This window comes from Thamnophis elegans, chromosome 10, assembly GCF_009769535.1.
Source record: "Thamnophis elegans isolate rThaEle1 chromosome 10, rThaEle1.pri, whole genome shotgun sequence".
NCBI classification, from domain to species: Eukaryota; Metazoa; Chordata; class Lepidosauria; order Squamata; family Colubridae; genus Thamnophis; species Thamnophis elegans.
In genome coordinates, this window is record NC_045550.1 from 12709374 (window position 1) to 12776814 (window position 67441).

General features: G+C 39.7%; 1 protein-coding gene across 1 annotated transcript; it reads left to right on the forward strand.

Annotated features, from left to right (window-relative positions):
- The first annotated feature begins 53267 nt into the window (after positions 1–53267).
- Positions 53268–59975, forward strand: VAX1 (ventral anterior homeobox 1). Its single transcript, XM_032224790.1, has 3 exons — positions 53268–53505; positions 55366–55553; positions 59460–59975. Exons 1-3 carry the CDS (start codon positions 53268–53270, stop codon positions 59973–59975), a joined length of 942 nt encoding a protein of 313 aa, XP_032080681.1.
- The last annotated feature ends 7466 nt before the right edge of the window (positions 59976–67441 follow it).

Below are 67441 nucleotides of genomic sequence, written 5' to 3' on the forward strand. Positions count from 1 at the left end.
TTAGATTACACATAAAGAGTATTAACTATAATAATTAGCACTATTAAAAAACTAAATAGAATCCATACAATCAAATGTTAATTAATACTGGGAAAATGCTATGATATATGATATAATTGAATATTATGGATGTTTAGCTAAAATAGAATCTAGATCGGATTACTTCAATTTGTAATAGATATAGCTGAATAATGATTGATATAGATAGCAATATATATAATTTGGAATTGGCTGACAGATTGATGAATATAACTGAAAATTAGCTAAATCTAATTGCTTTTTTGTGTAACAGATATTGCTGAATAATAATTGATATTAATAGTAATGTATATAATGTGGAGTCGATATGATAACTAACAATTGGATATGAGAAAATACCTTTAGGTTATACATAAAGAGTATTAACTATAATAATTAGCACTATTAAAAAATTAAATAAAATCCATATAATTAAATGTTAATCAATATTGGGAAAATGTTAGGATATATGATATAATTGAATATTATGGATGTTTAGTCAAAATAGAATATGAGGATTTGATGATAATAGAGGATTTTACAAATAAGTAAATGAACTGCCAGCATGTGTTATGGACTAATTCCTTAGCATAACTAAGGATGAAGGATGTTTAAATAATTATAATAATTAAAACCGGAGGTATAATGATGTTGATATGGCAAATATTCGAGTTAAGATACTTGAACTAATAGGAGTCAATCGAAGAGAAGCACCTAAACATGTTGTAACCAGTTGATATACTTCTTATTTTTTCATAATAGATACCTGTGTTTTGTTTTGTTTTTCTGATTGTTGTCTTTGTCTTTTTCTGTATTATCTGTAATTGATTGATATATTAAGAAAGATGTTGTACCAGTTTTAAACTAAAACTAAAAAAACATTTAGAAGTTGTATTTACCGGTTCTCCGAATTATACTCACAATTTCTGCTACCAGTTCTCCCGAACTGGTCAGACCCTGCTGAATACCACCTCTGAGTTGCATGCAAGTTTCAGTCATTTCATTTCATTTCATTTTATTATATTTATATGCTGCCCTTTTCCCCCGAAGGGGACTCAGGGCGGCTAACAAATCAAATCAGGGAAGGGGGGGTACAGACAAAAAAAACAACAACAACGAAACATAACAATACATAATTTAAAAACACACAACTGTCATACCATTCGAGATGGGGGCAACAGCTCTTTAGCCCCAGGCCTGTCGGAACAGCCAAGTTTTAAGGGCTTTGCGGAAGGCCTGGAGGGTGGTGAGGGTTCGAATCTCCACGGGAGTTCGTTCCAAAGGGTCGGAGCAGCCACAGAGAAGGCTCTCCTCCGGGTAGTCGCCAGTCGACACTGGCCGGCGGATGGAATTCGGAGGAGGCCTAATCTGTGGGATCTAATCGGTCTAGTGGAGGTAATTGGTGCAGAATGCAGGAAATAGGTAAGGTACTAGGAGATATCATGACTTCTGAGGAAGATCTGTAGTAACTTCTAATTGCTTTCTATTGCTTTCAAACAATATGGTGTTGATGTTCATCCCATAAAGCTAAGATATTGGCTAACTAAAGGGAACTGATTTCCCCTTTTTCCTCCTGCTTAGGCATTACATTCTGGAGGAGAGAACCTTTTAAAAAATGACTTGTTTTTAGAAGCTGGCTTCTCAAGCATGTGAGAGGCCAGTCTGTGGAAAGCATAACTGCAATATGCTGCAATAATCAAATTGCATTTGACCACTATGCTTTCTGCCTTGAAAGAATCTGCAGAGATGCAGCTTTTTAGTCTTTTTACCTTTTTAGGTATTTCTTATTACTGTATTTTAATTTATTACTCCCTTGAATTTTTGGATATTATTTTAACAGCTGAGTCTGCTTTGATGTTCAAGCTGCACAAAAGATAACAAAGGAATGAGTAAATAAAATGCTGGGTGTCGGCATCCTTCAGCTCCAGAGCCACATGTGGCTGTTTGACCCCTCTTATATGGCTCCCTGCCGACCCGATCGCGCAACCCGCTCTCCACCCTGAGAAAGCATGAGCCTCACTGCAGAGCTGAGCAGCTGAAGTGCCACTAGTGCAGTGTTTCTCAACCTTGGCGACTTTAAGTCCTGTGGACTTCAACTCCCAGAATCCCCCAGCCAGCAGAGCTGGCTGGGGAATTCTGAGAGTTGAAGTCCACAGGACTTAAAGTCGCCAAGGTTGAGAAACACTGCACTAGAATTTTCTCCACACTGCCGGCAGCCAGCTGCTTTTTGTAATTCCGTGTTCTTCACAGGCAGCTCAGCGCCAGCCATGGTCCCCTTTGTGTTGGCTCAGGAAGGAGGGGAATGGGGAGGAGCAGCTGCCACCACCAGATGCAGGGAAGGGAAGAGCTCTGGCTCTCCTGTGCAGCGCAGTTGGCTACTCACCTGAGTGCACAGTGGCGGCAGTGGGAATGGGAGGAGTCACTGCCGCCACCACCACCACCACCGTGATCTCGGCCTAGGAGGTATCCCGCTTCAGCGCACACGTGCGTGAGAGAGAGAGATGAGAGAGACAGAAGGGGAGAAAAAGAGAGAGAGAAATGAGAAAAGGGGAGAGGGAGAGAATGAGAGAGGAAAGAGAGAAACAAATGAGAGAGGGGGGAGAGAATGGAAGAAAGAGAGAAAGAAGGAAGGAAGGAAGGAAGGAGGGAGGGAGGGAAGGAAGGAAGGAAGGAAGGAAGGAAGGAAGGAAGGGGCTCTTTGAGTGTTTAAGTTTGCATACTCCTGAACTAGGCAGTGTAAACTGTTATGACTTCAACCCGTGTGAGGTTTCTCACATTATTTTTCTGTTGTGTGGCAACGGCAATGGAGAATGACTTTTTGACTACATACCTTATTTTAAATCAGCCTTCCAAATGTAATACATCCTAGATTGTCATTTCTGGTCATTAGCTTTCCTTGTTGAAGGCATATGCACAAAGGGCATTTTGCTTGTCCCTTGTTTTTCCTGTGATCCAATAATATAAAAAAATGAAAATCTACAGGAGAAGCAGAACTTCTCCAACACTACACTGGTATACTTTTCTTTCTTTTGTCTTTTTCTCTTTTTGTACTTTTCCCTATCTCTCTAAATTAAAACATAACAATTTAAAATTTTAAATTGTCCTTGGAAGTGAACTAGATGCCAAGGGCTCAACATTCTGGTCATATAATCTGTAACCAGAGATGGGTTCCTACCAGTTCGCCCTTATTTGGTAGAACCGGTTCGTCAAATCTACCGGACCGGTTAGAAGAGGTTCCACCAGTGGACCCGGAAAGCAGGCCACACCTACAGAAGAGGTTCCAAAAAATTTTAAAACCCACCACTGACACACACACACACACACAGACTGACACAAAGAGAGAGAGAAAGGAAGGAAGGAAGGAAGGAAGGAAGGAAGGAAGGAAGGAAGGAAGGAAGGAAGAAGAAAGAAAGAAAGAAAGAAAAAAGAAAGAAAAAGAGTGAGAGAGAGATCAAAGAAAAAAAGAAAAAAGGGACAGAGAGACAAAAGGAAAGAAAGAGAGAGAGAGAGAGAGAGAGAGAGAGAGAGAGAGAGAGAGAGAGAGAGAGAGAGAGAGAGAATGGCCGGCAAGCCACTTACACCAGGTCACATGGCCAGCAAGCCACTCCCACAAAGGAGGCCACACCCAGAGAGTGTCTGTACCCATCACTGTCTGTAACCACATAATGGTCTGCAGCATTTGCATATTCTGTGGTTTCTGGTCACTTTTCATGGGTAATGTCATACAATACATAGTACAATAATCCAGGTAGCCACAAAAAAATTGAGTGACTTATGGGAAGAATCACTGTTCAGATTATTTTTATTCTGATTCTTGTTTGCGATCTTTCTGACATTTTTCAGAGGCAGCTTCTTAGTATAGTCAGCGGTGTGCTTCAAAAATTTCACCAGCAGGTTCTCTGCCTAGTTGCGGGGTAGGCGTGTCCATAGTGGGTGTGGCCTAGTCAGTGTCTGCACCACAGTGGGGGCATTTTTGCCTTCATCAGGCTCTGGAGGCCCATTTCTGGCCTTCTGGAACTTCTAGGACAGTGTTTCTCAACCTTAGCCCACCTGAAGATGCGTGGACTTCAACTCGCAGAATCCCCCAGCCAGCATTCGCTGGCTGGGGAATTCTGGGAGTTGAAGTCCACGCATCTTCAGGTGGGCCAAGGTTGAGAAACACTGTTCTAGGAGGCCCGTTTCCCCCCCTCCCCGAGCCTCCGCATGGGCCCTGCACTTACCTCACATCCAAAACGGGTCGCATGGAGACTTTTGGGAGGAACCGGGAATGGTGGGAAGGGCGGGGTGGGAGGGGCGGGATTGACAGGGCCAGAGGTGGGATTTGGAGGTTCTCTGAACCAGCCGTAATGTTAGCTAGGGGCTCTCCCAAACCCGGGTGAACCCGTAGCAGCCCACCCCTGACTGTAGTCAAGTAATCAGATTTGGGATGTGGGGCTCAAGAATTTAACCACAGCAAAAATAGTTTTGGATGTGCTCTAAATCCTGGATTAATTGTCAGGGCAAGAATTGTCAAGCCAGCTTTTTATGATTATTTGATACTGTTGTTTTTATGACTTTTGTTCATAATTGGGGGAATATTGTAAGCTAAACAAGTCGAACCTTTATTTTGAGTTAAACTTTTACTAACCAAAAATGCACTTGGAGTCATACTTTACTATGGTGGGTTCAACATGCCACTGTAACCTAGTTTACCCAATGCTAAGCCCTAAATTATGAGTTCACACACACAATACTAATATAAACCCAAACAAATCATATTAAAGCTCAGTGGGATATGAAAACCCATTTCTCATATGAACCTATTTCTTTTTTTTCTGAATTATTGTTTTGATGTGAATGCATTGATTTCAAGCAACGTTTGGGGGTGGTGATATGTTCTCTGCAGGGACGTGCAGTCAGGGGAGGCAGGAGAGGCAGAGCCTCACCACTGTCATCATGAAAAGAAAAAAAAATGGAAAAGGAAAAAGGCTGAGCTAGTTGCTGCCAGAGTCACAGTGGAAGACTCTGCTTAATGCTTAACTGTTTAAAAGCCTCTTAAAAGGTGCCCTCTATAGGAGGAGGCGGGAGAACGAGGTGCCTCATCTAGTCTGAGAAGAAAAAGAATGAAGGAAAACTTTTTCGCAAAGGAGAAAAACAAATGCTGTCGCTTTAAATCGGAACTGAGCATGCCTGGCTGTGGAATTATGGGAGTTGAAGTCCACAAGTCTAAAAAAAAATTTGAAACCCCTGTGTCAGGGCCTCACCAGCCATAAACCTCACCGCATGTCACTGGTTCTCTGGTCCTAAACGGAAAGGAAGGATGGAGAAGACTACGATATCATGAGTTTCCAGGTGAGGTTTTCTTAAACATTGAATAGAGATGTTAAACAATAAAGTGAAAGGAAACAAAAGGCCATTGGGAAGAATACCAGTATGTGAAAACGTATCATCAAGAATGCAAGAAGCCCCTTTAAAATACATCTCCATGATATACCGTATTGTTTTAAGCATTCTGGAAAAGCAGTTAAGGTTGCCTCAAGATCTTGATGGCCAAACGGTTGGAGAGAGAACCTGCCTAGCCAGCAGCAGCCTCCTCCAGCTAAACCAGCTAACAGCAAATGCTCCCTCAATGGCAAGGACAAGCCAGAAACCAGACAGTTGAGAATATGAACAGTTAATCTCTTTGGAAATGTAAGGTTACTCTGCACCATTCCCATTAGGCAAAATAAGGCAGTAACCTGAGGCACATAACCTAATGAAAAGGCAGAAAGTGGTTGGTTATATAATTATGTTGTCAGCTTTTGAGTCAATTGCTGCTGCCTGAAAAGGTGAGAAATACTTGTTTGGCTTCAGACACCAAAACAGTTTGATGGCTCTTTGGTCCTGGACTCTTGAGCTGAGGGCAGAGAAGGAGACATTCGCTGCACCAACATGACTTCAATCAGCCCCGAGGCTACAAAACAGTTCAATCTGCTTTTTAGGAGTCATAACTTTGATGTTGGCTAATGGTTATTAATGTGAGGGCCAAAATAAATAAGTAAAAGGTGTTTTTTTTAAAATCACCAGTGAAACAAAATGAAAACCATTGATAATAAAATCAATAATGATAAAACAGAAAGTGCAACCTTTAACTATGTGATCATTCCAGCCGTTTGTGCAGGCTAAAATGATTAATTAACAGAAAAAAACTATGTAGTCCTGGAACAGTTCTTGCCCTGCAAAAATTCAGATAAGCAACCATTTTGTAAGCTGTTATCTAGATTTAGTAGTATGGAATCCTTTGGATGGAATTCCATGAGGAGTGATGGTACATTTTGGATGTGGCCTGGTCTTCATGATGCTTCAGGACTTCAGTTCCTTACACAAACACCGTGACCCGTCAAAACCGGGGTCCACTAAAGCGCGCCCGACGAAAGCGCGTACGTGACGTCATCAGCAGCGCGACGAAAAAAATTAAAAATAAATTAAATTAAAATTAAATTAAAGCAAGCCGATTCACATAAAGGTAAGGGTTAGGTTTAGGTTTAGGGTTAGGTTAAGGGTTAGGGTTAGGTTTAGGGTTATGTTACGCGTTAGGGTTAGGTTTAGGGTTAGGTTAAGGGTTAGCGTTAGGTTTAGCGTTAGGTTAAGGGTTAGGTTTAGGGTTAGGTTTAGGGTTAGGTTAAGGGTTAGGTTTAGGGTTAGGTTTAGGGTTAGGTTTGGGGGGCTTAGGGTAAGGTTTTCGCTTTAATTTTAAATTTACCGCTCACAGCGCGATGTTTTCGTCGCGCTGTGATGACGTCACGTACGTGCTTTCATCGAGCGCGCTTTAGTCCACCACGGTTTTTTGGTGGAACCCACAAACACAAGGCGTTGACATGGCGGGGAGCAGCTACATGTTTAAATGCTTCCCATTTTCCCCTGGAGTTTGCTGCCCAAAGCCATTACTGCAGGATACATCCCCAAAGAAAGATATATGAAGCACCTTTATACAGTGATAAGGAATCTACCAATAATTCTATAACAGCACTTTAATCCAGGGGATGAATGAGTATGACAGATGATAATTGTGGGCTATTAGCTTCATGTAACATTTTTATTGTTTGAAAAAAAACGCACAATTGGGGAACAGTTTCCCAGCAGGAAAATCAACCCTACCTGCAGTTGTCCTAAAACTCAGTTGCTCCAATTCACAAAGGCTGATCCTTCTAGAATCCATATCATCAAACCTTCCTACAGATAAAAAATAGTTTAGCTCAGCAGCCAGTCCATTAGACTCAACTGATTAAAAAGCTGTTTCATCTATCCACATCATTGCTATTTTGTTTAATATAATAATTTGGGCTGGATAGCTGCCCTGAAGCATGCCGCAAATAATAAGTGTTTTGAATTATATATTTTGTTTTTCTAATAGTAGAAGCCAAATGCAAGTTGCTTGGAGCCAACTTGTGGTTTTATTTATCTTCAGTTCATCTAATGCAGAGAACTGTAGAAGAAAAAAGGGGAAAATTTATTAACAATTATCAGTCATATTATATTTCAGGTTGTAGTTAATTTGTCCACTTGCTTTAATTGCTAATTTTCTCTATACTATATACATACGTGACCCGACAAATGCGCGCCGACAAAACCGCGGCGTTAAAACCGCGATGTCAAAAGCGCACCGACAATAGTGCACCGACAGAAGCGCGATTTAAGTTAAGGTAAGGTTTAGGGTTAGGGTTAGGGTTAGGGTTAGGGTTACAGCGTGCTTCTGTCGGCGCGCTGTTGTCGGCGTGCTTCAGCGTTCATTCATCGGCGCGGTTTTGTCGGCGCGGTTTTGTCATTCGCGCATTTGTGGTGGAACCATATACATAAATCAAAAGAAATGCATCGATGATATATGGGTTTAAGCCAGGGCTCCTTAAGCTTTTAAACATTCTTTAAAATTGGCCAAGAGTTTACTAATAAGGATAATGAAGCCTCATAGTAGTTTCAGCTATAGATTGTGAAACCGGTTATCACTTCGGTTGTCCGCATGAGTGTTTCTGGCAGTTAAAAATCATAACACAAATGGTCACAAGGGGGCACTGCAGGAACACATGATTTACTTAAAGCAGCCTGTTTAAGGGAAACTAAAGGTTTCCATTCTAACTACTGTATTCAGAAATGTTCCAGGGAATGGAAAAAATTGTCTGCTAGTATCAGAAGTTGGGCAATCTCCTTCTAGCTACTGCGATTCTGAAGATGAACTGACTGACTAGAAGCCAGGCTGCCAAGCCATCGGTATTCCATCTGGATCAATGCACAAATACAATGCCTAGAACAGTGTTTTTCAACCTTTTTTGTGCAAAGGCACACTTTTTTCATGAAAAAAATCATGAGGCACACCACCATTAGAAAATGTTAAAAAATTTTAACTCTGTGCCTATATTGACTATATATAAAGTAATTTTCCCACGGCACACCTTACACTATGTCACGGCACACTAGTGTGCCACGGCACAGTGGTTGAAAAACACTGGCCTAGAACAACAACAAAAAAAAATGGTACCATTTACATGTTAACAGGCATGTCTGCATTGGAGCACAGGGAGTCAAAAAATGTCACTTACAATTGTGAGATTAAAACCTTGCCCCTTTCTTTACATATGTTGCGTGCTAGATGTTAAAATATATAAGGTAGCTTTTTTCTTCCCTTTACTTACTTAATTAAAACAAGATTCAGTAGAATACATCTTTTCCAGAAACCTGAGACCAGAAGAAATACCATCTGCCTTCCTAAATTCTGCCTCTGAAGTGTATGTTTCACTATAAAGAAGGTTGCTTACCAATCAATAACTCAATTAACATGTTCTAGAATTAGTAATATTCATTATTCTTCCAGATGAGTTGAAATATTCCTTGCTTTCATCTAATCACCAATCCATCTGTTCAGTAATTCTTTTTTTAAAAAAAAAATATTTTTATTCTTTTTAAACAAAACAGCACATACAAAAACAAATCAAGAGAGGAAAAAAGAACAACTTTCCTCCATTTCATTAAGCATGTCGTTTGGTTACAGGTTTTTGTGCATCAGTTCTTAAATTTAGGATTAACATCACTGGTTTACATTAAACATAGCTAAATGTTTCGCTGTCATTGAGCATTATACACTTAGATTACCATTAATATTATTTCATTTGTAACAATCCTTATTTCCTTAAATTCATAATTATCTATCAAATAACAATAAGTCTTTGAACTATTATAGTATCACCTATCTCTAAAGAGAAAAAGCGAAGATTGGGACAAAGAATTCCCATTGGGTTATAATAAAACATTCATATTTTCAATTGACTATAATGTCTCCAATTGTCCAGACTTCCAAGAATGGTTTCCCATTATTAATTATTCAACCATATAGTAGTTAAGTATTTCAATTCATGTATATATCAATTCTTCCTTACATCATCATTAATCTGTTTAATATACAAAGATCTTTCTAATGTGAAATGGTCACTACATCATTTGTTCAGTAATTCTGATCATGGCTAGAAGACCTTTCTATAACATCACGCAGGACCTTCCAGCTATATCAGGCTTGCCTGGATTAAAAAGCTAAGCAGTGTCACATCTAATTAGTTTTTGGAAAGGAATATGAAGACTGCAAGTGAGGCTGAAAAACTGAAACAACATCCAGGAAGCAGACAATGACCAAACACTTTCTATACTGTTGCAACCTGGAAGTATCAAGGCAGTAGGCACTGAAGTCATCTGGAATTGAGGCTGCTAACATCTGGAAGTCTTTACCTATTTTTAAGAAAACCTGGAAATGCTGCATGCACCCTCCCCCCCCCATGCTAAACTAATACAGGTGGTCCTTGACACATTTAGTGGCCGTTCAGAGTTACAACGGCACTGAAAAAAATTACTTATGATTGTTTTCATCCACGACCATTGCAGCTTCCCCATCCTCACATGATCAAAAATTCAAGACACTTCACAACTAATTCATATTTATGATGATTGTAGTATTCCGGGATGTTGTCATACATGTGACAAGATGTGATATTATCATACAAGTGACAAAAATTATGCAAGTAGCATCATTTGCTTCATGATCAGAGGTGGTTTGCTACGGGTTCGCACTGGTTCAGGTGAACTGGTAGCGGTCTTTTGGCCTGGATCACAGAACCAGCAGCAACCCAGGCTGGCCACGCCCCGAACCAGATACCAGGTGTTTTTTTAGTCATTTTTCCAGTTCTGCGCATGCGCAGAACAATTTACAGTCAACTGTGCACACACACGCAGCGAAGCAAACCGGCAGCAATGCCGGCAGAAACCCACCTCTGTTCATGATGCTATGTCAGTGTTTCTCAACCTTGGCAACTTGAAGATGTCCGGAATTCAACTCCCAGAATTCCCCAGCCAGCGAATGCTAGCTGGGGAATTCTGGGAGTTGAAGTCCGGACATCTTCAAGTTGCCAAGGTTGAGAAACACTGTGCTATGTGTTTGAGTTTGCTTGTCACCTTTTGCAACCTTCTGACAAGCAAAGTCAATGGGGAAGCCAGATTTACTTAACCAACCGTGTGACTAACTTAACAATTCCAGTGTTTCATTTACCAGCTGTGGCAAGAAAGGTTGTAAATTGGGGCAAAGTTCATGTAACAAATGTCTAGCTTAGCAAAGGAAATTTTGGGCCTCAATTGTGGTCGTAAGTCAAGGACTACCTGTACTCCATATCATCAGCAATCTGTACATGGGCCTAGCCATATACAGATCCCGTTGTAACGTACAGATCGTGAAACTTCATTCAAAGAGGGAGGGGGTTCCATTATTAGCTAAAATCTGAAAAATGCAAAGATTAGGTCACTGCACCATTTTATATAATGACATTTAGGCATCATGAAACAAAAGGGGACTCTTGCAAAAAAAAATATGGCAATATCATTAAGCGAGCGACAAAAGTTTTATTCATCATGTAGCAATGTCCTTGTGGAAATGATAGCATTTCCATTATGTCAGTGTTTCTCAACCTTGGCGACTTTAAGTCCTGTGGACTTCAACTCCCAGAATCCCCCAGCCAGCATAGCTGGCTGGGGAATTCTGGGAGTTGAAGTCCACAGGACTTAAAGTCACCAAGGTTGAGAAACACTGCATTATGTTCTTTGCAAAAGGACATCTAAGCAATGCACATTCTAACATTAGCATAATGATCTCATCATTACATGCATGACATAAATCCCAGCCAAACTGGTCCATTGAATGGGAAGTCTATTACATGAAGGTGTTGTAAATCAAGTCTTCATTATACTTAAGTACCAACCCTTTTCTGTATCCAGGAGTAAATTCTTCCAGGGCTAATCTTTGGGCTTTCAAAGTGGGCACAGCTAAAGCAACCATAAGTGGAACCACAGTCATTCCCTCTCTTCTTTTTTCCTCTATCCTCTTGCTGCTACTTTCCCTGTTCTTTTTCTGATTCCTTTTCCCACTTCCTACAAATACTTTTGAGCTAGTATAGCCTTAGTATATTCCATTAATGAGCATCTTTTTAGGAAGGGAGGGAGGGAGGAAGACTAAACTGTATAAATAACTTAATTTAATATCATCTATTTCACTTTGAACTCTCATTTTGTCCTTTTTGCTTCAATGGGTATTATTATAAATAAAAGATTAAACTGCCTCTGCAGTTCATCACACATTCACAAGGAAAAAAAGGTCCTTTGGCAAAGACTGAGGAGGCCCCCCCCTTTTCCCTGCTTCCCCAGGCTAACCAGTGGCGCAGACTGCATTGGGGCTGGGTGTACTCCATTTAGCCCCTTTGTTTGTGATGTTTGACGCGAGATTGTTGCTGATCTCATTGTTCTTATTTGTATCACGTTTGTCTCAGTTGGAAAACATTGTGCGGAGCAAGTTGGAGGCCAATCGGGGATGCAGAAGGTTCAGAAGTGTTGAAAAAGGCTCCAATTTTTCAAGCAGCATGCAGATCACTCCTCTGCACATAATATTAAATTGTAATTATAGCTTGTTAGTGCCCAAGACTGGCGTTGCCATTAAATCTATATATACCATTTCCCCAGGCTTGCAAATTTTGTTTCTTAACCTGTTGATACTTAGTTAAAAAGGGACAAAGGAAAAAAGAAACATTGCTTTTGTCCAAATAACATCTGAATTTATTTTTATGTGTGAGAAGAAAGCACATTTTCCAGGAAATTCAAGTAAAACACACGAACACACCTTTATTAAACAAGAAATTATTTTAGTATCTAGGAAGGGGGGGAAATGTGTCTGTTTCCTTCCCATGGTAACTCCATGCCTGTCTACAGTGAGAGTGTTTTCATTATATTGACCACCAGGAGGCACTGTATAACCAGATTCATCTTTAATTGGGGCTCTTCAGATGTTGTTCCATAGGGTTCAAACACTCTGCCAGGAATTGAACTCATGGACCTTTTTACTTTAAAATACTATATAAGAGTTCAATAGCTTTATAAGTCATATCAAAACCCATACATCAGGGAAGAACATAATCAGAACATTTGTATCTCTCCATTCTGAGAGTTTACGGGAATGTGAAATATACTATAACATACCTTTCTAAGAGATTACAGTCAAGTGTGTATAAGTGGGTGTTAACATTTATGACAAGACACATCTAACCATCCTTTGGATCTGGCTGGATAAGTAATGCAGAATTAATCAAAGTCATAATATGAGGCATTTTTAATGGGCTTTGTTAACAGTCATGGTTACTGTTCACACAATAGCTGTGTGTGTGCATTTCAGAATCAGAAATACTTTGTGCCTAATGCAAGTCATTAGAAGGGACAAACAGATGAATAGAAAGTGAGGTAGCTCCATCTCTTGCTGGCAGATCTCCTAGACTAGAGGCATCTAATGGGCCACTACAATTAGGCTCCTGGACTAAATGAGTCATTTGCCTGTTCCCAGTCTTGCATTCCTCTATTTTCAACAAAGGAAAATGCCCCCGGGAGTTGTTAGAGGAAATATATATATATATATGAAACCAATTCTCCCACAAGAGGGCGTCTGATCTCCTCCAACATGGTGCGAAACTCCTTGATCAATATATTTGCTAATCAGGGGGCACATAACTCTGTCCTATCCAGCCAAATTCCCTATAATATTAAGCAATCCCTAGAACCCCAAGTCAACATTTCTTGTGCTTAAAGTACCAGAAGTAAGAATACTTCTGATGTGGATGACATGGGAGAATGTATAAATAACTTTGAATTAATATATGGAATCTTAACATTAACATTAAAGAATTACCATCCTTCCATTTCTGATTTCAGAAATTTTAAAGTCTGGTGCTTAACAGAATAACAGAGTTGGAAGGGACCTTGGAGGTCTTCTAGTCCAACCCCCTGCTCAAGCAGGAAAACCCTGTACCATTTCAGTTAATTGGTTGTGTAATCTCTTCTTAAAAACCTTGAGGGTTTGGAGCACCCACAACTTTTGGAAGCAAAGTCGTTCCACTAATTAATTGTTTTAATTGCCAGAAAATCTCTAGTTAGTTCTGGCAACTAAGTTTACTTATCTAGCAAAGATGTTATCAGGCATTATCAAAAACGTTAAGCAAATAAAAACAAAGTGGTAGAACACTGAGGCAAAGAAACACTTTTAAATATCAAAATGGACATACAAACTGACTGATTGCACTTTTGTGTTAAGGTAATAGGGAAGAATCTTGTTCTTTGATTGTATTGTGCTTTGAAATCGACAGGAGATGGGTACCCTTTCAGGTCTTTTTGCTTTATAACAGCAGCCCAGCCACATACTTATCTGGAATAAATCCCATTGACCTTAGCTTCAATATGACTTCCATTTCCAGCAAGCCTGTTGAGTTGAAAATACACGGAAGAGAGAAGTGGGCTACAAGTGCAGAAGGTTTTCTCAGAGTGGGGACAAAGGGAAAGAGCCTTGGAGAATCAGCTCATTGTAGAAGAACTGATTTGAGAGAGCTTCTGGTGAGAAATTGATCTGGGTGAATCTTGAAATTATGGAGAGGGGGACTTAGGAATCCACCTCTCCGAGGGACTCAGTTTTGTCAAAAACTCCCTGGGAAAGCTTTCTAACTGGAGTAGGAAGGACATTCCAGATTCCCCTCAGATCTAGGTATTCTGTCTCTGAATAAAGCAGAATGCCATCATCGCAACAGGAACGGCTTCCACAGCAGAGGAAAGCTTGAAGAAAATTGGGATAGCTGAGACTGGTGATGGATGATGGCATGAGGAAGTTATGGTGAGCAGATGCAAAAAATAAAAATAAGACTCCCATGGCACACAGAATAACCCTTTAGTGAACAATTAAACGTGTAGGAAGTAGAAACAATGTTTTATTATGTGTATGCCAATATAGCTGCAGTTTTATACCTTGAGAATTGGATATAAATATGAGAGCTGGACTCGCTGAAATTAGGGAAACTTTTGAGATAGACATAGGATTGTCTGTAGCAGGCATCTATTTAAACAACATCTGAAGGTTATTCTATAGAATAGGATGTGTTATTACAAACAGTATCTACCAAATTTAGGGATGGGAAATCATACTAAAAATGGACAGTGTAACTTTAAAAATGGTTTACAGTTACACTATAAATAATTGTGTGTGTTTGTTTGTATTTTAACTGCATCAATTAGCCTCTGATTTTTTTCAGAATTAGTGTTTGATAAAAAGCAGTGTGCCAGAAGTTCAATAGGTACTGATTTTTTTCTTGACAGGAATATAATACCAGGATCAAAAAAGCTAATGTTAAATTGCTTCCCACCATTCAGCTGTTAAATGTGTTATGTCCTTTAAGCAAAAAAGTCTATATAAATATTTACAATGCATCTCCAAAGCTATTACAAGGGGAAGCATTGTGAAGTGAGCTAAAAGTAAAGCAGGAAAGCAGCATACTTATACCAAAGTGTTTAATGTATAGGTTAATACATAAAGTAGTACAACAAAAAAGTTACACAATGATGAGTTGTGTATGTATATGAATTGTGTCTGAATATGGCACAGACATGTTTGTCTGGGGACAAGCATAACAAGTCCCTCAAAAAAATTGCTGATATTACACAAAGAAACAGTTAAACTGGCATCTCCTAGTATTTTTATGTTTCAAACTGGTACTTTTAGAATCTCTGTTATCATTAATTTGGCTAAATGTAATACAGTATATGTTGCAAATCAGATGCAACTCAGGGGTGGGTTGCTGGGGATTCACAGGGGTTTGGGAGAAACTCTAAATAACATTCTGTGAAGTTTGGAAACGCCCAAATCCCACTCCTGGCTGGCCCCGCCCATCCCACCTCATCCCTCCCAGGTGTCCCCATGCGGCCCGTTTTGGATGCAGGTAAGTGAAGGACATGCGCAGATGCTCCGAAAGGGCAAAAAATGGGTCTACCAGAAGTTTAGGAAAATGGGCCATTTTCTGACCTCCAGAGGGCCTCCAGGGCCTGGGAAGGCCATTTTTGCCCTCCCGGAGACGTGATAAATGCCTCTGGAGCCCAGGGAGGGCAAAACACCCCCCCCCATCATGGTGCAGGAGGCTGGCATGGCCGTGCCCACCCAGCAACGGGGCAGAGAACCCCTTGCTAAAATGTTTGAAGCTCACCCCTGAACTGTACCAGTGCCAGAACTGCAGCGCAGCACGAAGCCAGCCACGGACACACCTCAGAGGCAGTGGGGACAAGATGGTGAAGATCAACTGGGGCAGCAGAGCACAGGACATTAGGAGTTTGGAGTGCATGGTGGTGAGAGCAGCTGGGACTATCTGGGGAGTTGTGCTTCCCCAGCATGTGGCAAGCAGCCTCAGAGATACTCAATGCTGGGACTGCTTGCTGCCCACAAGGCGGGATGCCTGGCCAGAGCAGAGATGGGGGAAGATGGGCAGATGGGGGCAGTTGGAAGCTATCTTAATGGGGGTTGGGATTGGGAGGGACCAGGCTCTGAATGGCTTGGATTGGTCCTTGGCTAACAACTGGTAAAATTCACTTAATGATGGCAAGGGGATTGCCAGGATTGCCATCATTAAGCAATGCAATCATTCAATGCGTTGCTTTACAACTGCACCACTTGATACCTGAAATTCCTACCCCAACTGTGGTTGCAACTCAAGGCCTTCTGTGTAGTTTTGCGTGCAAAGTTTTAGCTTTGATTGATGATCTCTCCAAGCGCAGTTAGCAATAGCAATAGCAATAGCAGTTAGACTTATATACCGCTTCATAGGGCTTTCAGCCCTCTCTAAGCGGTTTACAGAGTCAGCATATCGCCCCCACAGTCTGGGTCCTCATTTCACCCACCTCGGAAGGATGGAAGGCTGAGTCAACCTTGAGCCGGTGAGATTAGAACCGCTGAACTGCAGATAACAGTCAGCTGAAGTGGCCTGCAGTACTGCACCCTAACCACTTTACCACCTCGGCTCTTATTGGGAAAAGGATCAACCATTGTCTCTCGTTGTTTAGCTGCATTTTATCTTTTCTTTATTTATGGCAACTTCCTTCTATGAGTAGGCAGATCACGTTCAGAAATATAATGACTACCTGTCAGCTCCCCCCCCCCCACCCAACCTTCCCCTTTATCATTGTTGCTAAACACTGTGGAAAGCAAAAGCACTTTCTTTATAAATGGCCTTAACCAGCGACCTTTAGAGGTGAGTGTTAGAAAAACATTTGAAATTTGTAATGCCATTCAAAAAAATAAATAAATGAATTCATCATCAAAATCACTGCATTGTCTTCTCGATAAAATGGCTGGGCCAGTTTTGCCCCTGCTGGCAGAAATGCTGAATGTTTTTTGTGAACATTAGAAAAGAAGTTGGTGAATTTCATAAACTCTGCTCCAGTTTGACCACTAAGAAGAAGACTACTCGGGACTAATTTTTATGCGTGGCACGACAAAACCGCGCTCGACTAAGCCGCGCCCGATTAAACCGCGTCGCTGACGTCATCAACAGGGCGACAACAGCGAGCGTGGAGAAAGAAGGGCGCTTTAAATAGCGCTTTGAAAGCAAGCCGATTCAAGTTAAGGTAAGGGTTAGGTTTAGGGATAGCTTTAGGGTTAGGGTTAGGGTTAGGTTAAGGGTTAGGATTAGGTTTAGGGTTAGGCTAAGGGTTAGGTTTAGGGTTAGGTTTAGGGTTAGGTTAAGGGTTAGGTTTAGGGTTAGGTTTAGGATTAGGTTTAGGGGGGTTAGGTTTAGGTTTAGGGGTTAATTTTAGGTTTAGTGTTTACAGCGTGCTTCTATCTCCGCGCTGTTGTCGCCCTGTTGACATCAGCTATGCGGTTTCGTCGAGCGCGGTTTAGTCGAGCGCGGTTTTGTGGTGGAACCATTTTTATGCACATGATTTGTCCACATGATTTGGGGTTTTTTTAATGTATAAATTATGGTGGGTTAGCTGGATCATTTTAAACTCTAGGCTCAATAACCCTTTCTTTTGTGGTAGCCTTGTGTATTTCACATACTTCATAATGAACAAAGCCAATTTGCCCTGAGGAGGGGAAATTCTGCTGAATAAGAATTTTGAACATCTGCCCGTGGTCTTGCTTCACTGAGCTTAGACCTCAAGTCAAAGTCTGGTTTGTCGTTTGATCTTGAATAAAGTTAATTCTTTTTTTTCCTATTTTTCAAATAATTTTACTCCCCCCCCCCCCCGTGCGTGCATACATTCATCATCATGAGGGGAAAAAACCTGAAAACTGAAACCAACATTTCCAACTCAAAATGTGAATGGGAATCCCATCCATTCTTTTGGTACTTTCATCACCTGCTCCAAAAGCAAAATAACAATATTATAATATTCATACATGATGAAGATGATGATGGTGGTGGTGGTTAGGGTAATTTGTTTCTATCCTACATAAGCAACCTGGCCACCAGGGACAAGGAAAGTTGCTGCCCACTGCATCCAACCTGGGGGGAAAACATGGCCATGTCAATAGCCCAGGAAATATCACCAGAAATGCTGCCAGAAGGGAGAAGATGATCAGAGAGCTATTAGAGCAGTCTTTCTCAACCTTGGCAACTTAAAGACATCTGGACTTCAACTCCCAGAATTCCCCAGCCAGCATTCGCTGGCTGGGGAATTCTGGGAGTTGAAGTCCAGACGTCTTCAAGTTGCCAAGGTTGAGAAACACTGTATTAGAGCATCTGAGCTACTCAAGCCCTTCAAAAGCTTCTCAAGAGAAGACAGGAGAAACCTCTTCTGTCCACTTCCCTGGCTTTTTGCAAAGGGACTTGTAGCCCAATGAGAGGGTTGTGATTTCTGCAAAAGGTGAACAAGGGAGGCTAGCTTTAAAAAATCAGGAGAGGGGGGGGGGGAATCTGCGATACATTTACATGCTTAACTAGGTTGGTTGGTGGCTATTTCAGAAACTCGTCGAATGGTTCAGCCCCAAGAGGGGAGACTCGGCCAAAGGTTTGAACCCTGAACCTGGTTTATGGTTTAGCCCAGTGTTTTTCAACCTTGGCAACTTGAAGATGTCCGGACTTCAACTCCCAGAATTCCCCAGCCAGCATCCAGTGTTTTTCAACCTTGGCAACTTGAAGATGTCCGGACTTCAACTCCCAGAATTCCCCAGCCAGCATTCGCTGGCTGGGGAGTTCTGGGAGTTGAAGTCCAGACATCTTCAAGTTGCCAAGGTTGAAAAACACTGGTTTAGCCTATGTGTAGAAAGAATCCCCAGAGCTTAACCAACCAACCTAGTTAAGCATGTAAAATGTATCGCAGATTTTGGGGGAGAGGGAAATTGGGAGGGGCCTGTCTGCTTCCCCAAACGCCGCCTTCTCTTTTCTTTTCTTCCCCGTTCCTCGCCGTTTGTCTTGCCCAGCGAAAGCGCGACATCGCCGGCGATCGTGCCGAGGTGGCGCCGGAAATCTCCGCCATCCGTCTCTCCCTCTGCCTCCGGCCGGCCAGCGGGCGGCTATTCAGCAATCCGTCCCCCCGTCTCTCCCCCCACCCCGCAAGTCCTTTGCGCGCGTTATAAAGCACTTTGCCCCGCGTCTCCCCCAACCAAGGAGGAAATCCCGCTGAACTCTGCGGCTAGGATGCTCCCGGGAATACTTCGTTGCGAAGCCCGTTGGCGTTGGAATAAGAATCTCGGCGGAACAAGCCGCACATGGGGAGCGGGGAGTGGGGCAGCGAACGGCGGTTGAGACAAGGAATGCAGCGGGACGCTTGTCCTCGAACACGTGAAACCAGAAGTTTCTTCGGCAGAAGACCACGGTTGCCTGACTTGGCCCTTACTAGGTCGGAACCAAAGTAATCCACATCGGGATTCGGGGCAACGTGGAAGCCCAGCTCAATATTTCCAAACCAGTGGTGGGTTTCAAAAAAATTTCGAACCTACTCTGTGGGTGTGGCCTCCTTTGTGGGAGTGGCTTGCTGGCCATGTGACCTGGTGGGAGTGACTTTCCGGCCATGTGTTCTCTCTCTCTCTCTCTCTCTCTCTCTCTCTCTCTCTCTCTCTCTCTCTCTCTCTCTCTCTCTCTCTCTCTCCTTCCTTTTGTCTCTGTCCCTTTTTCTTTTTTTCTTTCATCCCTCTCTCACTTTTTCTTTCTTTTTTCTTTTTTCTTTATTTCTTTCTTCCTTTCTTTCTCTTTCTCTCTCTCTCTGTGAGTCTATGTGTGTGTGTGCATGCATGTGTCAGTGGTGGGTTTCAAAATATTTTGGAACCTCTTCTGTAGGTGTGGCCTGCTTTCTGGGTCCACTGGTGGAACCTCTTCTAACCAGTTTGGTAGATTTGACGAACCGGTTCTACCGAACTGGTGCGAACTGGTAGGAACCCACCTCTGTTCCAAACCCAAGGGAAGGGGAACAGGCGCTGGATGTTAGCCATGTGAATGCCCAGCGTTCCTTGTGTAAGAGAGAAGGAGTGGTTCCCAACCTTTGTTTTTGGCTATGCTTCACCTAAGCATCTCTAAAATCCTGACACACACACACACACGCACAGCGCCTTATAATTCTTACTTACTCAAGTAAGAATTTGAGAACTTCCTCAAAAAGTGATCTCTACTCACCCAGAGGAAGTCTAAAAGGCCATTAACTTGGTTTAAACAAGGTTCAAACTGTCCCCATTAAAAATCAAGTTCCCCCCCCCCCTCTGGGGCTTGGCCCCCACATTTTGAACCACTGGGTTAAAGTATTCTTTCTAGGGGCTTTTTGGAGGGAGGAAGGGAGGAAGGAAGGAACTTTCCTATTTTACAGTTTGCATGGGTACCAGAACAGGCTGACAACCCATTTCTCATCAAGAGATGTTGCCTTCCTGGTCCTTGACAAATGCTTCTTTCTTCTGGTTCAGAAAGTTAGTTGAATTGAATTGAATTGAATTTATTACATTTGTATGCCGCCCTTTTCCCCCGAAGGGGACTCAGGGCGGCTCACAACCCAAGTCAAGGGGGAGGGTACAAATAAGGAATACAAAGACAGACAAAAACAATACCATAGTTTAAAAGCACTCAACAACCATACCATTCGAGGGGGGGACGAAAACTCATTAGCCCCAGGCCTGTCGGAAGAGCCAGGTTTTAAGGGCTTTGCGGAAGGCCTGGAGGGTGGTGAGGGTTCGAATCTCCACGGGGAGCTCGTTCCAAAGGGCTGGAGCAGTTTTTCCCTCGCTGAAGCAAACAGTAGCAGAAATGAGGTATGACAAATACACGACGATTTTTAAGAGGGCAAAAGCAATTGTTAGAAAGGTGGGGTTGGAGGAATGTCTTGATCTTGCACTCCCTTCCATTCCTTAGTGGTCAAGTAGGATATGACACCTGCACCACTAAAGAGACATTGACTAATATAAACATCAAGGAGACAAAATGTACAACTAACAAAACACTCCAAAGGATACCTCAATTTATGAAACCAGTTCATTTTATTGATGTTGTGAGAGTTGAGGAACACGTTAAATCACTAGTAAAGAGACTCTAGGCATCCACAGTGGAACTCAGCCTTGTCATATTTGCAGGATATCTTATCAGCCACCATGACACTTTATATACCTTGTCATTATTGGAGAAGTAAGGTAAAAGAGTCCCTGTCGATTTTATTCCTCTAGTTGTTACTGATTATTGGGAGTGGTGCTCAGCTCCGTTTCATTGAGCCAGCACTATCCGATGACATTTCTGAAATCATGTGGCCGGCATTGATGTCACAGAGTGCTGTTATTTTCCCACCATAGTAGTACCTATTTATCTATTTGCATGCTCTTGTACTGTTAGGCTGGCAGGAGCTGGCGAGGATGGGAGCTCACCTCATCACATGGTGTTCGGGTCACGGGCTGTTGGCTTTCCGGTGGACAAGTCCAGAGTCTTAACTGCTGAATCATAGTGCCCCACACATTGGACAGGGAAATGCATATATATTTCATGGATGACCTCTCCCATCATTATCATTATCGATTTCCTGGGAATAAATAAATTCAGCAAAAAAGCTGAATTGAGTCACATGGACACATCTCCCTCAAAAGAGAAGAAACTGAAAAAGTTTGATTCAGCCAGAAAAATAATAAAGGGGGGAGGAAGCAGTTTTGCAGGATCAAGGCAACATTGGAATTATTAAGTTATTCAGATATTGATGTAAAACAGAAATAAGATGGCACATTGGAAAGCTGTACAAATCATTTGTACTACCAAATGGTGAATCTCTCAGATGCCTTGGATTAAGTCCAATTTTTCCCAGCTATCATGGCTTTCAAATACAGATAAACTATTTGGGAAAGGCTGTTGTAGTTCCTTTCAAATTCAACTTTAGCCATTATTCTTCCACTGAGTCTTATTCAAGTGATTTAAATAAATTAAATAAATGCAATTAGAGAGAGGTAACGCTTATATTTTTCCACAAGTGCACATACTGTATATCCTAAACACATTACTGAATGTGTTTTAGAAGAATATTTCTAAAACTTTGAAGTTTCACAATAAAATGGAAGAATTACCTTTGAATTTCTGTTTGCTTTTTTTAAATCTGGAGTTGACTTTGATATCAGAATGCTTTGGCAATGTCAATGTTCCTTTCTGAACATATGATTCTGCCTCTGTGATTTTCAGACCATGCTTACTAGTTTTTCTTGCTAAATTGTCAAAGGCTCTACATGTATTTTCCACTTCCCTGTTTCCTGAGATGTGATCATATGACCAACATAGGATTTATCGGTCACTGATAAATTCCTAGCAAAGTTCTGCCTCTTAGGAATGAGGTGGGAGACAAAAACATTCTATTCAATATTTATCATCTTCAGCATCTTTGAAACATCATTCCACCGAACTAGCAAAGGCAATGCATTACTTTAGCTAGTTCCCCTCACATCCTGGACATAAACTGTTTTAACTCCTACCCTGATGCTATAGAGCACTGCCCACCAGAACAACTAGAAACAAGGTCAGTTTTCTCCCAAACCCCATCACTCTGCTAAACAAACGATTACCTAAACACTGTCAAACTAGTTACTAAGTCTGCACTACTATTAATCTTTCATCATTCCTATCACCCATCTTCTCCCACGTATGACTGTATGACTGTAACTCTGTTGCTTGTATCCTCATGATTTATACCAACTGTTTCCTAATATGAATTGATTGCTTATTTATATCCTATGACTATCATTAAGTGTTGTACCTTATGATTCATGATGAATGTATCTTTTCTTTCATATACACTGAGATTAAATGCACTAAGACAAATTCCTTGTGTGTCCAAACACACTTGGCCAATAAAGAATTCTATTTATTCTATTCAAGATAGCGACAGCAATTAAACAGGTAAGTCTTTGTCACCTTCATTGGTGCAAACTGCAAGCCATTCATAAGGCACTGTATATCTAACCCTGTATATATTCATTAAATGCAGCTTTGATTATGTGCTATTAACTTCGCGTTGAAGCTTAGTGATCATATAGATAGACCATTTCCATGATTATCTGTCCCCATCCTGGCCCTTCATTTGATCAGTGGCTCACCTGTCACTACTACTGCTGCTGCTGCTATATTTAAGATTATGTTCCTTATTGATGAATATTTTCTTTTTTTAAATGCCTTCATTGCTAATTCTAATGTTGTACCTTCCTCTCTCAGTTTGGTCTTTTTTATATTTAAATTAGTAGATCCCAACCCATTCCTGGAAAAGGATCTTTTGGAACAACTGTATTAGCCAATAAATAATATTTGTAATATAATAATTGTTCTATTGATTCTCAGAATAATCACATTTGAACATATCCCAGAAGTATTTACATCCAAGGGTTGGTAATGGTAGAATCCTAAATTAAGATGTGTTTATTAACTTCCCTCGGTTTGAATGAGCTACGAAAGGGAAGAAAATAAACAATATATTCCACTTTCTTAAATTTTTGAATCACATATGCTGACATACTTTGAGTTGTAGTTCTGTATTTTCAATGCAGTATCTAACTCAGTACAGAGCAACTTATAAATAATAGGTTCATATGCACTGCTGGAGGAGAACTACTATTTTCAACAACAACAAAACATCCACTAGAATAATGTATCCATCAGTAAAGAACATTTTCAAACAATCTGGCAGGAAGGCAGTTCCACTGATTTGCTTGATCAGTCTCTAGTATTGTATCAAAAAACAACCTGAATTTTTGATGACACTGTTCCCTAGTAAACATTCGATGCTAGTGATCTTGGACCATCCATCGAGAAGCTCTGAGACATGAACCAGCTGATGTAATGATTGAAGTTAATAGAAAAAGACTGAAAGTAAACTTGATGAAGCATGGATACATCTACCCCATGGCAATAAGAAATGTGAAGTATTGGTACTTGTCTTCATGTCAGCAACCTTCAAATCCACAACTGATATAAGTCATTTGTAAAAAAAATAAAAAAAGATCTCTGGCTTCAAATAACAAATTGTTTTGGGATCCGAAAAAAGGCTGATCAGTTCAGGAGGTGAACATTTGAGATTAGCCTGGTTTACAGTAGATTCCAAACACTCTGAGCAATTATGTGGACACTGTTGCAGTTTCTACAAACCCTATGCCAAAGCAAACTGTCCCTCATACCATAGTGGGAGAAAGATATATAATGGGGTTCTGTTATTGATGGAATAATAGCATTACCTGGCAGGGGAAGAATTATTAGCTATATTATTAGCTGGTTCCAAACATGGTAATTCCAAAAGCAAATGATCTTCAAATTCAAAAGTTGTATGGCCGTTATTTATTTAGTGTGTAGGTGGGAAATACTTCCTAAGTAATCTACCAAATCCCTTGCATGGATTGCCCCTGTGACTATGTAGGATTGATGGGGAGAAAACTAACGACCAGATTGCAAGAACACAAGTGAGCAGTCAGGTGAGGAGACCTGAACTCACACTGCAATGAACAAGGACACACATTCAATTTTGCAGCTACTAAGATTGTTGGACGAGCAGGCACAAAAAAAGCCAGGGAAGTATTTGAAGCCTGGGAACAGGCCCTTTGTCAGTCAACAGGAGTGCTGATTTACCACCAGCCTATCAAGTACTTAGAAGGCGAGGACTGGACAGCACAAGCAAATGCCAGCTAATGATGTAAAAGCCAGTCATCGACATACCCCAATCAGCATCTAAAAAAGGCACTATAAATACCACACACAGAACAGCACACACTCACTAGAAGTTCCATGAAGATGCCCTCAAGCACAAGTCTGATAGCTTGGAAGATAAAGCCTCTGCTCCCAGTGACTTACAGATTGGATCCTATGACATTATCCGGGACACATACATTTGCTTTCATTCATGAGTGTTCACTGGACACAGAAAGGGGGATGTTTATTTGATCCCAATGAATGAGCCTATGTTAGGAAGACAGAGAGTGTGCTATTTTGTTTATTCCCCAAATCATTTATAGTTTTTGTTGCCATCAATTATGCCATCCTGATTGCCCTAATTCTGATTTGATCCCATCAAATTATGGTTATAATGGTACTTTGGTTGCCTCAAAGAGGTTCCTGTGGTAATGGTATATTAGAAGCCACAATTCCAAAAACAGGACCAGGAAAAAGAAGTGTGTCAGATCAACAATTAAACTGAAATGAAATGAAAATCAACAAACAATATTATTTTTCCAGTATTGATATTTATCACTATGACATGAAATCCAACAATTGAAAACATTTGGGGATGGCTTTAAACTGATGGAGAACGTGCTTTCAATGTTTTTGTCAAAAGAGAACATTTGCTATAATCCTCTTGGACTTTCCACAATTATGAGTTGGTCAAGTATATCCAAGTTTCCAATCACTTACAGCAAACGGGAAGTTTCCAAGCCAGGACAAAGAGAGTGTAGAAATAATGTCTTTGACTTGGTCACTAAACTGTAATTTGATGTTTCTCTCTTCTTTTTTTCATTGTTGTTTTATTTTGCTCTAGCAATTTTGACTAAATAGGAAAGCAGGATGTCAACTTTTGTAAAGAACTAAATGAAGCTTTATAACTAACTAACTACATCTGCTTCTCATAATCTATTTTAAATGTGTGGGGTTCCTGACGAGACAATTAAACAGGGTTTTCAAATTGACTCACCATAAAGCAGAGCTCAAATAGCGGGTTTTTGAAAGGTAGAAATAGAATAGATAGATAAGTTTGTGTTTATGTCAGGGTTTTTATTTATTTATTTATTTTGCAAAGTTGGCTGCAAGGTCATCCCAATAGATTGATTCAATTCCCAGGCAAACAGAGCTCAGCAGGCCATTCATTGCCCAGAACAATTCCACCAGATGGCACCTGGACATGGCGTTATCGTATGAAGTGTTGTTTCTGGAAAAAATATCCCTCCCCCAATAAATTATGCTTTATATAGTGTGCTTGTTCTGTCTCTTCCCTTCAGACCTAAATAAAAACATAATCATAGACTGCACCCTGATATGTCAGACCCACGGACAATCATGTACTCTACTTTCCAGTCCACATACAGAGGGGAGAAAATAAATAGCTCATATTGTTATTTATTGAGTTCAGGAAGGTTTCCTTCCCAAACCCCATACAGCAGTTTCCTTCTTGTTTATAATGATCAGCAGACACTCTTTCATTGCTCAAGATAAACAGATAACTTTCTGTGGCTTTGCCCATCACTGCTAAATCCCCTTTACAAGCCCCTCTGAGACTATTCAGAAACTATAGGTATAGATAGGAGTGGAGGACAAGTATTTTGTTCCTTCTACCACCTGTCTCACTTACCCCTTGCTCTTCATGACAGATCTAAAGAGATGCTATAAGCTCATTCAGTTGAACAGGGTTACAGTCCCTCTTCAATTTTTCCTGTTTATTTTAGAAAAAGGAAGGTGAGGTAGAGCCAGAACATACACACCCAGCTCCTATCCACTTTTACAATTAATGAATGCCCAAAATAAGGCTGAAGTATTTGACCCAATGTCAGAATATAAACAACTACAACTATACAGCTATCGAATGTAATAAGTGGAGTTGCTAGATAATATGTCAGTCAAGTTCAAGGATAGTGACCTCCAGATATTGTTGAATTCCTAGTCACAGCAACTCTCATTTTGGGTCATGTTGGTTAAGGATGTAGAAACTTTAATGGGCAACATCTTAAGGGACACAAGGTTTCTCAATGCCAGTGACATAGAAATTGGAAGGAAACATGAGTGGTATAAAAATGATGTAGTGTAGCAACTCACATCAAGGTTGCCTTTGGACTGACAACAAAGTCACTTCAAGTAGTTATTATTCTTTCTTTCTTTGGCATTTTTCAATGTAGCTCCTATTATATATGGTGGAATACTCATATTGAAGATGTTGATTTTTTATATGTTGATTTATATAAAAAGGCTTTTCTTTGTAGAGATGCCCAATCTCACTGATTTTTGAATGGTAGCTCACAGGAACACCACATTCCCCTCCAAACATGCCAACCTTGTCATCTCAGAAGGGACTCAGAAGCTTCCTCTCAATTTAGGTGGCCAAATACTGGATAAAAATTATCATGCTCCTTAACCTTGTGAGAAACATCATACAGTAACAGATTTGCTTTACAAAATAAATTATCTGTTTACAAAATAACAATCTGCAAGCAATTTCTGTTTTGTATTGATACACCTTTGTTATCTATAACATTGGAAGAGTGTATCTAGAATCGCAAGATAAATAACGCAATAATATCTATAGCATATTGACATTTGTTGATTTCCTGTACTAGACTGTTTCCCACGCAAGCTTTTCCCAACCCAGAGCCTGCCAATGTGTTGAAGTAGAACTCCTGATCCAGGCCACTTCAATCAGTAGTTACATTAATAGATAATAAGGAAAAAGTAAAAGAACTAGCTCAGCTTTTGCTGAAAAGAAGATATGTTTTCCCCTAGGCAGTTGAAAGAAATAGTTGAATAAGCAGGTTTCTAATTTGCTGAATCAGGAATGTAGTCAAGGAATTGACTTTGAATGAATTCAGATCTCTAGAATCAGATGAATGACATGTATGATCCTGAAGAAACTTGCTTATGATCAAACCAACTCTGTCTCTTTTATCTAAGAAATCCTGGACAAGGGGTACTAGATGACTGGAGAAAGACAAACACTGGCCCTTTCATCAGGAAGGGCAAAATGCAAACCTAGGAAATGATAGTCTGAAAACAGAGAAGATTTGAGATATGATGATAAAGCAATCTTGAAGAAATGCAGATTATGAATTAGCATATTCTTCACTAAGTAGAATTTATTTCAATTAAATAGTTGGATGAAAAGATAGCAAATGGTCACATTTACAGACTATACAAAACATGGCGGACACATATAATATGGTAGAAGACAGAAAAACAAAATGGTTTTGATAGAGCAGAATTTAAGGAATGTAAGAAAGAAGAATGTAACTCCCCAGGCATAGGGCAAGGAATATGTGATCAGAATAATGAGATGTGTGAAAAATGATTTTGGAATTGTAATTTATTAAAAACAATATTAATCAGAAGTATGATTTGGTGGAAAAAGAAGCAAATAAAAGTTTTAACGAGCTAATAATTTCCAAATAATTTCCTGTTTATTTTAGAAAAATTAGGGAAGGTGAGAGTACATACTATATCTGTTCTTTTATATTCTGCATTGAGTGGACTCAGTCTTAAGAATGTGTCTAGTTCTGGGAACCACTTGGAGGGAAAATGCTGAGAAACTGAATAGAAGTAGAGAAAGATAATAAGGCTGATCAATCACAGGGGAGAAACTTAAATCTTAGGAAGAAAACCAAGGAAGCTACAGGTAGTCCTCACTTAACTACCACAATTGGGACTGGTAACTCTACAGCTAAGTGCCACGGTCATTAAGTGAAACATCATGACTGCAATGAATAATTTTACTTCTGCCTTTCTATTAACTCAGCTTGTTACAATCCAGTTACGAAGCACACAAATGGCAATCACATAACTGTGGAATACTGAGATGATTGTAAATAGGTGCAGCGTGCAAAGTGCTGAAATGACAATCTGTGACTGTGGGATGTTGCAATGGTCATAAATTCAAGTATTTGAATTTATCACAAAGTATTTGTTAAGCTACTGTAATTTTGAATGGTCATTAAATGGGGACTATCTGTAGGTAGCGAGTGAGCATTTGAGAAGAGAAGATTGAAAAATTTGATATACTTGAAGGGATATTCAAAGTCATAATCTGTTCTGTTCGTCTCACAAGCAGAACATGGAGTAATGAACTTAAATTTTAAGATTCTACTTGAATATCAGGGGGGAAATGCTAATACAGCAGTGGAATAAATTACCAAAAGATAGTGATTGAAATCAAAGCCTGGCCAGCCATCTCTCTGAGAAGCTTTAAAATAGATTCCTCCAGTGAATAGGCAGTTGTATTCAATTGTATTTTTGACTTTATGATTCTATTATTTGTGATAATTTTATTATTTTTATATCTAGATAATTACTGCCTCATTTCCTTCACTATTTATAAGATTTGATCATAGTTTTCCATGGATTTCATCACTGTGCTACATCTGATACAGTTTATTTTTAATTTATTAAGTTAAACAAAATGATTTCTCCAAAGTCATGAAGACTTTAGTTTAGCCTTTTCTTATTTGAAATAATTGACTCATTCTTTATAAACACATGTCAAGTGCATTGGACAAATATAAGCTGCCTCTCAAAGGGGGTATTAGATGTAATCAGACATTTCTTTATTTGTACAATAAAGTGGTGCAAAATGATTAAGGGGGCCAAATTCATCAAAGCATTTAAATATGAGCTGGTGGAATAATTTCCATTCTCAGTAGACTGTACAATTTGCATTTTAATTATAAAATAATTACAAAGTGTGAAGTTTTATATAATCGACTTAAAGTAGTAATACCAAAAATGAAAGACATTTCCCAGGAAAATTTATCCATGTCTTTTTTTATCTTTTGTATAGATAGCATATGAATATGAGAATGGGTTCCACTTTGGACAGATATATATTTAACTTGGCTCTTGTCAAATAGTTTTAAGTTTCAAAAACAACACAAATCCTTAGAAATATGAAATGTGATTCTATGAAAAATGTTTTCAGATTCTTCTGCTTCTGAATTATAATCAGTAGCAGAAAGACAGAAAGAAAATATGCCCATTGTATTCATTTTTTAGATAGATTAATTTGAAGTCTTGGAGTCTTTGCAAGATTTTCCCATTCTTGCATCCACCAAAGAAACATTTTTATCTTATAGAATTAGTGCTGGTTTGCTTTCAAATCATTTGAACTTTAAGATTGTGGGAAGCACCCATTTTGTGGATCATATGCAGCATCCTATGACAAACTTTTGTTGGGAGAAAATTAAAAATACTTTAAACAAATAAACAGTTGCTTAATTCAGATTCACTACAATCTGATTCCTGGGACATACATACTCTTTTGAAATAGGTTTATCTTGTGAGGGAGGAAATTCACAAAATTGAACTTTTAAGGGGGGAAAAGAACTAATGTGGTGTAGTGGGTAAGGCACAAACTTAAAAACTGGATAACTCTGAATTCTAGTCCCATCTTAGGCACTAGTCAGCTGGATGACTCTGGTCTAGTCATCCTATCTCAGGAAGAAAGCAATGGCAAACCACTTCCAAAATCTTTCCAGGAAAAGTGCGGTGACTAGTCCAGGCAGTTGCAAGCTGTCAACATTGAAAATATCTCTCTCTCTCTCTCTCTCTCTCTCTCTCTCTCTCTCTCTCTCTCTCTCTCTCTCCCTCCCTCCCTCCCTCCCCCTCCCTCCCTCCCTCCCTCCCTCTCACTCACACACACACACACACACACACACACACACAACTGTTGTCCTTGTGGTTTATACTGCCTACTGCAGGTTGTCTACTGAATAGCTATTAGACATCTCTTCAAAGGTTTGTTTGAAGAGCATGCTATACAATCATAATATAAAACCTAACTTCCTTACGTTATAGCCAGAGGTGGGTTCCTACCAGTTCGCACCTATTCGGTAGAACCGGTTCGTCATATCTACCGAACCGGTTAGAAGAGGTTCCACCAGTGGACCCGGAAAGCAGGCCACACCTACAGAAGAGGTTCCAACATTTTTTGAAACCCACCACTGGTCCTTGGATATGATTATTCTACACTATCATGCTCATATTTATAAAACTCAGTGCCTCTGTGAAAGGTAAGGATGACTACTGCATTTGTGGTGCAATCAGAACATTGCGTGTGTTGAAGTTGTTTTAACGCAAACCAAAGATGCCTTTAAAAAAACAAGTTTACATCGTATTCTTATGCATGCCAGTGCTGTGTGTGAGGTAATTTAAGGTGGTTCTGACAAGTGTCGTCGGCATCTTCATATCCGGTCACATGGGCGGCAAGCCCCTCCCACAAAGGAGGCCACACCCACAGAGTAGGTTCGAACAATTTTTGAAACCCACCACTGGTTATAGCACCATAAGAATGACCTGTAGGTAATCCTTGAGATGCAACTGTAATGGAGCCTGCCCATTATGGTCACATATCGTGACAGTCGTTATATGAAATGTGTCACTAGCAATGCCTCCATCCCTGCTCTCCTCAACGAAACATTAAACATGGAAGTTGTTAACCAGAACTTGGGGTGTCTCCTATGTGAGGGAGGCCATTGGAGGCCTAGCACCGGCCGAGGATTGCGCACCTCGGCCCTCTCAAGGCCTTCCCCAACCCCAAGATCTCCCATGCTCCACTTCCAGTCTCAACAGGCCTCTTCCCACTCCCGCCAGGTGTTCCAAGGCCTTAGGCATGATTCCCACCCCACCAGGCCAAACACCCTTCTCTTCATTTACCTTTTGAAGAGCTCCTTCCAGAGTGCTGAAATGACTTCGTTTTTGGGCCAGCCACATGGCATGTTTCCAAAAGCGGACACCATTGTGTCCCACCCACAAAATGGTGGCTGAATTCGGGTAGCTGCCATGTGACTTGAGGATAAACTGCTTCATTTTTTTGTGTTAACAAAGTCTGCACGTTGAGAAGCTTCTAGAGTGCCGTGCAGACATCTAAGGCAGCAATATGAAATCTTTCGTCTGGTGGCCACCGTTTTGTCCCTGTCCACAAGCAAATAGGACAAAATGGTGACCACATTTGGACCCTGTGCTGATGAGGTGAATGAACACAGGGTGACTTCAGCCACTGTAATTTTGAAATGGGCTCGTATGTAGCTTTTGGGAGATCCATTGTAACTTTGAACATTTGTTAAATGGTCTGTCATACCAAGGGCTACCTGTATAGATTATAAGGTAGTATAAATCAGCAGCAAGGGAATAGCTTAATTCTGCTTTTAAAAGCCATTAAGCTAAAAGACAACTGGGGACTTGAAGTTGCCCATAGAATATATCCATCCTTATTGGGATGGGAAATTGATCAGGCACAAAGATGCATAGCCATAGTTTTATTGTTATTTGGTTTTATTTATATATATTTTTAAACCTGCTTCATTTTTTTATAAATAACTCAAGGCAGCAAAGATACACTTTCCCTCTCCTATTTTGCCCACAACAACAACCCTGCGAGGTGAGTTGGTCTGAGAGAGAGTGACTGGTCCAAAGTTACCCAGATAGTTTTTCCATGCCTAAAGCAAAAGCAAAACTCACAATCTCCTGGTTTCTAGCACGGAGCCTTAATCACGAGACCAAATTTTATTTTCTATGGCAGGTTTATTTTTTTAATTAATTATAATTTTATAAATATTAAACTGTTGGTATATGCAAAATGTATAGCTTTTAATATTTCCTTTTAGCATTTTGAAAATGTGTTTCCTCTGTTTAGTAGTGTATAAAGTTATCATCCCAGCTGACTGTTATCTGCAGTTCAGCGGTTCATATCTCACCAGCTCAAGGTTGACTCAGCCTTCCACCCTTCCGAGGTGGGTAAAATGAGGACCCGGATTGATGGGGGCGATATGCTGACTCTATAAACCACTTAGAGAGGGCTGAAAGCCCTATGAAGCGGTATATAAGTCTAACTGCTATTGCTATTGCTACTATCCCATAAAACATATTATTCTATGTTACATGTACAGGTATTAGGATTTTATGGCTCAGGTCCAACATTATGCTACTTTAATTCAACATTCCTCTATCCAGATGTGTCATGTGCTGGCCCCGCCCCCACCCAGTTTAGCAAAGGGGGAAAAGTCCCGATACGTCACATGATGCCGTGATGACACGAGTTTGAAACCCCTGCTCTACTACTTTCCAAGTCAGTCCTGTTTTCATTTCCATTTATTGTATTTAATATGCTTAATTTTAATATGTTTATTTTAATTTATATTAATGATTTTTCTATTTTTTTTTTAAGAAAACAAAACAAAAGCCTTAGTACAGCTATCAGAAATTCCTGATTAATTGTAATAGGTTATAACCTAGCCTGTTTATTTTTCATTTGAAAAAAAATCTGGAAGAATATGGAAGATGTATTTATTCTATGGTAGCTTTTTTAGTCATTTACAAGGGCATTAAACAGAACTACAATTAATTAGAGTTATAGTCTAGATAATGAAAATGTAGTAAGATTTTTAAATGTAAGGAAATAAATGTGTAGAATAATTTAAATAAATGAGCAAATTAATCAGTGGCTAAAAAAGTATATTTAACCAAATATTGCATATGTCTAGAGTCTCTGTCTAACAAAGTGCTGAAACAGAGGAGGTAAGGGTAGTCTTCATTAGCAATTGCTAAATGTTTTAGAGACCATTTGCAGTTATGAGGGTGATGAAAAAATAATTTTGCAACCAATTTTCACATTTATAGCCTCACTTTCACAAGTCTGTAAAACAAAGAAAAGCAGAAGTAAGATGGCAAAAAGAGTCGAGGCTCCACTTAGCAACTACTCTGCTTAACAATTTAGTTACCTCTCTACACTGGTTTCACTATATTGACCAACCCAACACTGGTTCATTTTACCCAGTGTAGTGAACTAATAATTGAGTTGAGGAAAGCAGGGTTTAATAATTTATTTCTGTGAAGAATTAAAGCAAGATATACTTGGAATTCAAATTAGATGTGCTTATGGAAATTCAGCAAGCCAGTTTATACCATAAAATCTTATAATTTCCCGAACTTTCATCATTTGGTTTGGAATTTTAAGGCATGTGCAGTATAAGTTAATATGCCTTAGTAAGCTTGAGGTAGGTGTTACACTTAAATAGCTAAGCTCTCCACTTCTGGGTGTGTTTTTTAAGATGCTAATAATAAAAACTTTTTACTGTACTTTCAGGCTTTTGCCTGGACATTCTTGATCACAGCTAAGCTAAATGTCATGTTTCCTTTCCTTGTTCCAGTAACAGACCCACTTGCAAAATTCTTCAGCACAGTTACACAGCCACATCCTGCCAGCTAGAGTGACATTTCTCACGCACAAAGCGTTTGTGGTCAGCCCCTTGTTTTCTTCTGGCAGTTGCCAAAGCAGGTATTAATTACTAATTCTAACAATGGCTATATTAAGAAAAGCACAAAGTGATTAAAATGTAGTGCTTCTGCTTGAAGCTAATTCATGGCTTATGAAAGCTCCTAATGGTTTGTTAGCAAACGAATTGGCCAGGTCCTCGACTAAATAAAGACCAGAAATATCAAAGTCTTTCAGTACATTTGGAACATGTTGTAGACACTCTTCAAAATGACCCTTGGGATTGCCTCAGCCTTTATAACATGGCTGATATGGGGAATATAACCAATTATAAAGCTTTCAGAATACTACCTACTATATCACATCTTTTCAGGCAATCAAAGTTTATTTTGGTTTATTTATTTATTTATTTGACTTATATACCTCTTCATAGGGCTTTCAGCCCTCTCTAAGCGGTTTACATACATACATACATATATATATATATATATATATGTTTTTTATTTTTATTTGTGCTGATAAATAAATAAAGGGAGACTAGTATAGATCTATTTCAAGCTATTTAGCTCTCATCAGCTAGCCATACCCTTACTGGGATTTGAACCTGGGCTATATTGCATACTAGGCATACTAGGCAGAGATCTTAGCCATTAGGCCACAGGCTCTTATCCGTTATCAGCGAAGCCAGGGTGGAAGGTATCTATTAGATTTTTACAACCCCTGGTAAGCCCCAATTATGGGAGGAAGCTAACTGCTTCCATCATCTGTCAATCGGCTCGTCACAAGAGTCCATCACGACAGAAACCCAATATTTTTACTGTTGCCTTTGTTATATTTGTGTTTTTTATTTTTATTTGTGCTGATAAATAAATAAAGGGAGACTAGTATAGATCTATTTCAAGCTATTTAGCTCTCATCAGCTAGCCATACCCTTACTGGGATTTGAACCTGGGCTATATTGCATACTAGGCATACTAGGCAGAGATCTTAGCCATTAGGCCACAGGCTCTTATCTGTTATCAGCGAAGCCAGGGTGGAAGGTATCTATATATATATATATATTAGCAAATTGAGTCAGCAACTTGCCCCCACGGTCCGGGTCCCCATGGTTACAGAACAGTATAGAACAAAACAACTAAAACTGTTTAAAAATAAAAGAGGAGACTTAAATATAAAACACAAGCTAAAATAATACTAGATAATATTATCACTATTATTTGAGCCAGTTTGGTCCAGTGGTTATGGATTCAGGAAACATGTTCAGGAAACTGAATTCCTATGTGGCTGGAGAATTATGAGAATTAAAGTCTACACATCTTAAAGTTACCAAGTTTGAGAAACAGTGATCTGGACACAGAATCAAATGCAAATTTAAAGTTGATAAAGCTACACATGGTTCTGAGCTAGTTTATCTGTGCGCTTTTCTGCTAAATGTTGTAACATATATTGAGCAGTGAGCAATTAGCCCTAAAACCAGCTTATTCCTCTGGCAATAACTGTTCAAATTTCATCGAATCCAGTAATTTTGTGTTTAAATGTTTTGCATATAATATGCTTATGATACGTAATAGACTGGTGGGGCAATGGTTAACTGGTAGAATCTTTCCCCCCATTTTGTAAATGGGAACTATTATTGTTGTAATCTCTTGGATTGCAAAACAGTCAATAGCAAAAAAAAAAAAAAACAACAACAGGACCTAAGCCTGGAATCCACCCCTCTGGGTTGTTGCAAATAATTTAATCAGTTAAAAGGTCATTCCCTAATACTTTTCATGGATTGAGTTGGTTAATCAGGTATTTGATTTCTGTACGTGTTACTGGATACCAATAAGGAAGCATATCAAATTCTAATTTGAATTGCTTGGAGCAGGGCTCCCTTTATCCATGTGAAGAAACAACCCACATCTTCTAGCTTGCTCTTCTATAGAAAGCACGTTACTAAACCTCCTGTTTATGCCTTTTCTGCACAAGTGGATGCAAGCAAAATGTTGGTTTGTAGCAACTCTAAAAGATCTTAGGTAGCTCATTTTTAAAGAAGTGATATTATAGAATTAAATCTGATATTGTTTTCACAGAAGATGAAAACTTATTTGTCATTTTACATGTAATTTATAGGAGGAAATCAGAAAGTGCAATGCATAAACAGATAGGTAGGCAGGCAGGCAGGCAGGCAGGCAGGCAGGCAGGCAGGCAGGCAGGCAGGCAACAAATAGGATGATTATGTTAAAAAAAATTATTTAAAAAAAATTAAAAATGCATTGTAGCAATTAAATAGTGCCCCTAATAAGCAATAAGTCAGTATTGATAGGAGTGGAGAGATCAGCCTTTGGCCACTGCTTTATGAGGTGTTGCAGGGATCAGTACTCTCTCCTCTCCTGTTCAACATCTAGAATAACTGCTCTGTTTCATTCTTCCTAGACTTTTCACTTCTTTGAGATTCTAAATTTTAATCATACGCTTATGGGCATAATATTATGTCCTTCTTTTCCACCTCATTCCTGCAACAAAATCTTCTTTTTAAATGGCCCAATCTTTCTTCTGTATCCATCAGAGGAAGGGCTGAGCATAATCCGTAACTATATGTATTATTCATACTTGATTGAGAGCATCTCTATCTCGTGGTGGTAGGTCACATGTTTTAGCCTGTTTGATTGAAACTAGCAGATCAAAATAGATGTACCGGTAATTCTGGTAAAGGTTAATCCAGTTGTCTGCAGTACTGGCCACTAGATGGCAAGAAAGAGATTTGTAAAAGGTTTTAAACCTTTGCTTCCATCTAGTAGTCATTCTACTGTTTGCAGCCAGATACTATATGATAGTTGTACTCTAGTCTAGGATGCTAGATTTTTGAGCACAGACTCTCTAACTAATCTTAAAATCAGACTTAATTTAGTTAGACTAAGCTTTATGTAATCAGGGCTTAATACTGGGTAAAGCAAAGTAACAGTTTCTGCTATTTTTTTATTTTCAAAAGCAAACCATACATGCCTGTTTAGAAAACAAGTTTGTTATACAGTTATGCTTATATAGATCATAGCTCCTTCATTTATTTCCAATTTGTTTCAATACAAAATAATTCCAGTTCCAATGTATTTTACCTGAGTCTGTATTTCCTTCAGGATCAGTGTCTGCACGTTTCTGCCATCCCACAAGGCTATGACTTTGTGCATTTGTGTGCATGTGTGTGCCCAGGGAAGCACAGGGCAAGCGGCATATGCATTACGGGGGGGGGGGGGAATCACATGACTAGGAGGGAAAGGGACTTAGAATGGAGCATGCTCCAACATGCTGAAGAGCTGCCCAAGTGCCTCTTCCATAGGGATGCACTGGGGAATTTAATGTATATAAGTATGTATGTATGTATGTATGTATGTATGTATGTATGTATGTATGCATGCATGTATGCATGTATGCATGTATGTATGTATATATTCAACTCAAATTCAGCTTTCTTTTAATTTGCTGGTTTTTGTAACTACATTTGGTCCTCCTCTATATAGTTTTTGAAGAGTTATACTGCTGATAGACAGCAAGAGCATCATTCTCAGGGTCTGGTAAAAACTATTGAGATGGCGACTATTACAGTCTGATCAAAGCTCTGCCTATTTTTTATGTATGTTGAATCACAACTGCCATTTTTATTTTTTAATTTACTTTTGTTACAAACCAGACATGGACATATAGGCATATAAGCAGAGTCTGGAGATCTTTACACACAATGTTCTATTTCTAAAGACACAGTAGCATTGAGTTGAAAAGAATAAAAGGGCTGTGGCCCTGTTCTTGACTGGGAAATGTGCAGATCAGCCTATTAAAAGGGCAGAAATACGCATGAGTAACAAAATGTAGGTAAGCAGGAGTATCTAGAACAGTGTTTCTCAACCTTGGCAACTTGAAGATGTCCGGACTTCAACTCCCAGAATTCCCCAGCCAGCATTCGCTGGCTGGGGAATTCTGGGAGTTGAAGTCCGGACATCTTCAAGTTGTCAAGGTTGAGAAACACTGATCTAGAAGGGGGTACCTAATAAATCAAGTATTTTCTAAAGGCCTTTTGTAGATATAAAATAACCCCAGGAACCAATTTGTGGAATCATTTACATTTTCAGAATTCAAAATATGACTATCACCAATACTTCACCAATTTAGAGTTAGTCGCTTCATAAATATAGAATAGAATAGAATTCTTTATTGGCCAAGTGTGATTGGACACACAAGGAATTTGTCTTTGGTGCATATGCTCTCAATGGACATAAAAAGACATGAAAAGATACATTGGTCAAGAATCATAAGGTACAAGACTTAATGGTAGTTGGGTGGGCTCATATGCTAAACCATAAACCATGATTTATTTGCCCTCCAAGGTATTTTAACGCGGGTGATAATGTGCCTTTCGTTAGTTTATTTTACTTGTTTGCCAGGAGAAAGGAATTGTTGAAAAATATTCCTATAACATAAAACAGCAATTCTTTTCTATTCTGCAGTACTGTGCATTGACACACACAAAATATTCTAAGAATGTTTTTAATTTATATCAGAATCTTCCTTGATTAAATATCATGACATTATGCTAGCTCATGTTTAAAATTATAACAGTTGCAGCAGAGCTATACTGCCACAAATGCTATAATATATTCCAGGATACTGCAGCTTTTCCCAATGTATATTTTACTCCCTTTTCATTCAACCTGGCATTTATGCTCATTTTATGTTAAGAAGGGAGCAAAAGTAATATGTACTGCCCAATATATACTTATATAAACCTCATTGCCACCATCAGGCCTTCTCTAATTCATTCATCCAAGCAAAATAATTCTAGATTTCACAATCTTTCTTTGTACATACATCCTACCACACCTATAATCAGCCATCCTCATCACTATTTCCAGGAGGTTTTCAGACTGTTAATAAATATACCTTCAGAGGCAAGTGACCAAAATGGAATGTGGCATTAATCGAAAAGGAGGAGATCCTTTCAGGAGCCTGTTTTCACATTGCTCCCATGTTTAAGCTACTCAAGGGATTTCTTTTTAAATTTGGTGTGTTTAAAAAGACAAATATATCTACCAACTGAGAAGAAAGTGACAATGGCAATAACACCTACACTGGCACTCCTTTCCCCGAGACCTCTAAATGTTTGAAGGCCATCAGATTATTGCACAAATGTAGCAAGTTGCAACCACTGAGCGTTACCTTGTATTTATCTATGATTAATGTCATGTCTTGACGTGCTGCCCAGTTTCCCTATGTGCTTATATTCTTCTATCGTAAGGTAGAATAACCCCCAAATGCCCTGAAATCCTCCATAGATTTTAATAACTAGTGTCATGGGCAATTTGTCTTGCTAACCCTGCTTTTATCATCTCTTACAATTCATTAGGAAGTATATTGAACTCTATGAAGTGCCCATTTAAAGAATGAGCCAATTAAAACTAATGAAATCCTCACAGTTCCAGAGCCATAGGTCAAAGCTAAGAATTTATTGCAAACATAGACTTCTCTTGTCCTGCATTACAACAGTAGCAAATAAAGTTTTCTTTTCCTGGATTCTGCAGTGAAATGAAGGAAATTTGAGTGTATCTACGTTTACAATATAATAAAATACAATAGCAGAGTTGGAAGGGAGGTCTTCTAGTCCAAGCCCCTGCCTAGGCAGGAAACCCTATATCATTTCAGACAAATGGCTATCCAACATCTTCTTAAAGACTTGCAGTGTTGGGGCATTCACAACTTCTGGAAGCAAGTTGTTCCACTGATTAATTGTTCTAACTGTCAGGAAATTTCTCCTCAGTTCTAAGTTGCTTCTCTCCTTGATTAGTTTCCACCCATTGCTTTTTGTTCTACCCTCAGGTGCCTTGGAAAATAGTTTGACTCCCTCTTCTTTGTGGCAACCCCTGAGATATTAGAACACTGATATCATGTCTCCCCTAGTCCTTCTTTCTATTAAACTAGACATACCCAGTTCCTGTAACCGTTCTTCATATGTTTTAGTTTCCAGTCCCCTAATCATCTTTGTTGCTCTTCTCTGCACTCTTTCTAAAGTCTCAACAACTTTTCTACATTGTGGTGACCAAAACTGAATGCAGTATTCCAAGTGTGGCCTTACCAAGGCATTATAAAGTGGTTTATGCAGCCTAGAACTGTGTTGGCTTTTTTGGCAGCTGCTGCACACTGTTGGCTCATATTTAAACGGTTGTCCACTAGGACTCCAAGATCCCTTTCACAGTTACTACTGTTGAGCAAGGTACCACCTATACTGTACCTGTGCATTTCATTTTTGTTGCCTAAATGTAGAACCTTAATCTTTTCATCATTGAATTTTATTTTATTAGATAGTGCCCAATGTTCAACTTTGTCAAGGTCCTTCTGTATCTTTAGCCTATCTTCTGGAGTGTTGGCTATTCCTGCCAGCTTGATGTCATCTGCAAATTTGATGAGTTCCCCATTTATTCCCTCATCCAAATCATTGATGAAGATGTTGAAGAGTACTGGGCCCAAAACAGAGCCTTGGGGTATTCCACTGCATACTTCCCTCCATGAAGATGCAGTTCCATTGAGGATTACACATTGAGTGTGGTTGGTCAGCCAGTAACAAATCCATCTGGTAGTGATGCTGTCTTTTACCTTGTTGCAGATGATTGCCCAGTCTTACATTTCTAAATTGTGGTATAGAATATCTCTAAATTATTAAGGAATCTCATATATTTCTCAAGTGGTTTATTAAGTGGGTTTATTTCATGGCTTTCTTAAATGGTTTAGGTAGGTTTACTAAAGCAATGATTAGATAGATTATGAGTTGAAAATAACTTCTGTAGGTAAAGTCATGACATTCATATAAGAACCAACATGCTTAAATCCAGAAACCTGATTAAAGAACAAATAACTTCTTTGGATCCAATACATATGAGAATCAAGGAAATTTGATACAATTTAATGGGCAACCCAATCTTTACTGCCAAAGATATTCCACCCAATAATTTTGCAATCCAGAGATTTAATGGTCAGTTCCTGGATCCAGCTTCATATCTCTAGCGTTAGGCTCAGCTGTAGGAACAAAATTATCAATTAACCTATCACTGAAATGCATATCTAGCTACATGAACTGACTCTCCCATTTCTGAGCTGGACTCAAAAACAAACAAACAAACAAAAATGAAGGTTATGTCAGATGTTCCATAAATGGAGCAGATATAAAATCACTGAACTGCTACTTGATTGTTTCCAGTACAGCACTTTCTCTTCTAATTGTTATTAATAATGTGACAAAATTAGTAGACCAGCGAAATGTTGTGGACATAATTTATTTGGATTCCTTGTTAGTCTTAGTCTGACTCCTTGTCTAGATAATTCTCTCAAAGCTTCCACATAACAGAATAACAAGAGTTGGAAGAGACTTGGAGATCTTCTCTAGTCTAATCCCCCTGCTCCTGCAGGAGACTGTACGCCATATCAGACAAATGGTTGTACAATCTCTTCTTTAAAACCCCCAGTGATGGCACACCCAAAACTTCTGAAGGCAAAGCATTCTATTGATTCATTGCTCTAACAGGAAATTTCTTATTTTCAGGTTTGTTCTCTCCTTGATTAGTTTCCACTCTTTGGTGGAAGCCTTCGGGTGCTTTAGAGAATAAGTTGATCCTCCTTTCTTTGTGTGGCAGCCCCTTAGATATTGGAATACTGATATCATTTCACCTCTAGTCCTTATTTTCATTAAACTAGACATGCCCAATTCCTGCAACCATTCTTCATATATTTTAGCCTCCAGTCCTCTCATTATCTTCTTGTTCTTTTCTGCACTCTTTCTAGAGTCTGAACATCTTTTTTATATCGTGGCGACAAAAATTGGATGCAATAATCCAAGTGTGGTCTTACCAAGACATTATAAAGTGGTATTAATACTTCATGTGATCTTGATTCTATCCCTCTGTTAATGTAGCCCTCAACTGTGTTGGCTTTTTTTGTGGCTTCATACTGCTGGCTCATACTTAAGTGGTTGTCCTCTAGAACTCCAAGATTCCTAGGACAGTTACTACTATTGAGCCAGGTCCCACTTATTCTATAGCTGTGCATTTGGTTTTTCTTGCCTAAATATAGAACCTTACTTTTCTCACCACTGAATTTTATTTTGTTCGATAGGACCGAGTTCAAGTCTGTCAAGATCGTTCTGTATCTTGAGCCTATCTTCTAGAGTGCTGGCTATTCCCACCAGTTTGAAAATTTGATGAATTCCCATTTTATGCCCTCATTTAAATTATTTATAAAGATATTTAAGAGTACTGGACCTAAGACAAAGTCTTGAAGGTACCTCCTTGCATGTTTGCATCCATTTAGATGCAGTTCCATTAAGAACTACACACTGAGTGTGGTTAGTCAGCCAGTTATGAATCCATCTGGTAATGATGCTGTCTAACCCAGGGATCCCCAACCTGTGGGCTGCGAAGGAGATTGCAACCAGGCCATGGAAAGGAGTGGCAATGTGTGTGCTCCATTTAAGCATGCATGCATGCATACTGCTTAAATGGAGCTGTGTGCACATGCATGTGCTTGCTGGCCACTCATGTAGAACTATCCCCTTCCCCCACCCCCACCCCTGGTCAGCAAAGCCAAAAATCTTGAGGAACCCTGGTCTAATCCTCAATCTTATCAAGTAATAAGTTGTTGTCTACTTTATCAAGTGCCTTACTTGAGTCCAAATAAATTTTGTCCACAGCATTTCGTTGGTCTACCAATTTTGTCACATTATCAAACAATGTAATAAAATTTGTCAGGGATTATTTGTTTTTGACAAACCCATGTTGTCTTCTAGTTATAACTTTGCTTGTCTCTAGAAGTTTGCAGATTTGTTGCTTGATTATTTTTTCCAGAATCTTCCCAGGTATTGATGTCAGACTGATAGAGCCGTAGTTTTCGTTTTTGTTCCTTTTTTGAAGATTGGCTCCAAAACAAAAGATGATTGTTTGTCTGGAATAAGATATCAAAAAGGCACTGCCTGCTCATCTCTTCCCATTTAACGGAATCATGCAAGAATTATCATCATGGGAAGTACTGAAGGAACTCTGTAGTTCTACTGCTAAAAATAACTCCTTAGAAGTTACAATTTTATTATCAAAGACAACGTGACTTCCCAGTGAAACCATTTATCACAGAATCAACAAACAGTTGGTCGCTTCAAAGCATACATCTTTTTTTAAAAGACTTTGTACTTCTCAAAACAAAGGCACTACAGGTAAAAAAGACTGCAAACAGAGGCTTCTTTAGTGGAAGTGAGCAATTGCAAATCACTTTTACATTGGCGGTAACTTATTTGGGTTGAGAAGCACTGTCAAGTCTAGTTATTACCTGAATGGGAGACCAACAGGAGCTGCTATTTGGGAAGCAAAACATATGTCTGAAGACATCTCTGGTTAAGGCAAAGACACAAAAATTGCATTGCTGTGTCAATGTATTCAGTTCTTTAGAATTGAAAGAGTTATTTGCATTTATTTGTAAATGTGTTGGGAGCAGGAATGAAAAAATGTACATATTGTATTTTTAATTCCTCTGAATATACATATTTTGCACTATATTTTAATGAATTTTCCTTAATACAATGTGTTTTCATGCACTTTTTCCCCACTAAAACATTTTTGTCAACTCTCCCTTCATATCAAATATGTTGTGTCCATTTTTATATTCAAAACTTCCACTAGAAAATTCTGAAAATGTAAGGAAGAAGCACATTGATGTCAAATGTTGCTTTGAAAGTTTTCGTAAAGATGGAACCATAGGTGTCAAATGTAAACTATAATGATGCCACCCACCCCATGACATCATCACTCACATGATATAAATTATGCATGTACTTAATTCATCTCATGTGCGCCATGATGTCAAAACATGGAGAGAACAACATTTTCTTATAATTATTCTCCATGATCTCTGATTTCCATTGAAGGAATCACTGCTATGTTTCTAGATGTAGTTGCTCAGTCCATAATTTTGTTTCAAAAAATTGATAGTTAGATAATGTGTGTGTAAATCAACTTGTGTTTATTACGATAATCTCCTAGTCATATTTTTGTTTTTATAATCTTAAAAATTTATTTTCCTCTTTGGAAGTAGTAAACTAAAACTGATGGTTCCATCAATGTGATTTTGTCCCCAAGCTCACTTTTGTACATTGCAGATAGCTATGCTCTGGAGAAAGGCCAATCTTATTTGTCTTCATTAATACCAAAGATGTTTATACCTTGTGGGTTAAAGAGAAACCTAATACTTAAAGGGTTTGGTTTGGCTAAGGATATACATCTCATTGGATTATAGAGCCTCAAATACTTCGCCTTTTATACAGGGCTAACATGCATATGTCTAAGAATGCAGGCTGATGAGCACTTCTTCACACACTATTTAATGAATGTTTTAACCTACTGAATTTCCTATGGGAATTTGGCAACTGGTTACTAGAATAATGGAACATAACTGTCATTCTGCTTCTATTTTTCCCCGCATTGTGTGTGTGTGTGAGAGAGAGAACACACGTGTGCATGTGCCAGGTTACATATAACTCATTTCCATGTCTCCACAGATAAATAATGGCTAAGTGAGCATCCACATATTACTTCCTGATAAATGGTGGCTTTGCTAAAGATAAGCATAAGCACACACAATTTCCCTCCCTTGAAGAGTAGTCCTGTCTAACAGATCAGGAGACACAGCTTGACATACTAGCATTCCATGCACAATTCAAACATGAAAGGTAGCTTACCTGTAGGATGATGAGTCCCCCAAATCAGTTGATTTGGAAAGCTAGGTTGACTGAATCACCAAACCACCATGACTTTAATAGCATACTGTTATATACGTATTTCCTTCTTGACAAATTTTCATTATACCTTTCTGATAAAATACATATGTTCAGAATTGAAAATCTAAGATGTGGCAGGATGCGGCCACTGCTGGGAGCAGCAACGGAAAAGAAATATTGCTCTTTTATCTTGTCCGTGACTTTCCAAAGGGACTTGCCTGACCACGATGTAAAGTGGTTTATACATAAATGTCACTCTTTCTTTCAGGTACCTATCTAATGGGTATTTAGAGTAGATTAATACTAAATGATAGGAAATTAGATTCCACAGATGAAACCATTTTTAGTTGATCTGTTATATGTGCTTCTGTCAAATTATTTGTTAATGAAGTAATATGCTGACATTTGAATATGAATAAGCAATGTTTAGGAAGGATGTTTTCATTTTATCAAAATGATGCATGTTTTATAGCAGGTGCCTTCTTAGAAGAGGCTTACTGTAATGCATTGAGGAAAAAAATGTTTCTTCTATATTCCCGAAGCAACAATGAATTGTACTAGGTGGTAGTGCTGTTTCTTTGTTACAGTTAGACAGTAAAGTACTTGGAACATTTCAACACTGGATTCCAGCCCAGACTGGATTCCAGTCACACTGAAAGGAAGTTCAGGATGGAAGGCAAGGCAAAGAGATATTTCCATCTCTTCCTACCCACTCCCATCCCCATTTTCTCCAAAACACAAAGGGATTAGTTCAACCACTGAAAGACTTAGTTTAGATTTTCTTTGGGGATGAAATATTGCTAAAGCAACGGGGATAGGCTTGATAGCTGATACTTCAAATATGAACATGGCATTTGTTGTCCAGTTTTGCAACTTTGTTTATTTCCTTTATTGTATTTATCATATCATATTGTATTATATTGGTATTTTGTCCAGTTTTGCAACTTTGTTTATTTCCTTTATTGTATTTATCATATCATATTGTATTATATTGGTATTTTGTTTTTTATATTATGAGCCACCCAAAATTAGTCTGGCATTGGGCAGCACTGAAATCAAGTTAAACAAATAAATAGACATTTTGTCTACCCCTTAACCCTGATAGAGCCGAGGTGGCGCAGTGGTTAAATGCAGCACTGCAGGCTACTGCTAGATCAGCAGTTCAGCGGTTCAAATCTCACCGGCTCAGGGTTGACTCAGCCTTCCATCCTTCCGAGGTGGGTAAAATGAGGACCCGGATTCTTGGGGGCAATATGCTGACTCTCTGTAAACCGCTTAGAGAGGGCTGAAAGCCCTATGAAGCGGTATATAAGTCTACTGCTATTGCTATTGCTATTGCTATTGAATATTCATTTTTCATGGAATGTTGTTGTTGTGAGAGGAGGGAGAGTTGGATTAATACATATCCATAATGGAAAACTCATGTGAATTTTCTTTCCACAAGATTAAAGAAATCTCTGCCTCCAAAGCCTGAACCCATCATTATTCTTTATTGTAAAATGTGAAAAACCATTGTGACTTGGTGGCATATCAATTCTACATAAATAATAACAAGATAATAATAACACAAAATTCTAAAGCAGTGCATTTTATTTCAGTTTAGGTGTATTAGATTAAAGATTAGGTCTAGGGTTAAAAACTGCTCAGAGCAATTTAAATAGTAAGGCTGCCTAGTTAATTCAATAAAATGTTAGAACAGGGGTCAGCAAACTGCGGCTCTGGAGCCGCGTCTGGCTCTTTCCTCCCTCTGCTGCGGCTCCGTCACCGGTCGGCACCACAGTTTTGAGAGGAGCTTCTGGTGGGGGGGGGGAGACACACAGTGTGCCAGGAGAAGACTCTATGGCAAGGGGAGGGTTTTCCAATTGTCTCCACAATTGATAGGGCTTTCAGTTATGACAGGTAGAGGAAAAAGTACGCCGCGCTAGGAGGAGACTGTATGGTGGAGGAACTGAACTTCCAGTCAGCTCCAGAATTGAACAGGGGGCTTCTGGTTAGGACCTTTGTGGCTCCCGGTGTTTTCTTTTCTGTGGGAAATGGGTCCAAATGGCTCTGAGTGTTTAAGTTTGCCGACCCCTGTGTTAGAACAACCAAAACTGACTAAATTGAGTCATCAGTTTATTACCTCGAAAGCTTGGTATACAGTTCTGCCTAACAATAATAACCAACAATAATATCCATCCAAAATCCCAAGAAGTTCAGGTGACAGTTCAGGTGAAAAGAATGGATAAAAATAATTTAAGTTTTCTAGCATTTTGTTTGTAGATATGCAGATATAAACTACAAGAAACAGAAAGACATAATTAAGAAAGTATTAACTTTTCATATTTTATATAAACTAACATGATTTATAAAATATCAGTATTTTAGTCCTTAAATCATACGATATGTATTGATTTAACTAGTGGTGATTTAACTAAGTATTGGATTAAATACATCATTCTAGAGCATTATAATCAAATGCAAAATATTTTAACTTCAGAGGCATAATTGAAGGAGACAATTTCATTCTTTGTTGTTATTATTCTATAGAAGGGGAAAGTAAAATTGATTATGAAAAAAATGAATATGGAATAATTTTGTAAGGATACTCACAAAACTATAATCCCCTACCAATGTTTGTGTTCTTTTTATTTTAAAATGCATATATGTTGTTGCATAACTGTTGCATATCAATTTCTTTCATCTATTATATGTAAAAACATAATGCAAATATAATATTGATATAATATTTAATTTTGTAGACTCTTCTGCCCAGATAATAAATGCCCAGGATTGAATTTTAAAATATTTCAAGTTTCAAGAAGCACAGGCAAGTAAGACTCACAATTTATTTATTTACTTATTAAATTTATATACTATTCATCTCCGCAATAAGGCGACTCTGGGCAGTTTACAGATTCCAAAAGATAAATAGAAATGCGGTTACAAATTTAAAGTGATGCAAAAAAACCAAGAACCAAGAGAAGGACAGCACTGGAATGAGGTCTTGTTATTCTGTCAACCAACTCCAGCAGTGAGCACCCCCTCAAGGCTCTAAGCCAAATTGCAAAACCAAGTTTTTACACCATTCTGAAAGGCCAATAGGGTAAGAAAAGTTCTCACCTCTGATGGTAGAGTATTCTACAGAGTGGGTGCCACAGTGAAAAAGGCCCTTCTCCTTGACCCTGCCCGCCAAAATTGCATAGCAGTTTGGGGTCCATAGTAGGACTCTTCCGTTGGCATTAGTGGGCCAGGCTAGTCCCATTGGGATGAGATGGCTCCTCAGATACCTTGGACCCATGCTATATAGCGCTTGAATTAAACCCAGAAGCAAACTGGTCATCAATGCAACTTGCGCAAAAGCCATGTTATATGTACCACCCTAGAGCACCCAGAACTGTATGTGCCATTGTATTCTACCCCAACTTTAGCTTCCCAATACTTTTCAAGTATTTCAAGCCCCATGTAGAACAAGTACATTGACTTCACAAGCCAAGTAAGGGTACAACTGGTGCACAACATGAAGTTGTGCAAAGGCCTTCCTAGCTACAATTGCCACCTGCTTTTTGAGCAAGCCCAGAACCCCCAAGTTGCATCTCGGATCTGTTTGGGATAGTGCAACCCATAGCCATTCCATATTGCCGGGGTTCAGACAAAGCTTGTTGTCCCCTATCTAGACCTCTACAGCCCGCAGGCCCTGAGAAAGTACAGCCACAACATTGCTTGGGCCACTGGGGATGGAGATATAAAGCTATATATCATCACTGTACTGATGACATTGCATCCCATGGTAACAAATGATCTAGCCCAGCATTTTCATGTTGATGTTAAAAAGGAACGGAGAGAGTATGTGGCATCCCACAAAGAAGTGTTTGTGGGCTAGACCTCTCGCTCTCTGTCAATACTGAATGGCACTGGCATTGGAGAAAGGAGCCAATCCAGCGCAATACCGCACCACCCAGCCCCAAACTCCATAGATCGCTCAAAAGGATATCATGATTGATGGTATCAAAAGCCCCCAAGAGGTCAAGGTCAAGGAGAGCAAGGATGGATGCACTATCTCCATCCCTCTTTTGCCAAACAACATCCACACGCATGACCAATGCCATTTCTGTTCCATGGCCCATCTTGGCCCATCTTGAAACACAACTGAAAGGGATGCACATAATATATTTCATTCAGGATCCTCTGGAGCTGCAATGTGATTGCTTTTCCCACCACTATCCTTAGGAAGGGGAGGTGGGAAACTGGACTAAAATTGTCCAGATGGGTTGGACCAAATGATGGTTTCTTAAGGAGAGGACAGACCAAGACCTCCTTAAATGATGCCAGGAACACCCCTTCCTGTAGTGATGTATCCACCTGCAGTTCACTATCCTGGAGGCTTTCCCCATCCAGATCAGACAAGACCCCAATAAGCACTTAATTGCATTGACTGTACTGTGACCGTAGAGACTTTTCACAGTAATGTTACAGAATAATGTTATGCAGATGTGTCTCCTTTACCTTTTGGGATGTTTCCATGAGATAGTACTTTTATAATTTTAAAACTCTATATAGTTTATTTAAAATTAGGTGGCAGTCAAGTAATGGATTCATGCATTTCATTGAAGATCTCTGTGCTTTATCCTATACATAACTCAATTATCAACTATCATTTGCTGCTCTTAGCTACCTTATAAACCACTATGCTGATTTAGATCCAATCTGGTGCAGTGCTTAAAGTATTAAGCTAGAAACCAGAAGACCATGAGTTGTAGTCTTGTAGACACAAGACCAGGTAAGTGACCTTGAGCCAGTTATTCTCTCCCAGCCTTAGAAAGTAAAAAATGACAAACTAATTCCAAAATCTTGCTAAGGAAACTGTAGGGACTAGTATGTCAGTGGTCAGACAGGTTTTCAATAGTATAAGTGATGAGATGGGAAACTCATCAAGCATCAAGATTATGCAGGAAGTAATCTTGGTCTATTGGGTAGCCACATCAGACCATTTAACCAGCCCTCTATTTCTGCAGAGGTTTGTAGCAGCCACCAGTTTAAAGGTAACAAGAAAGTGCTCTGATCATGAGTGTTTTAGAGACAATATCCATCAGCAGATTCCCTGTTTTAGTCAGTCAAAATATCAAATCTATCATGTCCTGCCAGTCCATGAGACCAGATTGTATTAGGTTCACGTTGCAAGACAACCATGAAATCCTGAAGTTTCTAAGGACAAAATATCCAGGCAAGTTTAATGCCACATCAGTTACGTTAGGAAGAGCTGTGGTCCAGTGCTACAGAAGGTACACTAATAATATTCCTATACTACCCCGTCCAATACAGAATCAAATACTCAAGACTGGAAACTATAAAATGAAACTATAATTTCTGACTAGTTACAGACACATGGAATAGTAAGAGGTATTTGTTTTTGTATTAAATGGTAGATACCACACCAGAGAAGGCATATCTCCTGGGACACACCGACGCTGCTTAGGTCCCTAGAATTCCTTCTTTTTGAGATCTGATCTTAGTGGGCTGAGATTACTGAGAAGGGTTGGCTCCTCTGATTGTCTGGACACATGCCATGAAGGCCTTTCAAAGTTAAAACCAGCTCCTTGAATTAAAACCTGATGCAACCAATGCAGCTTATGGATCAGATGTGTGACATGCACTGCTCTAGGACTGCACATAACTGCCCATGCCACTGTATTCTGCAGCAGCTGAAGCTTCTAGATATTCTTCAAAGAGAACTGCATGTAGAGCGCATTGTGACAGTCCAAGATGGAGGTGATAAGAGCATGCCTGACTATAAGTAGGGCCTTCCAATCCAGGAATGGGTGCAACTGAATATGTTGATCTACAGTTATGTTGGACTAAAGTTCCCATATTTTCCATTCAGAAATTTGTTAGCCATGCTAACTATGTATTATGAAAACTGTAATCTAGTACATCTGGAAGATACCAACTTGAGAAAGTTTGCATTAGAAAATTGCACTAAGACCCAGAGACCTAGATTGTAATCTCCATTTAATGCCATTTAGGTCACTTTTTCATTATCTGCCTAAGCTACCTTATCAGATTATTGTGATGTCAAAATGTATGGAGAGACATGAGATCCATGTACATCACACTGGACTCTTGAAGAAAAGATGTGTAATAGGTGTCCATCTACAGAGGGTGCTTGTGTATGTGTGTGTGTGTGTGAGAGAGAGAGAGAGAGGCGGGGGGAATTCCACATATGACACAAAGAAGGGAAGAACAGAATATTGTTGCCTTTAGTACAAATATTCAGGCATTAAATCTTACTGATAATCTATTAAATATCATAGCTCTTCTCAGTCCATTTACGTATTATTTCTCTCCAGTTCCCAGTAAAATGCATATTGTGTATTTATATGAGATTATATATTCAAGTGCTCTATAGGCAAAAAGATAACCTATAAAACAATAGCAAGAATAACAGTACCAAAGTGAAATTAAGTATACATTTGTTTACACCCAACATATTTATTTGTTTACTCCCAAATTATATATTTTATCATTGAAATCAAACCCAATTATATGTTATATATACAAATATACTAAAAGCAACTGACAGCATCCTATTTCATCCTCAGAGACCAGCCAGAATGCTATTATGGAGATAGGTTCCCCATTTAGGACCCCTTGGCTCAGAAACCTGAAAGTAGCTTGCATCTGCCAACTAGATACCGTATCTAGTGCTTCAGGTGTATTAAAGTGGAAATTATTTTAATGACAAGAGGTGTTTACGGCCAACTGATTCCAAAGGCAGACCCTTGCGAGGAGAGGGTTGTGGGAAGAGATGTGGAAAGCTCTCCAATGAGTTACTAAGAGATGGAAAGGTTACAATTGGTGTGAGCCACTGAAGAAGTCTCTTTCTTGGCATATGTTGCACAGATATAGCTGGTGTGTCCTTCGTGGGGCTTCTGGATGTGGATTCGTTTATGGCACGGGTGGGGTGTAACTACCGCCTTTCCGCTTCGGGTGGGCAGGTGTGTGTGTGTGTGTGTGTGTGTGTGTAGTAAGTTTCCCTAAAGCAGCTTGGGATTTTCTGTGAGAAGTTCCCTCGCTTTCTTCCTCTTGCCTGGCCCCTGCAACTCTTTTGTGAATGGGGCCAGTGCAACAGGCGGCCTTTCACCCCGCCCAAGAACCAATGCCAGACAGCCACACTCAGAGAATTGTTTGTTAATAGTCCAATTAGATAATTGCCATCTTTCACTCCTTTCGCTCTACATTTCCCATAAAGGCCTGAATGAGGAGAGCAGCGTGAAGAGGGCTTCTGCCCTGCAAGGTGACAAGAAAGGCTGGAGCATGCTCTGTGCACAAAGCCAGGCGCTTGAATTGAATCATTGTCGTCTAATCAATGGTCTTATTGGATTACTGGCTGTTGCGGTTCTCAAAGATATTGTAGCGGAGACAATGAAATAGCCAGGGGGAAACTTTTCTCTCGCTCGTTCGCTCGCTCTCGTTCTCCCCGCCCCCTTTAGTAGATCACGCAGTTGAGATCTGCTCCGCACTCTCCTCCTCCTTCTCTGTCTCCTTCTCTCTTTTGGATCCATCTGGGTACAAAGCAGGCTTTTTTTTTTTAAAGCGGGAGGGAGGAAGGAAGCTCTGGAAATGTGTTCAATTTTTATGAAAGGCGAGATGGGGGATTGGGAGGGGGGGCACCTACATGTATCAGCATTGAATTAACGAGAGAAAAGAGTGGTAAGATGGCTGGTAGGCAGTAGAGGGGAGCGTTTGGAGATTCCTCCAATGTAACACCCTCTTCGCCTTCTTCTCCCCATCTCCAACGGGGAAACAAAACGTTTCCTATTTCTGGGATCTGGAATCCGTACCAAGGCAAGCCTCTTTCTCCCTCCCCCAAATGGTTGACAGGGTTTCCCTTTAGGGGAGGGGGGGGTGACTCGGTGGCTGTTTGCGGAGAAGATCTGCCAAGATCCTTTTGGTAAACTGGCAGAGCTTTTTTCCAGATCTATTTATAAATAGAACTTGTGTTTCTGTCTGAGACGTGTCTGGGATGAAACGCGTTCGGAAATCGGGAAAGGTGAACGCCAATCTGGAGAAAGTTAATAATGGCTGCTAATGGCTCCTAACAATTCTGGCTGAATCTTGTCAAAAGTTTTTTTCTCCCCCTTCCCTTTTCTTCCCTCGCCCCCTCTCCCGCTCCTTCCATTGATCCTTCTTCTCGTTCTCCTTCTTCTCCTTCTGGAAATCTCAGCCTTTTTTTTTTGATTGTGTGTTTCCTGAAAGCAAGGCCAATCATTTCAGTTTATTCACTGGCTAAACTCGACTTGATTGGGGACAAGCATACAAACCACCCATTACGAAGTGATATATTATCCAAACAATTTAGTGTATTCATGAGGTAACCTAAATGTGGAGGCTGCAAAATTACCCGTAATCAATTGAAACAGCGAGTGCGCGTCCCTCTGGGTGTCTAACAACTGCATCCCTCTCTGTAATAAGGGAGGCATTAAATCATTTTAGAGTTGCACTGTTGAGTACCTGATCATTGGGGCGCAGGGAAGCTGGACACTCGCACTAGGACGCTGGGATTGAGGAAGCGGCCGATTTCCTGCCTCTCCAGCAGCCGAACCGACTCTCGCCTTCGAGGGATTCGCTTGTTACTCCCCGAACTGATCGTACGCCGGGCGATATTCAGCAGATTTCTCTTCTTTTCCTCCTCCCTTCCACCCTCACCCCGCGCCTCCTTTTTTTCCCCCCCACTTAAAAAAACAAAACAAACCTCTACACCATATTGCACTACATGTTTGGGAAACAAGACAAAATGGACGTTAGATGCAATTCAGAGCTCGAAACCAGCCGGCTCTCCAAGAACGGGCATAAAGAAGGCAAGGAAAGCAAAAGCTCCGAAGGAAATATTTCGAATTCTTTTTTGAAGGAACCGCAAGGGACTTTTTCGGCTTCGGGCGTCTCGGAAGATTGCAGTAAAAACAAATCTAGTTCCGCTGACCCGGATTATTGCAGAAGAATTCTAGTCCGAGGTAGGACCGTCGCTTTACGTTCCGAAATTTTGATTAACGACTTTTTCCCGCTCGCCTGCTTCCTTTCCTTTCGTTTTTACTTTCGGTTTTTGTTTTCGTTTCAAAACCAAATGAATTACTGTGGTTTCCTAAAGGCTTCGCTTCATTCTTTTTATTTCTTTTATCCTGTTCTTGATCCGTTTCTCAGGTCTAGGAATATTTCTGCAATTTGGATTGTCAAGGATTGTGAAGGGCTCCGTGCCCAAACCTTAGAGTTTAGCTGGGGCGGTGTGTATATAAATTATGTTTTCTTTTTCTCCGAATTTCTCAAGTATTGAGGGAAGGGAAAGCTAAGATCTACCTTAGTGTTTAGTCTATAGTTTACCTTTGCTTTAAGGGCATGAGAGGTTGTTAAGTCCTATTTTGATCCCATTAGATTCAGCCCACAATTCTTTTGACTACTTGTATTCGAGTAAGACTCATTGCACTCAATACAGTAGAACTTACTTCTCCATGGGAGTTTTCAGTCACAGCCTTTTGCAAAAGATTGCTTCTTTGAAATTTCTCTCCGCCCTCCAAAAAAGAAAAGGGGAAAGAAACCCACCTCGGGCCTAAGGTAAGCGAAAAGAAAAGAAGAGATGGAGGAAGAAAAATAACATTTGGAGACTTATTCCGAAATGTACTGGGCGCTTCTTATTTTCAGCCCATTACTTTTGTCCCATTCTTTGATTTCCATCAGCAGCAGGAAATTCTTTCCAGTCTGAGGACGCAGCGACCCCCCCCCCAACAAAGACAAGTCTTTCCTCCAAGCATTCCTTACCCTTGAACCCATTCCCGCTCAAATCTATGGCGGTTGCATCTTTTTTGATAGCGTCTTTACAATAACAAAATCTGTCAGAAAGTGATGTGGTGGTGATGCTTGCTGCTATTGTTCAGTATTATTATGCAGCTGAATTGTTCACGGTACTGTTTAGTTCCTTGGTCTGATTTTCTTTTGTTTTTATTCTAACCTGGATTATTTATTATCTTCTTTCCACCTCCAATAAACAATAGAATAATTTTCCATTGCTATTAAAATTCCAAAACTAACAGGCCAGTTTTTCATTTCTGTAAGTACACATCCACGTCTATTTAAAAAAAGATTTTCATTCTGCTCACATGTGAATGAATGAAAACCAGGCCTGGTAAACAGTAACTCATCTTGGACACCACCACCACCACCACCCTCAGCTGAAAAAAGAAATCAAGGCTTAGAAGTCTAGGCTTCTTTCCTCACAAATTTAGGAAGCAAAATTACGGCAAACCCATAAGGGAAAGCCTGGTATGTAATTTGAATTCAGATTGTACTTCACCGGCCAGAGGCTAGTGAGATTTGCAGTGTTGTTGTGAGATGAAGGTGGAGCAGAAAATGGACATCCACGAAGGGCAACTAGATGTTCATCAACATGGAAAAGCAGGCAACTCCAAAAAGTAAGCGGGCTGCAGAAGGTGGACATCACAGCCCTCTTGAGATGGCTCACTTGAATGCTTTCCCTGTAGGGAAATCAAGGGCAACTCAAGCAGGTGTGAATGTGCAAGGCAGAGACTGCTGAGCATAGGCTGAGCATAGGTGGTGCCTAGGCTGCTTTGAAACCTGTGAGGTTCCTTTGGAGTTCTTTGTGTTAGAGCTCTTCCCTTGGGATGGAAGATGGCGTGCTTTATAAGCCACAATCTGAGAACGTGGTGCTGGGGCTAGCAGGAAATCCTGGAGACTCCTTCAGTTCCTGCCAAGAGTGGCTTCTTGCTCTGTTTACAGTGGCCCCTCCAGGTGGTTTCTAAAAACTAGATCCATGATCCATCCTTCCTTCTGGATCTAAACGTGCCTCCTTCTCTTTTTGCCAGATGCCAAAGGTTCCATCAGGGAGATTATTCTTCCAAAAGGGCTTGATCTCGACCGTCCGAAGAGGACTCGAACTTCTTTCACAGCTGAACAACTTTATAGGCTTGAGATGGAATTCCAGAGGTGCCAATACGTGGTTGGACGGGAAAGAACTGAGCTGGCCAGGCAGCTCAATCTCTCAGAAACTCAGGTACTAAAGATATAAATGTATTGGTGGGAAAAGAAAGTTTGGGAAGTGAGGTGATGGTTCCAGCTCTACTTTTAGGCAGGAGAGTTCTCTTCCCTAGATTTGAGGTGGTTTTCACTTACTGCCAGGCCTGCGGGACTGTAGCTAACACTTAGCTAGCTTCCTACGTGGGTGTGTTGAAGACCAGTCCCCCTTCCTGCTTTTTTTTTAGCAGTTAACAACTCAAAAATGACCAACTAAACTTTGAGCACCACTCTTTTCATACTTTTCCAGGTTTCCTCCTTCTAAAAAGACAGATTTTCAATTTGATGGGCATCTAAATATCTGGAGGGAATCGAAGGAATAGCGTGTGAATTGTCTCCTTAAATGCCAGTGATTAAGAATCCAATAAATAAATGGGTTTAGGGAAGTGAGGAGTTCAAGTATACAACTTGCTTTTAACTCCGCAAATTATTCATAAACTCTAAGCATTTAATCCAAAAAATTAATTAGCTTCTGTTTGAGAACTATGAAACAGTTCCAAACAGTACAAAAACCTTTGAGAAACTACCTCCTCACAAACACTCATAGCTCACAATCAGATAGTGCTGAAGTGAGGGCTTCTGGAAGAGAACCTTGGAGAAAAAAACGACAGAAGTTGCTAGGATCTCCTCTCAACAAAGTAAGACCAAATCCTGAGGGGGGGGGTAACATTTAAAAAAACAATAGCATTCACATATCACTTAAGAGAATCCTTAGCTTGTGGAAAAAACAGTATTTCTTGGAAGTGAGGTGTTACACAAATGTTACTTTTCTTTTGCTATAGGCATAAGGCTTTTCCTTGTTACATTTAGGGGTACATCTTAAAAGCTAGAAAAACAATGTGCTGTTCCACTAAGTGACAATAAATAGTAGTGAATTTATTTGCTATATCAACACATTGTTAGTGCTTATAGAGATTTTGCTGTTGTGGGTTAAGCGATTTTTGGTTCTAAAAATACTGAAAGGTACACTTATTTCTTCAGAAGTAAATGGACTTTAATGGAGTTTCTCCTAATAAATTTGTACATATCTAAGCATCACTGTTTACAATAGTAGACTGTTTGTTCTAATACTATTGAAATTAAAATAAGTAGAGGGTATAAGAATGTATAATGGCATAATGAAAAGAATCCAAGCCCTATAGATCTCTGCAGAACTTTGCTGGATTTACCTTTTTATTTTTTTGTTTCCCTAGTTTTGTAAGTTTGGTCAACAACTACTTACCTTTAAAAAAAAAGCAAAAGGAAAAATCAAGGATAGTGCAGGCAACTGCTCATGTTTTTGCATAATTTGATACATAACAATAATTTCCCTTAATTCAAGAAACACACTCTCTTGTGAGAATGAATAGAATTGTATTCTGACCATGCATATCTAGACAAGCTTTATGAAGATAGAATTTATTTTCAGGTGGAAGCATCTCTGTGCAACAGGATTGGGCCTGGTTAACCTTAGATGGAATTCCTCCAAGGAATTTTGAGCTGTCAGCTAGACAGGGAAGTGGGAAAATATTCAGAAGATAACAATGGAAAAAAACTTTGGCACTTCCCCCAACACAAAATGAAGTCATCAGAAATTTCTGAAGTCATTAGAAATTGAGCTTAATTTAAAGGAAACTTCTCTTTTAAATGGGTATCTGATTATTTTCCTGTGTGTGTGTGTGTGTGTGTGTAGAGAGAGAGAGAGAGAGAGAGCATGGGAGGGAGGAGACAGAGAAAGAGGGAACCCAAACGGCTTAATATATATATAAATAAATGCAAGGATGGGAAGGATAGCAAAAGGATATTTTTTCATCCATGTAAAAATGTTCAGGCATGCCTCCAGAAATTACCATAATTACCTTCCCATTTCTTAAACCAACTTTGCTAGATGAAGATTTGTTGAAATCAAATATTAAGCAAGAATTTCACAGAATTTCCTTTGGTCTCATAAAGTTACTGCCTATATGGATTATGGATTTTGTTTTCCTCACATTGTTTATCACTTGACTTGTGTTTCCTGAAACTGTCATGAATGAGGGGTCCCATCATTTTCTGTCAGAGGCACAACAGCAAATACCTATGTACTCCCATCAAGGTTCAAATTCTTCAGTTTATCCCATTTTTTGCCATTTGCAGTAGTAATTCTTCTAAGTACACTTTTCTAGTGAAAAATACAATTGAGTTAAATATCAGGGACTTCGTTGCTCCACCCCCCTCCCCCAGACCAGATTAGCCTTTGGAGGCAATGGACAGAATGCCTACCAGTAGGGCCGACAATGACAATGAGATCAGCCCCAAATGGGTCCACTCTGATTTTGAAAGCCAAGTTTTTTCCTTTCATCCAGTCCCACAACATGAAAAATAGGCCGGGGAGGGGAATCTGAAAGGTGGGGCCATTTTCTGTATGTATGTGGGCACAGGTGTCTGTGCATACCATACAGAGAGAGAGACATTTATTCCCTTCCTGCAAAGGCAGAAAATGCCATCTGAAAACTGTACTTTGCTAAATAAAGGGTTGGTGGGGAAGATAAAATAGAAAAATGCAGGTTTAATTTTAAGATTTAAATAAAATGCTTTGAGAAAATTGAAAACATTAAGTCAAAACCAGAAATAGGTAGTCAAGATTCAAAAAGAAACATACATTACCAAAATATTACGTTCGTGATGCTTTTAAATATATTATTTAAAGAAAAAGGATGGAATTTGTTGTACATTTTATCACAAAGGAGAACAGGAAGAACTAGGGAAGGATAAAATATAGGTGTGGTTTTATTATTTCTGCTTGAAACATCCTATTAAAAGGAAGGAAGGAAGGAAGGGATTAGTTTCGTAGTTCTTAGAAAAGAGGTATATAATGAACCTCTCTGACAAGCTAATTAGCATTTCTTTGCCTGTCAAATTTAGGGAGGTTGGTAAGGCAAACGAAAGCGGCTCTATAGCCAAAGCATGGCCTGCCATAGGAACCTAAGTGAAGGATAACTGGGAAGGGTTGAAGTAGCTGACAGGATGGGGATCACTCAGGCCTGCATTGAGGTAGGTGACACCTCTGCGCCCTGCCTCTTCAAGGGGAAATCTAAATTAGCAAAAATCTTCCAAAAGTTGCTACCCGCAAATGAGACCCATGGGAGAAAAAAAATGGTAAATTTAGTTAGGTAGGATTATCTAAACCACCTTGTACCAGAGGCCTGGGAATAGTGCCTTTTGAAGGGCATAGGAGTGCTGCCTGATTTCAATTAATTCATTGCAGTTTCATCCCCCAAAACCTGTTTCTGAAAAACTCCTAGCTGTGGGGAGAAAGCATTGAAATCGAAGTGTGACGGCTTCCTCCACCTAACTCTTTTTTCACCTTATTTTTGTTAGCGGCCACCCTTGCTCCTCAGTACATATGCCCATGCATGCACATGCCGAATCTTTTCTGGCCACTTCCTGCGGCTTCTGAAACAAGCCATTGTCCAGAACAGCTGAACTCCACAATACACGCGTGTCTTCACGGCGCCAAAGGTTGAAACCTTTGAAGTTTTTGAAATTCCCGGTCACTCCAGTTGCGCTTCACAGAGTGCAGCGTGGCTTCGCGGTCTTCGTGGAAATGAGCAGATTCCCACGCTGGCTCTTCCATTCGCTCTCTGACATCCGCGCCTCTCTCCAAACCCGCTGCACACGCGCACATAAGAGGTTTTTGCCGCAAGCCGGTAGGCTCCCACGGAGAAATCTCCGTCTCCCCAGGAGCTCCCGAGCCGGTCGCTGTCCTCCTGTGGAGGCCTCTGGAAAGAGGCCGAGAACTGCGATGGGAGGACAATGGCGGCCTTTTCCTCTCTTGCTCCGGGCCTAAGAAGGCCGAGGCGCTTGCTAGGCCGCGTTAGATGACGCTGATTTTGTCCTTCTGCCTTCTTCCCTCGCCTCTTTGCAGGTCAAAGTCTGGTTCCAGAACCGACGTACAAAGCAGAAAAAAGACCAAGGCAAAGACTCCGAGATGAAGTCGGTGGTGTCCGAGACCGCGGCTACATGCAGCGTCCTGCGACTCCTCGAACAAGGACGCCTGCTCTCCCCGCCCGGCTTGCCCGGCCTGCTTCCCCCCTGCGCCACCAGCGCCTTGGGCTCGGCCTTGCGAGCCCCCAGCCTCGCTAGCCGCACCGGCGGCTCAGGATCAGGGACGGCGGGCGACTCCCCACACCATCCGGCCGTCAGCAGCGCCGCCGCCGGCCCGGCTCATCCTCAGCCCGGCGGGCACAACCTCTTCAGCCTCCCGGTGCCCACCCTGCTAGGCTCGGTGGCCAGCCGGCTCTCCTCCAACCCGTTAGCAATGGCCGGGTCTCTGGCCGGGAACTTGCAAGAACTGTCGGCCCGATATCTCAGCTCCTCCGCCTTCGAGCCCTACTCCCGGACCGCCGGTAAAGAAAGCGCAGAAAAAAAGGCGCTGGACTGATTCTCGGGGACTTTCGCTGTATTTATATTTATCCTCTTTGTCTGTGTTGGTTATTTATGGAGTCTCCGTGCGTTAGATGCCCCCCTCTTGCCCGGTATACATTGCGCCCAACCATATGCTCTTTCCTCGCGGCTCCTGCTCCCCCAATCCTCTGCCCTCCCGGCCGTGCATTCCAAACCGGGAGGCTCCCCGCTTTTCGTTCGGCTCGCCCAACCCTTGAAAACCCTCGAGAAACGCCGGCCGGGAAAAGCAACGACAGGAAACCACGCGCTGGCAGTAAACAGACGGAGGGGACCCGCCAAGCGGCCCGCGAGCTGTTGAAAGTGGGCACGGGGGAGGGGAAAGCCGGGGTGGGTCGGGGGGGAGAGATGAAGAAGCGCCGAGCGCACTCCTTGTGGAAGTCCGCGGGCGTTTTAGAAACGAGGCTGGGTGGGACGCCTAAAGCCGAGGAGACGTCGTGTTGCCTGGGGGTGGGGGTGGGGAAGCAGGAGAAGAGGGGTCTGAATTGCTGGGCGCGGACGTCCCTTCCTTCAAGTTGACGGCCAACACGAGAAAGAAGCTTTGACTTTGAAGGGGGGGGGGGCGACGGGTGTTCGGGAAGAGGCTTGAAGGGTTGGTTGGAGCTGAAGTGTATTTTGTGCAGGGAAGGTGGGGGCTGCCCGCGCGTACGTAGTACCCCCACGGATCCTCTTATTCCAGCCTGCCCGGCGGATGTTGATTGCTCAGTGTTGCATTAAAGCACAAATCTAGGAAGGGCCCTGTTTCCCTCAACAAGGGCCATAGTACCCTAACCAAGGGATAACTTATTTTGCACACCATCCTGAAGATGCGCGCCTCCGCCCGCCCCGACGTCCGTATGCCCCCCCAATGCCAGACTGAACTCTCGGGCACGAAACCCTATTGACTTTTAAGTGAAAGGGGGGCGCGCCTGCGGGTATTCAGCGGTTCCACTGGGATTTACTTCCGGTAAGTGTACCTAGGATTCCAGTCTCATTTCCAAGTTGTGAATGTGGGTGTAAAGCCGAGTGAGGCTAACCGTCCTTTCAGGTAACGCAGCTGGGAACTTATTTAGCTTTGAAATATTGACCCAAGAATGCTTACGATGAAAGCTCATTTTAAGTAAACGCCGACTTCGTTCAGTTTAAGGAATGTTGCAGTCAGCTTCCAATTCCACCGTCCCCCACCCCTCAAAAAAATAATAATAAGATTTTGCATTAGGCTTACAGACTGCAGCATTTGCGTCTAGCCTATTTTTAACAAAAAATAACCTATTTTTCTTTGTTAACGGCTGGAAGGAAACCAGATAAAAATATACAAGTTATCACCTCTGTGCACATCCCTCATTATGGATGCAAAAATAAATAAATTAGAGCTTTAAAAATCCTTATACACAAGCTTTTTTAAACGATCAGAGTTTGGTCTCCACAAAAAAAAAAAGAATAATCCCAAGGTAGCATTGTAGAATTACTGATGTCCCTGCATTTTCATCGCTCTCCTAAAACCATATATTCAACGTTTTAAACTGGAAGTATTGATTTTTGCCACCTTTGACTGATTTTCTTTGGCAATGTTTATTCCTAAGTCAAATCTAATGCAAAATTCAAAGTACTGTAGTGTCCCATTTGATTTTGTATTAATTTCGTACTCTTATGTAAAATTGTCATTTTATCTTATTTGAAATTCTCCCCATTAACCACAGATTTATTCCTGGAGGCGGCTGCTTTTTACATGATTTTGTAAGTTTGTCAGAAGCAGCAAATGAAAACGAGATACCATTAATAACTAATTACTTTAAGCCTGTTTTCTTTTGTTTTTGGAGGCAGACGACTTGGAAATCTCTTGATACTTCGCGTTTACACTGTACAAAATACGCCAACCAAACTTCAATCCCAAAAAAAAAAAAGCAAAAAAAAAAGAAAAAGGAAATGTAGTACATATAGAGTTTACTCTAGAACAGAAAGAACAAGAGAGAGCATAACATGAAAACTGTCAAAATAATTTTATTGTAAATTATTTACGTCGGAAATTTTAGGCATCTAGTGCAGAAAAAAATATGAATGAATCTGTGGGTGAAGGTGAGCCCCTCGCTACTAACCTTTATTTGGAATGTTCTGGATATTTGACTGTTTTGTATTTATGTGGTGAAAGTGAAATATATCTATATGATGACAGATCGCTATTTTCGTCTTCTGTTTAGAACTCCCTGGAACACTTTCAATCCACTTGTGTAAAGCAAAAGATTTAACTCCATAAGTTGTGATGTTCAGCAATCAACTCTGCACAGTAACTGAAAAGGTCCCTTTGCAGGGTATACATTCAGATGACATCTTTAGCTAAATAATATTTATAGTAAGGTGGAGGTTGCTTATGATGCTTTAAATTACTCATTTTCAAAGTCAGAATTGAAATTGTGCACCTCTTTATAAGCTAAAGACATTATTATTAGTGTTTTATATTGGCCAGTACATTTGATTCTACACAACTTAACTCATTTAGTGTCAGGCAGTTTCACCAAAGAAGGATTTCAGAATCTGCTTCCTATTATTTCACACATCAACCATCCAACAGAATCTGCGAGGAGAGGGGAGGCAAGTCAGAGAATAGTCAAAATCGGCCTGATTCTCATCTATTTTTCTCTTAAGTCTTGTTGATCTATTCTTACGTTTCTATCCCTGGCATTAGTTCAAAGGGAATACTTAATTTCAATGGCATTTCCGAAGGAATGAAAGTGGCTAATATTAACCATTACACAATCTCAACCACTCTTCATTTTTCATTGTATTTATTCACATATTTATTTGGAAGTGTAAAACCCATTGAAATAACTACAGCTTACTTTTAAGTAGATAATCAGACAACTGAATTGTAAAATTGACATTACACCAAACTCTTTAAATCATACATAATCAGCAGAAGAAAAATCCATGTGATTTTTAAAATAAAATCAATTTCATTCGAAGCACATGGGGGGGAGGTGTCATTCAGAGATCTTCCTTCCTTCCCTCCCTCCCTCCCATATACCAACCAAAACCATTTTATTGTAATTAATAAATATATTCCCTTACTAATTGTACATTTCATGTGATCTTAACCATTGCCTTATGATGGCTTTTTGATATAACAAAATTGCTTCAAACTTAAGTAAAAATTCCCTCCCCTTTCTTGAAATTTGAGGGACTGTACTTCTGCTTAGCAGTTAGTGTAACATGAAAAAGGATATAATATATGAACATGTTTGTGCACTATTTCACTGCATGATCATTTATGGAACTGGTGTCTTACAATATGTAAGCTTTCTATTAGTGTGTAAGAGAAAATGGGCTTAGACAAAAGCAATACTTATAAACAAGGGGACAATGGAATGAAATGAAGACTTCTGCTAAGGAAGTCTGATATCCTGTGATCCTAATCTACTTCTTGGAAGTGAATGGGGCCAGAGGTGAGACTGGAAATGTTTTAAAGCTGTGTAAATCAATTAAGAAAATCTGGCTGAAGCAATATTTGTGATTTCCTATGTTTATACATTTCATTATTCTAAAACTTTAAACAATATGAGGAATTATTGCTATTTGGGAAATACTTTGTTTGCTTTTTTTCTTGCCACCCATGTTAATTTAAGAAAATGAACACATACATACAAATGCATAATTACACAGAAAGATAAATTCTGCAGTGAGGTTGATCCAATTAATGTATGACTTCTGCAACCTTCCCCCACCTCAAGCACTTCCCCGTAATCAGGCTGCTTCCTATCGTATCTTCTATTGTAAAAGCATGAATCACCTTACTTGCTTCCAGCATAAAAACCAAGCTAACCAGGGACTGTGTTCCTCATTGTGTTTGCAAACCTTCAACAACTCAGAATTCAATCATGTCAGTTCCTTCCCTAATAACTGAGAACTTTCAGATAAGATATGAGATTGCAAGATGACTGGACTGCAAAGATCTCGATGACTACTCTTGGCTGCCATGTAGTGTTCATTTGGATTTTTATAGTCTCAATACAGTAGCCTTTAGTTGTAAGGGCAACATTGCCTAATCTCAAATTGCTTAATCAGTAAGGAGATATACATATATTTTATATCAAGCTTATAAAATACCTTGTCATGTATAAAGAAGACTGCTATATTCATTCTTATAAAATAGTTTCTTATAATGTTTGAGCTTATCATGCAGGGATAGTTTGAGCAGCTGGGGAAACAAAGCACTAGTTATGTGGTACCATCCGAATAATTAAAAACATGAAAATAATTTCTAGAAAAGTGAAAAAAGAACACATGGCTCTCAAGATGTTATTCATATACTTCAGAGGAGGATTTCCTTTTAATAGGTTTGATTTGTTTTAAGTCAATATTTTGTATAAAGCTGCAATACCTTTACAACAAGAACCAAGGTGATAGCACTTTTCTTCTTCTGACAATAGATAAATAGGTGGATAGATATACATTGTGATTATAACCAGAGATAGAGAAGAGCAAAAAAAAAAAAAAAAATCAGGGATAAAATAATTTGCTTGAATCAAGTAGGAAATACTGATGTTGACTGATTTGTAAAATGTATAAATTAACCTCTCAAATGTTTACAATATCTTTTAAATCTTTTTACATTACTTAAATAAGTGCAAATGATACATTATTAATGACATTATTAATGGCATCAAAGACACTGTACAAAGACCAGTATAAAGAAAATTATATCAGCAATTAAGAAATGTCAAGCCTTTGAGGTAGGCCAGACCAAAGTGCAAAGATTATAGGAGGGTATAATAGCATCTCAAAAGCCTGCAAATTTTCCTCTGCCTCCATATTTTGAGGGTTTTCCCCTCTCATTCCTTCTTCTTTCCCAGAACTGAGTCACCTTAACTCTTCCTGCACATCTTTTTCATGTATCCAAGTACTTAAGGGTACTTCTACAAGAGTGATGGGGAAAGAAAAATAATTGTCTCCGCATCTGTAACAGTTGCCAGGAAATTATGACTCTCCAGATATTATGAAGTTATGACTCTCCAGATATTATGAAATTATGACTCTCCAGATATTGCTGCACCAACAGTTCCCAGTATTCCCACTTAAGGGACATCTGGCAGGGCGTAATGGAGGTTCAGCAATACATGAAAGGCCCACAGGTAGCCAGTTTTTTACCTAAAATATAGGAGACAAGTGCCATAATTAAACTTTTGAGAGAGAATTTTACAAACAGGATATTATGGGGGGGAAATGTCACATTTTCTCATTTTGCCTAAGATGATTAATCTTCTTTCATTTAACCTAAAGTAATGCTTACCTAAACATAACCTAAAGTATGCTTAAAGCATTACCAAGCTTGACAATGTTCAGTGAAAATCCAGCTCAACTAATTCATAAGCACTTCTGAATAGTCTCACATACAAACCTTTAGAAAAGCAGCATCTTTTGATCTGATGTATAAAAGAACTGGACTGTGAGAGAATCAAGGAGTTGTGTCAGTTATGCCAATGATGTACATACTAGCCACACCTCCATTTGCCAACCACTATGTGTGTAGAAAAAAAAATCTTTCCTATGCTCATTTTCCTTATGTCTGGGTGAATCCTATGTGGGTTTAAGGGCCCTTTAATGTTGAATAACAGCTAAAAACTATTCTTTATAATATGATCTTGAAGCTTTCCATGTGTTTTCCTAACAAAACAATCCATTCTATAAATCATCAGAATATAAATGGATGTGCCAAATGACCTGAACATAAACCTATGGCACAAAAAAACACCCCAAACCCAAGCGCTAGTTAAGAATCCTAGAATTTTCAGCTGCCAAGTCAAAAAACACAAAATGCACCTTAATAATATTATAAGAGAGAAGTTGTATGGAGGTGAGACAGCAGCTCATAGTATCCTTACCAACTACACTACTAACCAACTATCACAATGATACTCCAACATAATGCTTCACATCTTGCCCAAGACTGGAAATGTTCTTTTGGCCATTTAGTCAGCTTGATTATCATGCTCATGCTTGACTATGTTTTATACATTAACTTAAAGCTGGCTTAGATATCTTGCTGCTTGAGAATCCTGTTTCCTATTCCACCATGCCAATTCCATCTTTTCTGAATGCAGAATGTTCTTGAATTCAATGAAATATCTTAAAATATAATAATTGACAAAAGAGGTAATGCATTAGATGTATTTTCAAATGTTTTCAGCTTCATCAGATGCACGGCTTAAATTATCAAGATGAGACTCAGAGACTCCAATATTCTAACATTCCCTTTGGTACCCAGAAAAATCCATATCCAACTTGACTTTAATCTGGAATTGATTGTTTATTTATTTATTTATGAGAAATTGGCATCCTGCAAAGCAAAGTGTCATCTTTACTCATACTATTTTTTCAGAGAATGTTTGGGGGGTTCCTATATATCTCAGAGATGTTTATTAGATAATCAAAAGGACAGACGGATGAGTTAAGTGCTCTGTCTAAAATAATGCCCACTGTACTCAAAACAATAACGAGAATCCGGCAAATCTGGAATGGAGGGGAAGGCTTTTAGTAAATTACAATTTTGTCAGTGACGTTGCCTATCACAGCAAACATTTTGTGAGATTGCCCTAATATACATTTATATTTCAAATGTACTCACCTGTCTAAAACATTTAGGGACTGAAATAAAGTTATGTAGGTAAAGTATACTCTGTATGTAGTGATTTAGTGATTACGTCAGAGGTTTCATCACCACAAAAAATTATGTATCAAATCTAGGGTATGAACTTTGTGGATTTACTTTTATGAGAAAAGTAATTCTACAATGTTCTTTCCATCTCCTCTACAGACTTTTACTAACTAGCTTTCTTTTCGTTGTTTGTTTTCTAAGTATAGTTTTAAGGAACTAAAAGTATTTGTTCATGCTCTAATACTTCAGAAAAATAATATAGCTGAAGGGCGGTTATTAACACAGCTTCAGTAACTTTGGAAATGCTATTATTAATAAAAAGCATTTATAGAACATTTTAAAAGGAACTCCTTATATATGATTTTTTTTGTTATTCAGAGTACAATTTCCAGACTGTTTAGAAGTAATTAATTATAATTCCTTTGCCAAAGTTTTCTTCCACATCATATATAGGGAGATGATTTAAGTAATACATTATTGTAAATGCTTTAAAAAGCATTTAAAAATGCTTCATGTATAGCATATACATTTTAATAAAATGGTTAAATTTCCAAACTTTAATAAGTGTTCCAAAAAGCAAAATATTGCACGTTCTTCAACCTTTTATATAGACAATACCTAAATTACTGTACATTATTCAAAGAGATACAAAACTGATACCCACCATTTTGCCCATGTGCAAAATAGTTACCACTATTTCTAGGCATTTATATAGTGTGAATTCTAGAATGCATAATAATAAGCTTGGGCCTAAATTCTTTGGATGGAAAGTGTACATAACCCAGGGAATGCCTGTAGTATAATGGTTGTAGAAATTA

Excerpts from the sequence above, each read along its gene's own strand:
- VAX1 (XM_032224790.1), top strand. The coding sequence starts at position 53,268 with ATGTTTGGGAAACAAGACAAAATGGACGTTAGATGCAATTCAGAGCTC. Across the intron at positions 53,506-55,365 it reads CAGAAGAATTCTAGTCCGAG|ATGCCAAAGGTTCCATCAGG; the intron begins GTAGGACCGTCG and ends TCTTTTTGCCAG. Across the intron at positions 55,554-59,459 it reads TCAATCTCTCAGAAACTCAG|GTCAAAGTCTGGTTCCAGAA; the intron begins GTACTAAAGATA and ends GCCTCTTTGCAG.